Source organism: Silene latifolia, chromosome 7 (genome assembly GCF_048544455.1).
Source record: "Silene latifolia isolate original U9 population chromosome 7, ASM4854445v1, whole genome shotgun sequence".
In the NCBI taxonomy this organism is placed as follows: Eukaryota; Viridiplantae; Streptophyta; class Magnoliopsida; order Caryophyllales; family Caryophyllaceae; genus Silene; species Silene latifolia.
In genome coordinates, this window is record NC_133532.1 from 105,595,630 (window position 1) to 105,667,718 (window position 72,089).

Sequence of the window (72,089 nt, forward strand, 5' to 3'; positions counted from 1 at the left end):
TAATAATAATAATAATAATAGTAGACTAATAAAGAATAAGACTTACCATAATCCCGTCGGCTCAAGAATCATCCGATGATCCAAAGTGTACCGATCGATCGGCACCCGATCTTGGCTCGTCGGTAGCGTCGGTCTCTCACCGTCACCGTCACCATCTGTCCATGCATCGGATCCTCACGCACAAACTCCTCCTCCTCCGCACGCGTACTCTGTCCCGAACTAGAACCGAGAAGCCTCCACGCTTCCTACCTCGACTGCTCCCGACCATCGCGATAATACAAATAAAAATTAACACAAATAATGATAAATGAAAATTATACGGACTTCTAAATTTTAATTATTTACTCTTGAGGAATACAAAATTATACCAATTTAATCATACTCATCATCGTCGTCGTCCTCCTCTTCATCCTCATCCTTATCATCGTCATCATCATCATCATAATCATCTTCATCTCTAAACCCCTCGTCCTTCCTCCTCCTTTTCTCCTCCTCCCTTCTCCTCCTCACCTCCTCTTCCCCCTCTTCTCCTCCTCTTCTTCCCTTCTCTCCCCCTCCTCCGCCTCATCCTCCCCCGGCAGTCTCTCTTCCACATCATAATATTCTTCCTCTTCCATGTCTTCACCATCTTTATTCTCATGCTCATAGTTGATTTCATCGGGTGGAGACAAAAGTGTTTCATTTGAAACGTTTTCTTCTTGGAAAAAAGTTGTATCAACTTGTGACCGTGCCTTTGTCTTAAAGATTGCACACCACGCATTTTGATTTCTATCATTGGTTGTGCTTGGATAAGTAGCAAAATACACTTGATGAGCCTGATGTGCAAGTATAAATGGATCATACTTAGAGTATATTAAAGAGTAATAAAATACCATAAATCATCAAAAATGACCTAAAATCATTTTAGGACCAGAATGTTATTCATTCAAATTTTCGTGGTATTTATCCTCATAAATCACAAATTTCTAGTTTTATATGTTAACATTTTAACTCGAAAAAACAATGACCGATTATGCATGCAACAACCATTGCTCTGATACCAATTATAAGATTCATTAATCTCTTATTGGACTCTTCTAATAACTTTATAAGTTTAGTTTTAGTCATAAAATAATTAGATCTTATGCATGCATAACAAAAATGCAAAGGTAAGAAGAAAACCGATCTACTTACACTGAGGGCCGAAATGGATATACTAATTTGAACTCCTTCCAAATTAGTCTTCTTAAGAAAAATCCAGATGCTTAATAGTAGAATCTACTCCTCAAGGATTTGTACCAAGATAATCACCCTTAATACTTGTACTAATTTTGTTACTAGAAATTAGTATAAGTGCCTTAAAATTAACAACTAATATTATTAGTTTACTACTTCTAGTAATGGTGGAATAATATTAGTAATTTGTCAGATTTTTCTTCTTATTTTGTTCTTGACAAAATATTAGAGAGAATATGTAAAAATTATCAATAATAATTTTTCAAGTAAGAATGAATGAATAATAAGGAGAGGAAAAACTCTCTTTATGCAGAACATGGCTAGGTAGCATGGGGAGTATTGCCCAATACTTTTTCAAGTTTGTTCTTCTCAAGATTTCAGCATGCAAGCCTATGATTAGTAGGGCATAATTGTGTTCCCTTCAATTAAATGAACACAACACAACCAACTCCTACCATTCTCATTTACACGGCTCAAGAGGACTTAATATAGTCCATTTTAAGTTTGTCAATTTTCAATTTGTATAGTGTGATATATTGGACATGTTACTAGACATGTTGTTAAATAATGCATTTTTAACTTATTAAAAATCATTATATGAACAAAATAAATCACATACAAAAATTAAATAGTAAATCATGATTACATGTACTTAAAATGGGTCATAGAATTATAAATCACAACAACTTGTATTTATAATAAACCATTCATTCTTATTTTAATTGTTTCATAAACAATAAATAAACCTGTGTAATAAAACAATTTAATTACTCAGTACGAATCGTATTTAATCAAATTACAATAAGATACGTATTCTCACTCAAAAAATCATTTGTTTAATTTTAAGAAATTAATTAACTTGTATCAACATACAATTAATTAATTAATCAATTAAGAGTGTTACTCTAGAGGTATGACCTTAAGGGATCAATTGATCACCACCATCATACAACAGTAATGTCAAACTCTAGCCAGCCAATCATTACCGATTAATGTGGATCAGTTGACAATAAAATATTACTATCCCTAAATATTCTTATCATGAGGTTTAAACATGTGATCGCATTATTGTCGAGGACACATACTCCAACAGTTCATTAATATTTTCGGCCTCATTACCGATTTCTCCTTCCCTTTCATTTTCTAATTCCTTCAGAATTTCACCAACTTCATCAATCTTTTCTATTTCTTTCTCAATTTCAAATTCATCACTTTTCTCCTTATTCGATTTTTCTTCCTTTTCTCACAAATCTTCCCCTTTCTTTTTTTATTCTCCCTCATTTTATTTTGATTCTCCCTCATGAAGTTCCCCTCTCTTTCCTCTTTATTTTCACTCGAATGACCCTTTTTCTCTTCTTCTTTCTCTTTCGACTTTTCAATTTCATCCTCATTTTCAATTGTTCCAACTTTCTCAGATTGCATGGTAGCGGGTTCCTCCTCATCAGTATCAAAGTTAACCTCTGGGTCTAACTGTAGCGAGATCGGAGGTCTCCTACCACGACCTCCTCTGCCCCGACCACCACCTCTTTTTCATGCAACGATGGCCTTGGCAGTAACAGGGATGGTTACATCAGTTTTTGCAGCGGATTTTGGAGGCATTTTTCTTTTTGCAATGTATTTTGGGTTGAAGGTATTCCTAAGTTTGAGAATTTCTTTGGAGTATTTTGGGTTTTAAGACATTTCAAGTATTTAAAAGGGAAAAGGAGCTTTTTACGGTTATGGGAATTCAAAGGGAGTTGATGGGTGGTTTTGTTTAGTGGATAATAGGGAGTTAGTGTGGGTATATGGGAAGTAATTGTGTGGTTGGTGTGGTTAACTAGGAGAGGGTAATCAAAGTGGACGGTTGAGTGTTGAGGAGTGAAGGCTAGGTTTAGGCTTTTAATTGATGTGACATAAAGGTATTAAATGGCTCAATGTAACAATTATCTCAAATGCAACATAAGGTTATTAATTTATTTTGTTCGGTCCATTTGCATGCAACAAATAATGTACTCCCTCCATACTACACCAATGGTAACATTGACTTTTTCACACTTGTCGAGACACGTTTTGCAACGTAAATATCTTTTGTTACGCATTATTAAAAATTATATAAATTTGATATTCTTATAGCATTCATGAAGATAAATCAAACAAGATCTCACATGACTATATTTTGTGTTATAGATTAAAAATAATATCAAAAGTTCCCTACGACCATGAATAGTGGCAAAACGGTCAATGTTACCATTGGTCTGGTATGGAGGGAGTAATTAGGTAATTGTTATTTACATATTAATACATCCTCTAATCAATAATTGAGAAAATTAATCCAATCGTGTCACATGTCACTTAATAAACTAATTTCCAACCAAAGTTTTACAAATTGTTCTCTTTCTAACAGGTTTGTAAAAATGTCCGCAATTTGATTTTCCGTTTTACAAAAGCTTAGACATATATTACCTTTTTCAGCTTGATCACGTAAGAAATGATGTCTTATCTCTATGTGTTTAGTGCGTGACTGTTGTATCGGATTCTTTGATATATTAATTGCATTAGTATTATCACAAAATATGGGAGTGGTTTCAAACGTAATACCATAATCATGCAATTGTTGACGTACCCAAAGAATTTGTACACAACAAAGAGCGGCACTTACATACTCACTTTCGACCGTGGATAATGCAATGTTATTTTGCTTCTTAGATGCCCATGAGATGAGACATGGTCCTAAAAATGTAGCAATACCAGAAGTGCTCATCCTATCCAACGGTCACCGTCATAATCCCCATCCAAAAATCCTACAAGATTAAGTTCGTAGTGAGTTGGGTACCAAAGATATAGCCCTTGTGTTCCAATCAAATACCTAAAAATTCGTTTAACGGCTTTGAAATCCGATTCCTTAGGATTTGATTGAAAAAGGGCACACACACATACACTAAATTGTATGTCGGGTCGACTAGCGGTTAAATAGAGTAATGAACCGATTATACCTCGATATACCTTTTCACTAATGCTCTTACCATTTTCGTCCTTATCAAGCTTGATTTTAGGCACCATTGGTATAGGCATAGGATTAGAATTAGTCAACCCGAACTTACTTAGCATTTACTTTAAGTACTTTTATTGATGGATCATTGTTCCGTTTTCACTTTGTTTAATTTGAAGATCAAGGAAGAACCCAAGTTCTCCCATCATACTCATTTCAAATTCGGAAGTCATTAAATCGGAAAAGTACTTATAAAGGACAATGTTAGTTGATCCAAAAATAATGTCATCGACATATATACTTGCACAAGCAACAGTTCGTCTCCTTGTGACTTAATAATCAATGTTTTATCAACGGAACCACGTAAGAAACCATTTTCCAATAGAAATTTTGAAAGCCTATCATACCAGGCCCTAGGAGACTGTTTTAACCCATAAAGTACTTTATCAAGTTTAAAGACGTGGTTCGGAAATTCGTTGTCTACAAAGCTCGGAGGTTGTTTGACAAAAACTTCTTCATCAAGGTACCCATTTAAAAATGCAGTTTTGACATCCATTTGAAAAATTTTTATGCCTTGATAAGACGCAAAAGCTACAAGCATTTGTATGGCTTCAAGCCTAGCTACTGGTGCAAAGGTTTCGTCATAATAGATTCCCTCTTGTTAGTTAAAATATTGCACCACTAGTCTAGCTGTGTTCCTTACGATTTCTCCAACATCATCCAGCTTGTTGCGAAAGACCCACCGTGTACCAATTACAGTACGTCGGAAGGGCCTAGGGACAATATGTCATACCTTGTTTCGTTTGAATTGCTCTAATTCCTTTTGCATGCTTGTCACCCACTATTCATCAGTCAAGGCTACTGTGACATGGTCAGGTTCAATTTGAGAGAGGAATGCATCGTATGTACAAAAATTTTGGAGCGATGATCTGGGTTTTATGCCAGATATTAGGTCACTGTTAGGTTTGATAAAAGATGTGAGCTTTAGTGTTTCCATTTTTTAAGAGCAAGTGAGTTTGAGGAATCGGTTTGTTCTTGTGTAACAGTGGAGGTAACTGTTGCATGAGGATTATTTGAAGGGGGTGATTGTGGTTCGTTTATTATTTGGTTGGGCTGTTCTTCACCATCCACATTTCCCCTGGATGAGCTAGCATCTTCTTGCGTTGGAGGACGATTAGTTCCCCTTGAATTTTGGACATCATCCTCAGGCAACAGTGGCTCCAACTGTTGCTCAACGTCTTCCACCACTTGATCCATATCATGTCGTGTCATTCCAATCTCAAAATCATCATCATATTCATCATCTTCATCATCAACCTGTGTATTTGAAACAAAGAGACTAGATTTGTCAAATATTACATGAACACTCTCTTCCATTTTCATAATCCTCTTGTTATATATTTTTTAAGCTTTACTATGATCCGAATAACCAATAAAAACTTCTTTGTCACTACGAGCATCAAATTTTCCTAGATTATCTTCTCCATTATTGTGCACAAAGTATATATTACCAAAGCATTTTAAGTGTGAGATGTTAGGTTTTCTTCCTCGTAGTAGCTCATATGGAGTTTTCTCAATGATTTTTCTAATCATGACACGGCTGTAAATGTAACAAGATGTGTTTACGGCTTCGGCCCAAAAATTCTTTGGAACTTTAGAGCTAATGAGCATGGTCCTAGCCATATTTTCAAGAGTTCGATTCATTCGTTCCATAACCCCATTTTGTTGTGGGTTTCTTGCGGCCGAAAAGTTGTGGCTAATACCATTCTCATTACAATAGGCCTCAAATGACAAGTTTTCAAATTCGGTTCCATGGTCGGCTCTCAATGAGATGAATTTATAACCAAATTTGGTTTGAACCTTTTTTATCCAAATTAAAAACTCATTAAATGTTTGGTCTTTAGAGCTTAAGAAAAGAAGCCAAATAAATCTTGTAAAGTCATCTACAATGACACAAATGTAGGGACTTCCACCTCTACTTACAACGCGCATGGGTCCGCATAAGTCTATGTGGATGAGTTCAAGAGGTAAGGAAGTGCTAACTACCTTTTTGGATTTAAAGGAGCACTTGGCTTGTTTGCCTTTGACACAATCATCATAAAGTGAGTTAAACTCAAATTTGATGTTAGGAATGCCATCAACTAGATCAAGTCCTTTGAGGGTGTTAAGTCTCTTAGCATTTACATGACCAAGTCGTTTATGCCAAAGCCAGGGTCATTCTTTTGAACACTCATGCATGATAATGTTTGGCCCCACAATGAGTATAGGTTAGTCATGTAGACATCTTTGACATGTTTACCTTCAAGTATGAGCTCTCTAGTTTTTCCATCGATTATTCTACATTCACTAGCAAGAAATTCAACAATATTACCTCGATCACATAGTTGTGAAATGCTCAAGAGATTGTGTTTCAAACCTTTGACAAGCAAAACTTTGTCGATGCATAGTGATTTTGACTTACCAACCCTTCCAATACCAATGATTTCCCGGCGATCAATATATATATAACTAAAGGAGGTTTTTTTTTCTGATTATACTATTAGCATTAGAATTAGAAGATAACTAATTATAATTAGGAACATAATCTTTCTATTAGAAATGAGAATTAATTAATTATTTTACAATTTTCCTACTAGAAATAGGAAACAAATTAACAATTTATTAAGGCTTTTTTTTCCTAATTATACTATTAGAATTAGGAGATAATAATTATTTAAAAATTTTCTATTATAATTAGGAATATGATTTTCCTATTAGAAATGAGAATTAATTAATTATTTTACAATTTTATTATTAGAAACAGGAAATAAATTAATTGTCTATAATTTATTAATATTAAAAAATTATTCATTAGTAAGAGTATTTGTTAACTTTTTATTAAATTAGAAGAAAAAAAATCTTTGATATATTTATAAAATCCAATTTTATAACAACTTCCAATTAAAAAAATGAGGTATTATGACGTTAAAAGGCCCTAGGCCGAACTGGGTTGTGACAAATGTACATTCATAATACGTACTACATGGATTTACTCATATAAAGAGTAAAATGAACACTGAAATATTCCCCTATGTCTTTTGTTATTGCTAATGTCATATTTAATTATACATAATACGAAGTTTATTTTTCACATGTAATATTTATTTCTCCTACTAATTTTAAAGTTATTTCCTTCACAAGACACTTCAACTTCTATTCATAATTTATCATTATATTATTTACATTCATTTATCATTATATAAAAGTATATTAATCAAAATTTAAATAAGATATTCATAAATTATTGATAAGTACAAAGTTAGATATCTATTTTTCAAGGAGTATTAAAAGATAAAGTAAGTTGCTGCTAATTTGCGAATCGAAATATCATATTATGACAAATGATAAAATGTTTTGAAAAACATTATTGTGCGATTGTTTTATAATTTAAAGTAAAAAATGGTACCACGAGTAATAAAATAGATTTGAATGAGGCTTGAAGGTAAATTAAATACACTTATTATAGAAATATGTATAACGTTAAGATTCAATTCAAGCAACGATCAACATTAAAAAAAAAAAGTCATGAAAAACACATAAAAGAGTAAGAGTAGTCTTCCCTAACATAGTGAAACCGTCTCTCTCAAGTTTTTCTTCTGACAAATTTGCATGCATAAAAAACAGTACTATTCAATTACATGGAGCAAACTAATTATTGTTGATGCTATATATATGTGTGTGTGTGTGTGTGTGTGTGTGTGTGTGTGTGTGTGTGTGTGTGTGTGTGTGTGTGTGTGTGTGTGTGTGTGTGTGTGTGTGTGTGTGTGTGTGTGTGTGTGTGTGTGTGTAAATTTAGCACACCATCACTATAATTTAGGGAGAGATACGAGTTGGGAAAGGGTGAGACATATCCGTCATGCATAATACGATGCATTAACCACCTTTACGCAAAAATATAAAAATAAATGAAAAAAATTTAAACCTAAAGAGGGGTCACGTACTTGCCAACTCTTCTATGGTTCTCATCGCATTAATATTCTCATGAAGTTTATGACATTTATTTCATATTAATAAAAAATGTTTACACTGCTTCGTACAATTTGTGATTTATAACTTTTAGCTAACTTATTTAAACTTGCTTAAATTTATATATTTTAAGTGAAGAATATTAATTATAAATATGATAAAGATAAAGTTTGATCTTTGATTTCCTCAGAGATAAAAAAAAACTTAATTTTTATTTTCTTATAATATACTAATTAAAGGTTATAATGTAAAACAAGAAATTACACCACAATCTACTATTTCAATATGTCGATGATCAGCACTCAAAATAGGACATTTGTTATTTAAATAGTGTAAAAACTCTCAAAATGCTAAAAACAATGTTCAATATGTCGTTATCAAACAAACCTAAGTTTCGGCATTTTTTTTGTCATGTTCAACTTAATCTTTACGGAATGTAAAAATGATGAAGTTCAAAAAGTAGCCGTTAGTTTTCTATTAGATAGATGGAATTTTTAATAGAGAGATGAAAGTTTTGCTTTTTAGACCGTTTTATGTGTGATCCGAAGGGATTAAGTAGTGGGCTAAAGGTTTTTTCGAGTCGGAATGAGGTTGATTGCGACGAGTTGGTTGACTAAAGTTTTTCCTTACTAGATCTAGAAATGGGATAATAATTATGAGATAATAAAATTTGAAGAAAAAAGGACAATATTATTGAGATGGAGGTAGTAAGATTTATTTATGCAAAATGAAATAAATAGCAAAGTTCGTGTATATATATAATATTCAAACTTATTCAGTTTACAAACATAGTACCCAAACACTTTGTTTGAGTATTTGGAATGGATGTAGGGCAGGGGACGAGAAAAAGACGAGGACGGGAAATGGAGAGAGATAAGAGAGAAGATTGCTTCTTAAACTTTTCTTTGTTGAAGGAGAAATAAATTGTCTTCGATAAGGGAGATGAGGATTCATATCATCTGAAGTAAAGATTGGTGTTTCATGGACGTGAATGTGATTTATGAGTTCTTAGATGTAAAATGTGACAGAAAGGTAGTGATAATGGTAGTGGATTGGAGGTTGTTTCAAGTAGTAAGAACTAATCACACTGCCTGATGTTTTATTTTGCGGGTAAATTAGTGGGGTGGAGGGAGGGTGCATTTGTAGAGGGTGTTGAGTTTAACGAGGATAATGATAATAAATAAGGTTATTTATCAGCAAAATATCGCTTGCATTAAAACATATAGGTAACATGAATTATAACAAGAAACTTCAAAAGATCATACTGATAAATTTAATCTTGACCCCCATCAATCCAAATTAAAGTAAAATCTTAATTCGAACAACATTGTCGAGAGTAAAGGTTAGTTTCCATTGGATTGTGGATTTTTCTAGAAGTAGGGGTTTAGTTTTTGACCTGATTGGATAAATTTGAGATAAGTTTCAAAGACAAGGATCGATCTTTCAATGGATGAGATTGTTTTAGATCATGTGTGTGAATATGGAAGAAAAATAGGAGTCTGCGTGAAGGATTTTGTTTCAAATGAGAAGATGGGGAGGGGGGGGGGGGAAGGGTAAGACTATTGTTAGGGGGGTGTCATAAGAAGCCCCGGCCATGTAGTATTGCGTTGGAATTTAGTTCATATTCAAAGGTACGTCATAAGAAACCCCGACCATGTTTTTACGTAACTACCATTTGACCCAATAATGATTAAATTATGGTTGTTATTTTAAAGAAAGAGATTTGTTGCATCATTGAGTTGATTATGCAAAGTAGATATTATTATTTTCCTTGACCAATTGAAAAACAAACAGGTATTAATGAACAAAATCTAAAAACTCTCAGTCCCAAGTATCATATATATAAACTTCATATTGGTTTTATTTTCTTAAAAAAAGAACAATGTCGAGAGCAAGGGTTAGTTTCCATTGGATGGTGGATATTTCTAGAAGTAAGGGTTTAGTTTCTCACTTGGTTGGATAAATTTGAGATAAGTTTTGGAGACAAGGATCGATCTTTCAAGGGATGAGATTGTTTTAGATCATGTATGTGAATAGAGAAGAAAAATAGGGGTCTGCGGGGTGAAAGATTTTGTTTCAAATGAGAAGATGGGGGCCAAGACTATTGCTATAGAGAAGGGGGGGGGGATGTAGTATTGCGTCGGAACCATTGTTCACATTCAAACGTACTTCTATAGTTTGACCGGGATATATAATATTCTAACTACTTTAAATGTTTTTACATAATTACAATTTGATCCAGCAATGATTAAATTATGGTTGTTTTTCGAAAGGAGGAGATTTATTGTATCATTGAGTTGATTATGTAGAGTAGATATTATTGTTTTCCTTGACCAATTGAAAAACAAACAGGTATTAATGAACAAATTCTAAAAACTATCAGTCCAGATATTAATGAACATATTCTATTTTATTGTGAAATTTATCATACATTATTTTAATATTCGTGCAACGCACGGGCTAGAAAACTAGTATAGGGTTAAATGGAGGTGGTAAGTTGTAATAAACGAAAGGATCAATTAATTTTTACAGCCTTATAAATACTAGTTTTCAAAAATTACTACCTTATAAAAAAAACTCCTAAAATTACTACCTTACTAACCATTAGTACATACAAATTGCTACCAATTTCTTTTTTCGGTCACTTGAAAGAGAATATTCCGTCAATATTTGATATTTACCTCCAAAACTTAAAAATTTTGACCAAATTACCCCTCTCGTTATTTCTATTTCTTTTACCCATCTCTCTCCTTTCTTATTCTTACTTTACCCATCTTCTTCGTCTCCTTGTTTATTTTCTTCCACCATACTCTCAATTTTTAATTGCACAAAAAAAGGATTAAATAGGAAGAAATTAAGGATACATACTTCGTCGGTAAATTATAGAAGAAATCCAGCCCTCAATTTGATTATTTGGTGGAGATGGAGAAATTAGAAAGAGGAGTGCGTGGGTTAAAAGAGGAGAGATAAAGTTTAAGTGAAGAGGAGTATGTTTATTGAGCATGAGAAGGAAACAATCTACTTAATTGAAGGGGTATTTTCGTCAGCTAACATAAAAACACACTGGAAAAGGAAATTGGTAGCAATTTGTATGCACTAATGCGTAGTAAGAGAGTAATTTTAGAAGTTTTTTTTATAAGGTAGTAATTTTTGAAAACTGGTATTTATAAGGCTGTAAACATTAATTGACCCTAAACGAAATAAAATACAGGGTGGTAAGTTGTAGTAATTTTTTACTGAATACAACTCAAAAAAGAGAGTAAATAATGGATACGTCATACATACATATGGTAAACATCGGGGATTGAGCAAGAACATGTGAGTATGTGACATCTCCATTGCTCACTTTCACTATCGTTTTCTTACCAAACTGTAAAAGTACACGGTAATATTTGATTACTCTAAAACCCTAACAAGGAAACAGAGGAGAATTGGAAGGGGGTTTGAATTTCTTACTTTTCCACTTAAATTCAACTCATAATCCTTTAAGATTACAAGGTATCTCTTACATTTCGCCTTTTATTGTTCTAATCATTATTAATTGCATTAATGTTGTTATTTATGGCAAGTAATATCACAGTTGCAGGTTAATGTTACCAAAAAACGAAAGCTTTATTTATTTATTTTGTTGCTTTACGCAAGATAGTCAATTATTTCAATAATTGGGCAGGATCTAAGCATGGAGGAGGATAGACCCATCAAAAGGCTCAAGTTGGGTAGTGAAGATATTTTTGACACTTTGAATATTGAAGATTTACCGAATGGAATTCGGTGTTATTTCATCAAAACGGATCATTCGCCTGGCACCGGTTCTATTTCACTTGTTGTGAAAGCCGGGAATGTATTTTTTTTTTTGCCTATATTTTGAATTTTGTTTTTGTTGATTTCTATTTTATAATAAAGTATTACTCGTATATAGTTTATAATACTTGTTCAGTACCAAAAATTTAATTACAAATATACAAGTCGTGTGTAGTCACTGAAATACCATCTCTGCATTTGAGAATGTGATTTACTTGAATGAACAAGTAGTCAAATCTTTGGGGACAAATTTGGAAATTAATTGAAGGAAGTTGAAAAGAGGAAATTTTAGCATAAAAAAGGCATCTTCTAGTATCCCCTAACCCTTTCGGTCGTGGATTGGATCTGCGTCACATGGAGAGAACATAACTGATGCGGATATATTATATATATGAAGTTTCACTGGACAAATTTCGAATTTCCAAAGTTAAGGATAAGATAAGGGTCTCAACTTTCACCCTTTTTTTTTAAGTTTCCAGGTGAGGACCTTTAAACTAACTCTGTTGATCAATTCCATTAAACATGCTTAGTCCAGCCAAGCACTAACACATTAAGGTTTCACAGAGGAAAGAAAGAACTTGAGGAAAAAAAATAAAGAGAGCGATGACAATCAAAACATTTGGCGTCACAAATCCTCCCCTTGTTCACCATAGGGAGTTCTCCTAAGCCATATACTCGTCGCCGTCTTCATCATCGTCGTTACTCAAACCCATTAAAATAGGCAGCGTCGATATTAATTTTAAATCATTGGCATCCAATGATGGAGTCCACTGTTGTTTTGAAACTTATGACTTCTTTGTGGGTTAATAGTCTAGATATGAATAATTACGATAGTCCGCTACTAACCTAGTGAACCAGAGGAGAACTTGTTAAGCCGGAGCCGGAGGAGGATCATCACTAAGTTGCTTTAAAAACCATTGGACTTTCGTAACCACTGCTAATCCAGACCTCAGGGTCCTGGCGTCCTAAGGGCCTTGGAACTGGCTCTTAGGACAGAATGGACAAGCTTTAGGAGCCCCTAGATTATGCGCGCCATAATTCATCGAGCTCGATCCAATCAAGTGGCATCAAGTCATCAACATGCCTCACCCATTTGGTCAATCCAAGCCAATAAGTCGGCTCCTCCGTAATTATACCATTCGTCGTCAGCCAAGTAAAACTAGGATCACAGATTAAACGAGCATCCAAAATCAACCCGTTTTTAAAATAACAATCTCAAAGTAATACATCAATACATGGGGTGATGGGAAAGAAGAGCGTCTCGATTCTTCAATAATCGTTAGATCGGAAATCTCATCTATGAGATAAGTTAATTGACTTCATATTTTTGATTTAAAGTTGGTTTTGTCGTGGAATGGGGTTATAGATGAACAAGGGAAGGCTTTCAATTAAGTCCCACATAAATTGTGTAGAAATCATGCATCTATCACTACAACAAATAACAAAGCATCACCAAAACACAACATATATACACATCATCATCCTATAAAACACTTGCTGAAGTAAAAGAATGGCGTAAGTGAAACGATCGAGTAGAGGAGAAGCCAACTAGCTATAAAACTGGAGATACAAACACACAACGATAGTATAATGAAATGGGAATACCGAAACAACGTAGGACAGAAAACTGAAGCAACGAAAGTCAGAAGATACAATCTTCGACCTAATTCCGCATGCGATCAAACAGCCCTAATTAAAGTTTGCATCTGCAATCAATTTTCGAATTTTGTATGATGATTTATTCAATTAAAGCAATAATATGAACTCTAAATCACAAATTAAGTAGAAAGTACATACCCATAAAGATTTATAATTGAGAAAGATGAACAATATGACGATTTGAATAGCACTTCAAAGAGATGAATAGTGGTTTTGATTAAATTAATTAGAACTTTTTATGGGACGCGAAATGTATTAGGTTTTGGGGAACTGAACAAATGAATTAGGTTTTGGGCACGAATCAAACCACTATAACAATTGAGGAGATTAAGGTGTGGTGGTTTGAATTTTTTGGGAATTGAAGAGCGCGAGGAATGAATTTTTTTTTAGAGCGGAGCGATTTTTTTAATTAAAAATGATTATTATATTATTAAAATGTATATAGGGTGAAAATATGGGTCGACGCCTTTAAAAGCGTCGACCATAAAGCGTCGAGAAAGTAAGGGAGTTGTAGTAGTATCTCATTAGGTAACGGAAATAACAATAGGAGATTTTTCACGGAATAATTTGATAGAATAGTCCCTTAATCGAAAAAAAAATGTAAAGTTAGGATCTTTATCTTACCTTAGCTCCGAATTCCTATGATTGTTTCTATTTTGATTTTTAGTCTAATAAATTTTATTTTGTGGTAGGATGCTCTATGAACAACCATCTGAAGCAGGCGTCGCTCATTTCTTAGAGCACTTGGTGGTTAGAGCCGCCATGGAAGCTTCAAACTCTTCTTTTTTGCGTCGTTTTCTTCCCATGAACATCATGAAACAGCTTTAACACATACAGTGTTCCCTTTTCAAATCAATCAACCCCGGGAGATTTTGGAAGCCATTAATCTGTATGGTTTAATTGCTGACCGGAAGGTAATTTACTGTTTTAATTTTGAAATGACTTTTTTTTTATAGTTTTGATTTCGTTTATATTTGATTTTTGTATGTGTTGTATGATAGTTGGTGATAAAAGAAAGTCAAGTTAAAGCTGAGAGAAAAGTCATAGCAATGGAGTATAAGGAAAACATACAAGACAAAATAACTTGTGCCGAAGATAAACTCCATTGTTCTTTAGTTGAGGTATTATATGTTGAACTCTTTCTTTATTTTACTCTTGTAAGTTAGAACTTGATGATGCAATGATGAAATATGGTCTACCTATGTTTGTCCTAATGACCATAAGTGTTTAAACGAACTGATTCAACCTATATTGAATCACAATCCAAAGTACTGAGTAACTTTATTTTTTCGAATAACGGCACACTTCAATCATTGCTTTGTGTATTCGCCTTTGTAGAGACATCTCCTAATATCATCCTGAAAGTGTACTTTAAAAATTAGACTACTATGCCTGGTGTTAACTTGTGATAACATTGGTCTCTTTTTATTTTTCTTTCTAAAGTTGCTCCAAACCATGAATCTCTGTTTCCTTGTAAATGTGAAATAAACCTTGAAAATTTATCTCAAATGGAAGTCACCGAGCCATTGAGCCATAAATTATGATATTTTATCTTGTTTGTCCATATGCATGCATTCTCAAATGTTTGGTTCCAAATCTCCAACACTTAGAGAATAAAATGGTGGAGGATGTTAAAGGGTTTGGCAGACCTAACTTATAGAGAGTATATCAAAAGATATGCTAATTACTTGCTCTTAAAAATTATGTTAAATCCAGGCATGTCTGAACCCTTAATTATATTTTTGTCAAGTGTTCAACCTTGTTCCCATATTTTTTTATTATTAAGATCTGCCACTGGCATATAAACAGAATTGATTAGTTTCGTAAGACAAACTTTTTCCTTCATTGGAAAAACTCTCCTACCATCAAGATACACATGGAATGCTTATATGTGGGAGAAAGTCTCTCATTCAAAAAGTTAGCTTTCTATAATTTATATCTAATCATATGCAGGGAGTTTTTTTTTTTGTGAGACATGCCTGAATAACTTGATGCACATTGATTCTACTATGGTGAATGATTTTTACCAGAAATGGTACATCTCAAGTCAAATGGCACTTTTGATAATTGGAAACTTTGATGCTAAGGTAAATTTCTATTATTTTCTATTTAAGGCATGTGTAATGGTACACCGAGAACATAATTTAGTAGCATTATTGATCGGTTTTTTTCCTCTTTTCATTTCATTCGAGTATAGGAGTTATTTACTATAGCAAGGCAGAGTTTCAGCGGTGAAAAACCTGACGTGGGCATTCCGATTCATCGTAAAAGACCAAAGTTGGACCTCGGAATTAATAATAGTGAAGGATGCAGTAAGCAACCTCTTTATCATTTCTAATGTTGCCGTTTTTTTTTTGGCTTTTCTTGTCCTTTGTTTTACTCGACTTCTCAATTGAAATCTGTTTATCATTGAGAGAATTATAATCTGATGGTTTTTGGCTGATGATTTTGATAAAAATGACTGTGAATTGAAAATCGAAAACGTACATAGCTGGAATAGCTGAAATACTTGGAATAATTCTACCACTTCTGAGAAGAAAATTGGCATAGAAGTAAATTGGATGTAAAATGGTTTGGGGGTAGGGAATGCTTTCATTCATTTTTTTTTCAGTACTATTCTGGTTATGGTGATTTGTTTCTTCCCTGTTCTCTCGACCAATTTTTCTGGGTTGGGTGACCTGATCTGTTGTGTTTCCTTAATGTGAAAAATTTTCAGGCTAGTGATGCTCATAATTGAGTTGTGAGTTTTGTCAATTTATTTCAATATTAATGCACTGCTATCTAAGAAAACGGAACTTGTCAATATCAACTTTGATAGAGATATGCTGATATGGGGTACACAGTTGCTAAAAACTACTTAGGCTGAAGTTGCTCTAATGTAATGACTTATTTTCTCTTTTGCTTAGGCAAATGCTTTGGCTTTTAAGCTCGGAAGATCATCAAATTTGAGAGAGACATGGGTTTGGACGATGATCGTGAACGCAATTGATAAAAGATTAAAAGAATCTTGTCAAGGATTTGCGTACATTGTAGAAAAAGAATTGAGTATTAACCATACAATCCTCCCAAATAAGGCAAAGATTATGAAATCAACATAATTAGCAAGACAATCAATCTCCTCCTCAAATCAAACAATATCAATCCTTTTATGATTCTACATATAATGTAATTATAGTAAATATATACCGATAGGCTTAGCATTCATCCTATATAAATACATAGGTCATCACCTTGTATATTCATCTAGTTTACATCAATAATACATACTGTTTATATGGTATCAGAGCGCCAACAACGATCCAACCACAACCTTCTATCACCTCGAGCAACCACCACCTTCAAACGCTCCTCTGTTTTGCCTGATTTTTTCAGCACCACCACCATCATGACTAACCCCGATAGCACCATCCCAAACCCTCACGACACCACCAACCCTCTGATTTCGATCAATCTCAATCACTGCGTAAAATTAACGCCACTGAACTACGTTTCCTGGCGATTTCAGTTGATGAATATCCTATTCGGGTACAGCCTCTTTAGCTTCCTGGATGGATCAACCACGACACCACCACCAACCGTCACTGGCGATGACAAACAGGAAAAACCCAATCCTGCTTACCTCTCTTGGCTCAAGCAGGACGGCTTGATTCTAGGTGCACTTATGAGCACCTTGAGCGCCACCGTCCAAGCACTGATTGTGCGTGCTACCTCTTCAAAAGAGGCATGGGACATTCTCTCGAGCACCTATAACAACCCCTCTCGAGCCCATGTCCTGCAACTCAAAGATCGATTAGATTCTATAGTCAAAACCGCTGATCAATCAATCAGTGACTATATAAACACCTTCAAAACCTGCATCGATCAATTAGCTCTACTGGGTAAAACCGTCGACCCAGAAGACATTGTATCCAAAGTCCTTCGTGGGCTTGATTACAACCAGTATAAGTCCGTTATTGACACCGTAAGAAATCGTGACAACCCGATCTCATTTGAGTTGCTTCACGAAAAACTACTACACCAAGAGTTACTGATAAAGCAACAACCTTCATCGGATATTTTCCAACCAACTGCCAATTTATCATATCGTCACAATAATAATTTTCGTGGAAACCGCCACACCACTGCCTCACCACAATACACCTCTGCTTCCGCATCCAACCATGCCACACCTCGTCCCTTTAAAGGGCGCTGTCAATGGTGTCGCCAAGTTGGCCATGTCATTGCCATCTGCCCGTACTTCCGCAAACTTTACCCCAACATTGCATTCCCTGCCCCACCCTCTCGCCAATTCCAGAATCCGCCACAAGCACACACTGCTACCTCGGCACCAACCCAAAACCCAAACCCCAATCCAAACTATCTTCTGGATAGTGGGGCTTCGCACCATGTGACTCACGATCTCGACACCCTTGCTCTTCATTCACCTTACTTTGGCCCGGATGATCTCATAATTGGTGATGGATCGACCTTGGAAATTGCTAACATAGGTTCATTTCAATTACCTTACTCTCCTCTTAAGTTTAATAATGTTTTACATGTACCTAAAATATCCCGTAATCTTTTATCTATTTCGCAAATATGCCGTGACAACAATGCCTATGTAATTTTCTCATCATCGTCTTTTTGTGTTAAGACAATTTCAACGGGCAAGACACTCCTCCAGGGCAAGGCTAGAGACGGAGTTTATGAGTTGAGCACAACGCAACCAATGGCTTATCTAACCAAGATAAAGGCTCAACTCACCTTTCATGGCATCATCGACTAGGTCACCCTACCCTTGATGTAATGAAACATATTAATAAAGAAGCGCCATTTTTTATTTCCGACTTTTCTTATTGCAATTCTTGTCAAATTAGCAAGAGTAAAAAACTTCCATTCTCGCAATCAACATTTAAAACCAATGCACCACTCGACCTCATATATTCGGACCTATGGACAAGCCTCATTTTATCTCGCGAAAATTATAAATATTACGTCATTTTCGTCGACCATTTTAGCAAGTACATTTGGTTATTTCCGCTCAAACAAAACTCCGAAACCACTCAAGTATTTTTACGCTTTAAAGCCCTTGTTGAGAAATACTTCAACAAACCCGTCCGACAATTTTTCTCCGATAATGGTGGAGAATTTCAAAAATTAAACCCCGAACTTCTAAACAATGGCATAAGCCACTTCACCTCTCCACCCCACACTCCCGAACATAATGGGTATGCCGAAAGACGTCACCATCACATCGTTGAAACGGGCCTCGCCCTACTATCTCACGCTGGCTTACCTACCAAGCTATTGCCATTTGCCTTTAGTACGGCCACATATCTTATTAATCGACTCCCTACTAAAGCGCTAAATGGTGATACACCTTACTTTAAGCTACATAATTCAAAACCCGACTATCAAAAATTGCATAATTTCGGATGTCTTTGTTACCCATGGCTAAGGCCATATACAAAGCACAAACTTGAATACCGCTCTACCCCGTGCATCTTTGTTGGATATTCATCCACTCAAAGTGCCTTTTATTGTCTTGACCCAAAAACTAACAGAATTTACACATCCCGTCATGTTAAATTTATCGAGGATGAATTTGCATATAACAACCTACTTAAAAAGGACCCACTCCCATCGACCCACACTAATCTGGATGAGTGGTGTCAACTCGTCAATTCTATTCTTCCTACTTCTGCTACCTCACCTACACCATATCCTCTCCAAGCTAGACAATCCAAACACCCTATTCATACCACCTACACTCGCAAACCACCTACTTCGACCTCCACTGCCTCAACTACTCACCAACAACCCGCTAACCCCACCACTGACACTCCATTGTCACCCATTGCAAACTCACAACCGTCTTCCTCCCCTCTCACACTCGACACTGTCTCTACCGCCACTAACCTTCCTCCACTTTGCATTGTCACCACCCGCCTAGATAACAACATAAGAAAACCCAACCCGAAATATGCTAAACTTTCTCACATCACTCCCACTCCAAATTTACTCCCTAAAACCGTAAAACAAGCACTAGTTCTTCCACAATGGCGCAATGCCATGGACGCTGAATTTCTAGCATTTACCAACAACGAAACTTGGACATTAGTTCCTCAAAAACCATCCCAAAATATCATTGGTTGTAAGTGGGTCTATCGGGTCAAATACAATTCCGATGGGTCCCTAAAACAATACAAAGCCCGCCTCGTTGCCAAAGGCTTTTATCAAAGACCGGGTATCGACTTCAATAAAACCTTTAGCCCCATTGTAAAACCCACCACCATTCGCCTTATGCTCTCACTTGCGGTCACCCAAGCTTGGTCATTACGACAACTTGATATAAACAATGCCTTCCTTCAAGGCACACTAACTGATGATGTCTACATAGCCCAACCTCCCGGCTTTGTTGTCACGACTCACCCCGACTTCGTCTGTAAGCTCAACAAGGCAATATATGGCTTAAAACAAGCTCCTAGAGCTTGGTACACCGAGCTCAAAACATACCTTGTTTCCTCCGGTTTCAAACAATCTATTTCCGACTATTCTCTATTTCTTTTAAAAACCAAAACAACTTGTCTCTACATGCTTGTCTATGTAGATGATATAATTATTACTGGCCCTAATCAACACCATCTCCAACAATTTATAACACAACTAGCTCAACGATTTTCTTTAAAAGACCTAGGACCGCTTTCATATTTTCTAGGAATATAAGTGATTCCAAACAACCATGGTATTCATCTCAATCAATCAAAATAAATACATGATTTACTAACTAAATACAATATGTCAGAAGCAAAACCAAATATCACACCTATTGCTACTGAACAAACTCTTACTCGGGAAGATTCTGTACCTATTCACAATCACTCCGAATATCGCACAATTGTTGGGAGCCTCCAATATCTCTCTCTCACAAGACCTGATATCGCATTTACAGTTAACCGTCTAGCTCAATTCTTGCATCACCCTACTATGACGCACTGGACAGCCTTGAAACGGCTACTTCGGTATCTCCAAGGCACCTCCACACTCGGTATCCAACTTCATCGTAGCTCACCTCTCTGTCTTCACGCATTCTGTGATGCAGATTTTGCCGGAGACAAGGACTCTCTCATTTCTACCACCGACTATGTCATCTATCTTGGTCGCAATCCTATCTCATGGTCCTCCAAAAAGCAAAAGGGACTCACTCTATCAACAACTGAAGCCGAATTTCGAACTGTAGCTACCGTCACCACGGAAACCTTATGGCTTCGGAACTTATTGACTGAACTCGGCATCACTATCACGGAGGCACCCGCTATTTACTGTGATAACTTGTCTACCACAATGTATACCAAAAACCCGGTTTTTCACTCAAGGATGAAACACATGGCCTTATCCTTCCACTTTGTTCGTGAACAACTTCACTCGAGTCATATTCGAATTCACCACATTGCAGGAAATGATCAACTAGCTGATGCACTCACCAAGCCATTACACAAGACTCGGTTCCTTGACCTGCGTAACAAGAATGGACTTTTGACGCTACGTCCATCTCGAGGGGGAGTATTAACCATACAATCCTCCCAAATAAGGCAAAGATTATGAAATCAACATAATTAGCAAGACAATCAATCTTCTCCTCAAATCAAGCAATATCAATCCTTTTATGATTCTACATATAATGTAATTATAGTAAATATATACCTATAGGCTTAGCATTCATCTTATATAAATACATAGGTCATCACCTTGTATATTTATCCTGTTTACATCAATAACACATACTATTTATATTGAGTACATTTATTATGCTAGCAAGTTATGTAAATGTGGAAGAACTTGTGTATGAGGTACACATGCCTATAACTTAATCGATTGTTTTTATTTTTTTGAAATTAGTTAACACTTGCAACTCTGAATGTTTTCATTGTAGAATTTAAGGCTACTAGAATGGGGTTTGACCTCGTCAGAAGTTGAAAGAGAGTAGAATGAAATTAGAAAAAGTCTCAGGCGTAATGCAACTTTGTTTCAATTAGATAAAGATTATCAAATTCGTGTTTTGCAAACAAAACTTAGAGATGTGAGATGAACTTGATTTAAATTTTGGTTTACATTTCTCTGTATATTGTATTAGTTCTAACATTCACCTGTTGTTTTTCTGTAGCATTTCTTGTTTGATGAAAAACTCATGTCTCCAATTTTAGAAGTCGGAGAATCTCAAGAGCAGATTTCTCTCGATAGTATATTCTTCTGTACAACATTTACTTCTTGTTTATTTTGTTATCTTTCTTGACCGGTTATGCTATTAACTTTCTCTCTTAATCCAGTTCGGGATTACTTGAAGCCATTCGAAATAGCACGAGCCAGGATTTATCTTAAGGGACCCTCTTTCCGGTCAAGGGATAGCTTGATAGCAAAGGTCAAGAAACGATTCCTGGCTCCATGGGATGATACTAAAAAGCTCGTGAACTTTGATGAGCATTGGAAATATGATAACCAGTAAGCTAAGTTCAATTGTTCTTTTACATCCTTCCATGCAACGCGAGCTTTACTTCCATTATAAATCTTTGTCCATAGGCCTTTATCCTAAGATCAAACAAAAAGTATAGACCAATACGTGGATGTTAGAACCAAGCGTCGCACTTGTCGAAACTCTAGTTACGATTTCATCCCTTTAAATGATGCAAGACAAGAGAAATTTTCCATGATTCCTTTTCTCAAATTGAGTCATTAGGGAAAGCGATTAATTGCGAGTCTCCTCATGAACAATTTCAAAGTTATGAATGATTGGCAAAAATGTAGCTATAGTTGTGTTAGTATATCTAAATAAAGAAAATAATTCATCTATTGGAAATACTAACGCAAACAAGTGGGGTAGCGAGAATCGTTTTTCCCAAAAGGTAATAAATACAAGTTCTTTTTTGTGAAGTAAGATCATGTAATCTTTAACATATATCATTCTTTAGATAACTAGGTAGACAAGGGTTAATTATAGTGTTAATCAATTGTAAGCTGTGTACTTTGTGGAAAAAAAAAGTCATCACTTTGATCACCTATTCTACCTCTAATACCGTAGTACCTCAGAGCGTCTCCTCGAATATAAAATATAGTAGTTGTGTAATTGTTATTGCCACATCAAAAAGTGTAGATCTGCTTTCATGTTGCTAATATATCACCATTGATTACATATTTCAGGGTTCCCCCATCAATTAAGCAATTGAAAGAGATTGGGATGCAAGAGTTCAATTTATCAAATGGAATGCGAGTCTTATTATGCCAATCACGTGTTCCATATGACGTATAATCATTCAGCTATACTTTGTGTATTTCAATTATACATTCTCTTTTTTTTTTCAGCATAGGTCTACAATTACCTTAATTATTTGTGGCAGTGCGCTATGTATGGTTTTGCTTACGGTGGCTTGTTTGAGCGAGATGAAAAAAATTATCTTTCATCTTACTTTGCATTGGACATTACTCAGCAACTCCCAACATTTGCATTCAACTATAATCTATTTGGAGGAGGGAAGATCAAGATGAACTTAGACATCCAAGATTATATAAGAAGCTTTGAGGCCCTCTTTGAGACAGATGAGCTAAATGTTGCCTTACAGGTCAGTATTTGTTTCATGAAATCATATTGGTTTTTTTTATCTTAGCTCGATTAGACTTAATACAATTATCAGATAAAGAGGTTTAAAATAAAACAAATTTTAAATGTTATTCTCCATATAGAGTGAATGGACGTGCCTCATATATCAGATATATATATTTGATTTAGGGATTATTAGCTTCCAATGGATTTCGTTGCGGGTGCTCTTTTTTTTAGTAGTGAAGAAGTTGTAAGAACAATGATGGGTAGGGGCTAATCGGCTAAGTCGTCCCCCCCCCGACTTTTAATCCAAATGCATAACATAGTACGTTAGGCCTTGGTAAGTGGTAAATGTTTATGAAGTACTCAATACAATACAAGATTTTGGGTTAGTGAAGTGGTCCACTTTTGAAAGAGGCTATCTGTTTGTGGTCAATTTCCCTCTTCATCAATACGCTGTAATTACTTATGGTCAGTTATACAATCAGTTTTTGTTCTCTGTTGTATTTTTCACTTTTCATTATTTTTATCAGTTTGTTTTGTGTAAAATTATCGGTACAACTTAATTATTAATCCTATCATGAAAAGAGGTGTATCTATACAATATAATTAAAAGGCTAATGTGACATGGCAAATTAAATGTGACATGGCAAATGTGACAATGCAAAATTAAATATGACATGGCAAATTAAATGTGACATGACAATATCATAATAGACATATTATCAATCTATACAATATATTTTAAAAGACAACATAAAACATTAAATTTTATTCCATGAGCCATTTTTACAATTAATTTGTATTTTGTATTTGATTATATAATATTTGCTTAGTGACAAATTACAATACAATATTGACGTCTTGACGGATAATTATTACTAAAAAAAACACACATTGAATGATAATTGAGTTAGCGCCCCGCCAAAAAAAAAGTAAAAGCCTATTTGGGGAGGTTTATATCAATTATAAATAATTTTCTATAATAAAAAAAATACCACATGAACACCGAAACTTTGACTATTTCTAATATAACAATGTTTATTTTGAATGAGACCATTAGAAGTAACTAAATTACCCTACAAAGTAATATTTACAAATTTTTGGGATCAGCTTAAAAATAGTTGAAGTATTTGTGACTTAAAAATTGAGAAAATATTGCGGTCATACAAAAGAACGGTCTCACAAAAAAATTATCTTTATGTAGAATTTAGAACATAATCAACACAAATATTTATTATAATATTTATGTCATAATAATGAAAAAAATGATGCTCAAAAGTCATGAACTTTGCTCCATATTTATGCTTATATTAAATTTGATAATAATGAAAAAGGATGTTCAAAAGTCATAAAAAATATCCTTAATTTTTTATATATTTTTGATGAATGACAAAATTTGTGAGACAAACAAAAATCTAAAACATTAAATACAAATAGCATAACAAACATTAAAATTTGGCATTTTTAATTTCTAGATAAATTTAACAACAATTAAAAATCAAATAAAATTCATACTAAATTTTAAATTTCTACTTTATTGTTAGAATATTCTAAGCAACACATAAATATCACATAATTCTAATTTTACGCCGTTTATAAAATAATAAAGAATTTGTAAAGATTAAGGGCAAATAATAAAATACTTAACATTAAACATTGACCTTTTAATTTTTCAAACTATAATAGGTTAAACGACAAATAAAAATTTATATCACTCTAATTTTAAACTGTTTATATGTGCAATTCTCTCTTAAATCTTATTGCAATAAAGTTGCTCAATTTCATTAATTGGATACATATATAAATCTATAAATATAATTTATAAATAAAAAACAAGGCAAAATATCTACCATTTTTAAGTTTCGTAAGATAACTCCCTAAACAATTCTCATGCAATGTGGATTTTTTTTTTAAATAAAAATAAAAAGTTAAAGCAAACCTTTTATATTTTATTTCGCCTTACTCTATATTTATGTCTATATTAATATTTACTAATAATGAAAAATAATGCTCAAAAGTCATAAACCTTTGCTACATATTTATGTATATAGTAAATTTGATAATAATAAAAAGAGACGCCAAAAGTCATAAACACATCCTCATTTGGCTATAAATGTTTGATGGAAGACAATATTTGTGAGCCAAAATAAGCCAATATCATTTTGCCCCCATCATCAAAAGAATTGTAAATATGTGTCAATAATTGTTCTTATCATTTTATCAGCATCAAGTTAAGTGTATTAAGGTTTTAAATTAATAATTTATTTATTTTTAAGTTCCATTGGTTATGAAGTACTCTTCACATTTTTAACCTTCTCATATATGTTGTTTTATTCCATTTAGGGCATATCAAAATTTGTGGAGTTGTGTTATTCAAAGGTAAATACACTTACATCTTTATGATTCAATGCCCTCTTTTTTCATTATTTACGGGAAAACTTAAATTATTAACGATAAGATTAATATTACATAAATCAAATTCCAATATTTTGTTTGTTGTTAATCACTCAATGGTTTTTTTTTTGTTTTTGTAGGGATATTTTATTGGAAAAAGAAGACTATATGAAGAAGAAAATACTAGAATTGCATAAATAAATACTCCCTCCATTCCACTGAATACTATATTATAAACTAACTACAAGATTGACAACACGAATTAAATATGAATGACTAATTGATTTTAGGTTCATAAATTTTTTTAGGATTTCAGAAACTTTCAAAAGTATGTTTTATTTGGGTATGTGTTGCTTTTTTATTCATCATTTTTTCTTTGAATAATAGCTCTCATATAATGAAATTGGAGTTGCGAGAATCTCAATCTTATTAACAAGTTAGACAAAGAAATCTAATTAACATAGATAAGGGCTAAATGTAAATTATTGTCTAATATTTATGCATACATGTCATTATCTATCTAAGTATATATACAAAACATATAATGAGATAAAGAGAAAATAATTCAACATTATGCATTGATTTGTCCTTTCATCTTCACTTATTAACTTTATTTATCCTAATGACAAAAGGACGTTAAAACTTTCACATAGAAATTTTAATTAAAACGCAACCTTAACCATTTTTTTTACATGGATGCCATTAATTACTAAACTCATTGATGATTTGAAGGTACTTTTTTGTTTTTTTAAAACCACATGTTATTAGTATATTAATCAAAATAATAACTAAAGTACAATATATAGTCTATAAATAATATAAAAAGGCAAGCTTATAGTATAATAACACATCATTCACTTTTTTGGAGAGTTCTAAGCAAACCATGTCATCACCTATTATTTAGAAAAAGAAAAAAAAAAAGATAAATTTCATAATTAAATTTTAAACTGAGTTAAACACCAATAGTATAATTGTTAAATTTTTCAATATCTATATCAAAGAAACCGCGTATAAACTATTTTGTAATAACACAATCATCAAATTTGGCTTTTCATTCTAAAAGTAAAACTAAATACTCATTAAACATCAAAATAAATACTAATTAAATTTTGGAATTTTATTATTATAAAAATTTGGCTGACAAAATCATCATTTAGTTTTTTCAGCGTTTATAGTTCTCACGTATTCTTTCAAAACAATGTTAACCATTCAATCTATTATGAATTATAGTTCGTGAATAAAAATATAGAAGTTTCTATTTTGAAAGTTTTCTTTTATGTTGAATTATTACATAAATCAACTGTTTTAAATGAAATAATAATAAAAGGTAGAAAAATGACTGACACGGATGAAGTATAATAACAAAAATAGAAAACAATAATAATAATAATCATTGCAAAAATACTAAAAAATATAGCAATATCCGTGCAAAATACTGATAATCGTGGGCAAAAGTTTAGTAAATTGTGGTTATATACATAACAATAAATATATGCGTATTGATTAATATTTTTTCCTTACGAGTCTATTTCTCCTTAAGGTCTAGTGCGACCGCAAATTCCGGTTTGCATGACACTATCGACAACATAGCTAGTCCCGTGAATTTCACGGGTAATAAAACTAGTTACATATAATAGGTCCTAATTAAGTAAACATGTCAGGTCCTAGTCCTAGTTTAGTGATTGGGGTCATAATAAGACGTCTTTCATTTCATTTCATGCAGCTAGTGTACTTATTATTTTGCAAGAAACCTGAACTTGCGAAAGTCAGTGTAAACCCGATGAGGTCAAAATACGAGATGGTTAATGAGTATGCTAGTGAGCCGTCTTTTTACCACAAGGTAAAATTTAATTCCTATTTTTGTTTTATTTAGTGGTAGTACGAGTTAATTGGTTAACAAAATCTTCGTCTCATTAGGTTTCTACAAATGAAGATGGCAGTCAAGTGAATGTACCTGATGCAGTAAAGTTCTTTTCAGAATGTTTTCTAGATCCATCACAATTTACTGTAGTAATTGTCGGACCTTTGGATATGAAGATAGCTGCAACATCGGTCCAAAAATATTTGGTGAGTCGCATGTACTTGTGTTAGTAGTTTTTCTTCTTTCCATCAATATTAGTTTTGCTTCCATAAATCTAAAACATATGTCTCTTTTTTGTGCAAATGGATCAATCCCTCGCGTAGTTTGGAACACTTTTCCCCTTGCTAAAAGTGGCTTAAAGAAACTTCGGATCAATTTTCCAGAAAAAATAGTGCGGTATGTTGTGTTTTGTGTTATTTCTGTACTATGTCTTATTAGAATGTAGGGTTTCCTCGACTTATCAAAATATTATTGTTTCAGGCATAATATTCATCATGACCTATCTTTTAAAGAAGTCTACATATGTGTTCCAGTGAAGATGGACAAAGAAAAACAAGTTTGGAAAGAAGCTTTAAAACACTTGATATTGTATTTGTTGGTAGTTTTGTACTCTCTCCTATTCTATGGATCATACCACTTATATTTGGCACAATTATTACCACAAATGGGTTATTATGTGTATAGTTTACAAAATTAGCCTTTCTTCTATCAACAAGTTACCAAATATATGACTCACTTCCCACTACCTAACACATACCCCATCAGCCGCCGAACCTACAACACCACATAGTCGGACCCACATCACCAGTAAGTCGGGATTGAGCGATGAGGGAGTTGGGATTGCACGGTTGTTGTTGGAAAGGGATTGAATAATGTTTTAGAGGTTGTTGGCAACTTGGGTGGGTGGTGTGTGGGTCAATATCCGTATACTACCCCTTTAATTGTAGGACTATAACGTAAAATTTACATGTGAATATTGTCATAAAACATAAAAACGATAAGGAACAAGAAATCAACCTCGGGTCCTTGATGAACGGCGTAAAGAACAGAAATCAAACCAGATTCCCTCCTAATTGTTGCACCCAAGACCTTGTCCGAGATATGCCCTTGTGCTAGAACAGTGTTCTCCGATTGCCTTGCAATATTGGGAGAACTGATGTGAGTTTTTCACTGGATGAGAGATCCGAATTTCGAGAGGCACTGTTCCCGAAACCCTAATTTCTTTTTGTGAAAGAATGATTAGGTTACAAAGAGGAGAGACTCCCTCTTTGTATGGCTCGGCCGTGAGCTCTCAATGGGGAGAGTGGGCTTTCCACTTTCTCTCATTTCTGACTCATGGTACGACCCGAAAACCTAAATGCATATGACACGGTCTGATCATAAACTGTTATCGGTTATCGAAAATTAAGGCATCAGCTAATAATACGGGTTAGCTGAATTATTAATACGTGTCCGACAAAACAGTATTGTATAATTACATTCAATATACATTTAATTAAATATAAATCGCTTATATTTAATTTTACGAATTAACTGGTTAATTCGCCTTAGCCCATTTAATCCGTATTAAATATAATATCTCAACATCACATATTTGACTAATTACTAGTCAAATAACTTGGACTAACTGGTTAGTCAATTTTGGCATCTACATGACAGTATTTCCATACTGTCACGTCTCTCGAACGTATCCTATAGGTGTGACTTTTAGGGACCAGTTGATCACCGCCATCTGTATGACAATAACGTCAAACTTATCTAGCAAGCCAACCGTTATTGATAAACGTGGATCAACTGATGATAATACCAAAGTATGCCCTTTGATCCTTTTAGAGGTTTATAAGTCCTTGCACTAACTGTTAAGGACACCAACCCCAACAAGCTCCCACTTGTCCGTACAAGTGCATGTGCAATGACGTTATCCGCACTAACTGGAGGACACAAGCTCCAACAAACTCCCACTTGTCCGTACAAGTGTATGTGCGATAACCGATTCTCATATTCATTTAAAATTTCTCCCACTCAATGTAAAACAATTTGCAGATCCGGATCCGCAAAGGTCGTATTTTACAATCGATCTGTATCTAGAGTGGTTTCCCGACTAGAGAGTAACTTAACCGATAAAACGAATCCGTATCCGAGCATGGCCATGCATTTCGATTCTGACTCCTCGAGTGGCCCCGAGAAATATCGAGTACCTGATAAAGGCTGAATATTTCCTTCAACTCGAACTCCTTCCGATCTAAGCACAGCATGAAATGACCCAGAAAAAATCTACTTGGCCCCCTGTTACGGATGACCGTGAGAAAGAAACCAAAGTCACCCAAAATCTGCCTTAGTCTCAAGAGACAGTCGATAGTCAAAAGAATCGACTCTTAGGATCACCATGGAGGTCCTATCCACGACCGGGCAACGAATGTTATAAAACATTTAGGACTCCACGTCGATGTCACAAGTGTGTCCTACGAAATATCCGTATAAATCGCCTCTGTGATTGGTCAGTCAACCAGTTGACTTATGGCTCGTTGAACCCACCATCAACCAACGTCACAAAATAATTGCCAGAGTTATCAGCTCATGTGGGCAATTAAGGACTGAAAAGATATAATGTTCGTTCAGTTCACTTTGTGGTGTTCAAAATTTGTCGTACAAATCCACATGAAAAACAAAATATATATATAAAATATCAAAACGATGATGTCGTATAGAGTACAAGAGAGGATGAATCTGATCCATAAAAGAGTACTACAACTTAGGAACACGTTTAATTCCCATGGAATTAACATGCCCTTCATGCTTATCTTGTCGTAATGCTTTAGTGAGAGGATCTCCTATGTTATCATCTGTAGCAATCTTTTCTATCACTACTGTCTTTTGCTCCACGTAATCCCGGATTAGATGAGCTTTCCGTTGTACATGTCTAGACTTGTTGCTAGACTTTGGCTCCTTAGCTTGGAAGATGGCACCACTATTGTCGCAATAGATGGTGATCGGGTCATTCGAACTAGGCACTATAGAGAGCCCATGTAAGAATTGACGCATCCATATCGCTTCCTTTGTAGCTTCAGACGCGGCATAGTACTCGGACTCGGTCGTAGAATCTCTTTGTAACAGTTTGTTTGAACTCTTCCAGTGATCGCAGCGCCATTAAGAGTAAAAACGAATCCAGATCGAGATTTCGAGTCATCTCGATCCGTTTGGAAGCTAGCATCTGCGAACCGGTTGCGCATAGCTTTTGTTCGCCTCCATAAGTCAATGCCCAATCTTTAGTCCTCCGGAGGTACTTAAGAATGTTCTCTTGACCAACCAATGTGGTTCACTGGGTCTTTGTTGGAATCGACTTGTCATACTCAATGCATATGCCACGTCCGGACGTGTGCATATCATGGCATACATGATTGATCCTATAGCCGAAGCATAAGGAATCCGTGTCATGCGCTCTTTCTCTTCCGGTGTCTCTGGTGCCTGAGACTTGCTCAAATGCACCCCTGGAGCCATAGGAAGGAACCCCTTCTTGGAGTTAGTCATGCTGAATCTCTCCAGGACTTTGTCTATGTAAGACTCCTGACTGAGAGATAGCATCCGTCGTGATCTATCTCGATAGATACGGATGCCTAGAATTCTTTGTGCCTCTCCCAGATCTTTCATCTGGAAATGGTTTTTCAACCATACTTTCACCGAAGTTAAGAGAGGTATGTCATTCCCAATCAGGAGTATGTCGTCAACATACAATATTAGGAAGACAATCTTGCTCCCACTCGACTTGATATATAGACATGGTTCCTCGACCGATCGAGTAAATCCATTTTCTTTAATCACTTGGTCGAAGCGATGATTCCAACTCCTTGATGCTTGCTTAAGTCCATAAATGGAACGCTTAAGCTTGCACACTTTCTTAGGATGTACTGGATCGATGAAACCTTCGGGTTGTACCATGTACAACTCTTCCTCCAAAAAGCCATTTAAGAAGGCGGTTTTCACATCCATTTGCCAAATTTCATAGTCATGAAAAGCGGCAATCGCTAAGATAATCCGAATGGAACGCAGCATGACTACGGGTGCAAAAATCTCATCGTAGTGCAAACCTGGCACTTGGGTGAAACCTTTAGCAACTAGTCGTGCTTTGTAGATATCTTGTTGACCTTCCACGGAATGCTTTATCTTGTAAAGCCATTTGCATTGAAGGGGACGAACCTTAGCAGGTAAGTCAACAAGATCCCATACGTTGTTCTCATACATAGAGTCCATCTCGGATTTCATGGCCTCAAGCCATAGTTTCGAGTCAGAACTGGTCACGGCACCTTTATAGGTTGCGGGTTCACTACTCGTTAAGAGTAGAACGTCATCTATGTCATGTTCCTCGACCATACCAATGTATCTGTCCGGAGGAATAGAGACTCTTCCCGACCTCCTAGGTTCCTCAGGAATATTCACCGCAGCCGGGATTGAAGGAACAGGTTCCTCCAATGGTTGCTCGGTGTTTGGTTCTGGAATCTCCGACAGGTCGAAGGTTCTATCACTCTTTGCATTCTCGAGAAATTCCTTCTCTAAGAATGTCGCACTCGCCGCAACAAAAACACGTTGTTCGGTTGGCGAATAGAAGTAATGACCACGTGATCCTTTAGGATAACCTATAAAGTATGTCTTGACCGATCGCGGGCCGAGCTTATCTTCAGGTCTCCACTTGACATAAGCCTCGCAGCCCCAAACCCGTATAAAGGACAAGTTAGGGACCGTTCCCTTCCATAGTTCATATGGAGTCTTGTCAATGACTTTAGACGGACTTCGGTTAAGTATTAGAGCGGCGACAAAAGAGCATAACCCCATAACGAATCGGGTAAAACCGTGTGACTCATCATGGATCGAACCATATCAAGTAGTGTTCGATTTCTCCGTTCGGACACACCATTCAACCGAGGTGTTCCGGTGGAGTTAAGCGTAGGGCAATCCCACAGTCCTTTAGGTGTTGATCAAACTCGTGAGAAAGATACTCGCCACCACGATCCGAACGCAGTGTTTTTATCTTTCTACCCAACAGGTTCTGTACCCTATTTTGGTATTCTTTGAATTTCTCAAAAGATTCACTTTTGTGCTTCATTAAGTAGACATAGCCATATCTACTCAAATCGTCCGTGAAAGTGATGAAATACCTATAGCCTTCTCGTGCGGTGATTGACATAGGACCACATACATCCGTGTGTATGAGCCCTAATAGGTCAGCAGCGCGCATTCCAACACCTTTGAAGGAAATCCGAGTCATCTTACCGATGAGACATGATTCACACGTGCCAAATGATTGAAAATCAAAGGCCGAGATAGCTCCATGTTTGATGAGCTGTTTTACGCGTTTCTCATTAATGTGTCCCATACGGCAGTGCCATAGATACGTTTGATCTTTGTCACCAACCTTTAACTTTTTATTCATTACGTGTAATATTTCCGAGGTCTGATCTAAAACATAAATTCCGTTCATGGAGACTGCCTTGCCGTAAATCATATCGTGTAATGAGAAAATGCAAGAATTATTTTCTATTACAAATGAAAAACCAAGTTTATCAAGCGCAGAAACTGAAATAATGTTTTTCGAAAGACTAGGAACATAATAGCAGTCAAATAAAGACAACTCAAATCCGCTAGGAAGCTGGATCACATATGTCCCCTTGGAGATGGCAGCTACTCTTGCTCCATTTCCAACACGCAGGTCCACCTCACCCTTTACGAGGGGTTCGATGTTTCGGAGCCCCTGCACATGATTACACAGATGAGAACCACAACCAGTATCAAGTACCCAAGTTCCGTAACTTGCGTGGTTAATCTCAATCATATGAATAAAAGTAGAAGAAAGAGAAGACATACCAACAGGTTTAACACGACCTGCCTTTAAGTCCTCATGATAAACAGGACATGTGCGTCTCCAATGCCCAGTCTTGTGGCAATGATGGCATTCCATGTTTTCACTCTTGCTCTTTGTCATGCCTGATGAGTTGCTCGCCTCACCAGGACCACTCTTACCTGAACCCGACTTCTTGAACTTCGCCTTACCTACTGTTAGGTTTGCCGGAGCTTTGCCCTTACCTTTCCCTTTGTTTGACACAACGAGAACATCCTGTTTCGAGCTCCCACTGAACTTCATGTCCTTCTCGGTCTGTACGAGGAGGGAGTGCAATTCATGGGGAGTTTTCTTCAAATCATTCATATAGTAATTCGCTCTGAATTGCGAATAACCATCGTGGAGTGAATGAAGAATACGGTCGATAACAATATTCTCGCTGATGTTACAGTTAAAGGTCTCCAGTTTCTCGACATTCTCAATCATGCTGAGAATGTGTGGGCTAACAGGTTGGCCCTTCTGGAGTCTCGCATCAAAGAAGCGAGTGGTATGCTCATAGGTCACGATTCTCGGTGCTTTCGAGAATTCCTTGGTGAGCGTGGTGAAAATCTTGTTTGCACCATGGGCTATGAAGCGTTTCTGCAAATTGGGTTCCATTGCAAAAATGAGTACGTTTTTAATCGCACCCGCTTCCATACAGAAATCATTAAACTTGGTGACTTCTGCAGCTCTAGCCGTGGGACCTGGGTTTGCCGGGATAGGCTCCAAGAGATATTTGAGCTTCCCGTCAGCAGCGGCAGCATTCCGTAATGCCGCCTCCCAGTCCGCGAAGTTGGATCCATCATTCTTCAGTCGAGTAGACTGATTCATCTGATTCATGAAGATCCTAAGCCAGGACTCACGGTCCAATGTGGCACTTGGCATTGGGTTATCACTTGAACCAGCCATTTGATGTTTAGCAGTTTAAAATCGTGATCTACACTGAAAAAGAAAGAAAAACAAAACGAAATAAGCAACTCATCGAGGTGATTTAAGTCTATTTTAAAATTCATTTTAAACATGTAGACTCTCGCACTTGCATAATTGATCTCCCTCAAGAAAGATACAAGTGATCCCAAGACTCAATTTCTGTAAATTGATAAGCCAACTGTTTAGCTAATTCTTCCGGAAGAACTCTTGGTCGATAGATTTCCGTAAATCCTATCTATAGTCCACCATGATCACAGGATCGTACGAGTGACCATAGTGTTGAGATAAAATAGGTCAATCGGTTCCAACTTACCCGACGTAGAAGGGGTCATAGTATGCCTACCGACGAAGAAGGGACTCATTGGAGTTTGACCTATAAAGACCGTTCTCAATTTTAGTTTATACGAGGAAGATCCCATCAACAAAATTATAATTCATTTTAAGTGAACGAATAACTAGCGTCTGTCGTGAATGAATTTATTTGGATGATGGCTTAAAACGTGTGACATGAGAATGTCAATGAAAACTAACTCGTGACCTCTATATGTGTCAGTTTTCATGCAATAAATTATAGGTGGTTTGGTTTTTAGGCGGAATATGATGCAAATAATCGTTGCGAAAAATAAATAAAGGAATGCAATACGTAAATAAAAATTTCCTAGTGTGGCCTATCCTAGTATAAGAACAAAATACAACTTTGGAATCCACCGTTGGACCCGAAAAGCTTGTCTTGATGTTCCATCTTGATCCAAGTAGCGGGAGTGAGCATCTGGTCTCCATCTTTGGTCTTCTCAAAAAATTACAATTTAAAATTACAAATATAAACCTATTTACATTCTAATTAAAACTGTAATTACAAGTGAAAAAACCAAAACGGAGATGCGAGATCTCAAAATACAACCAAGACCGTGTTCCATCATTACGGTAACACGTTCTACTAAGGCCACACTAAGTTACAATCAATTGTAAAAATTAAATACGTAATAAAAAGGCATTCACGGCATTCATAAAATTAACGATAAATAAAAATGCATCAACTAAAAACAAATTCATTCGTGACATAATTCCGTAATTATGTTAAATTTATCCAAACCACCTTTTGACGATTAAAATTCATGTGATAAAACCGCTTCTATCATTTAATTTTAATCCATTACAATCCGTCATTTTAAAGACGCTTTAAAATAACTTAATGGTACGTGTGTGAACCGTTTCACAATCATAGCGAGTGTACAATATCCGTATAAAGTACATATAGAAGCCAAAAGAAAATTTAAATCAAAAGAAACAAATTTTCAAAGCTGTTAAAACGGAAACCCTTCGATCCAGGGACATAAGTGCTCGATCGAGGGACAAAAGGGCTCGATCGACTGAACTGCAAGTCGATCGAGAGGTATGCTAACCAGGAGGTGCTCGATCGACAACACCGGTGGTCGATCGAGTACCTATATCAGCAAATCTGCTCGATCGAGTACGAGGATAACTCGATCGAGCAGAGGGGTTTTACAAAAGGGTCGATCGAGTACAACAGGGGACTCGATCGAGCAAAAGGTTTTGAAAGGGGTCGATCGAGTACAACAGGGACTCGATCGAGCAAAAACAAGGCAGAAACAGCACTCGATCGAGTAGAAATACGCTCGATCGAATGCTTATAAGGCTGAAACTTCAAAACCCTCGTAAAAAACAGTTTGTCAAGACAAAATCAATTGCAATTTTGATCAAAAACGCATCAAAACAAATTTAACAATTGACAAAAACTTGACATGTTGCTATAATCTCCGTATAAAATAACAACATGTAAAAACAACATGAAAATTGAAACAAAACAGCCGTGTAAAACATGAGACGGCATGGATTTCGAGACAAAACAACAACACGAGCAACCGTGTAAACAGGACACAGTTCCCAATGCAACCAAAAACGCAGCAATTAAAAAAAATTTCTGCCGAGGGGAAAAAAATTGAGCCGTGACATTTTTTTTAACCAAAATTTATCGTTTCAACAATCGTTTGATGAAAACACATATAAAATTTTACGTGGCCTCTCTCTGATACCACTTGAGGGTCAATATCCGTATACTACCCCTTTAATTGTAGGACTATAACGTAAAATTTACATGTGAATATTGTCATAAAACATAAAAACGATAAGGAACAAGAAATCAACCTCGGGTCCTTGATGAACGGCGTAAAGAACAGAAATCAAACCAGATTCCCTCCTAATTGTTGCACCCAAGACCTTGTCCGAGATATGCCCTTGTGCTAGAACAGTGTTCTCCGATTGCCTTGCAATATTGGGAGAACTGATGTGAGTTTTTCACTGGATGAGAGATCCGAATTTCGAGAGGCACTGTTCCCGAAACCCTAATTTCTTTTTGTGAAAGAATGATTAGGTTACAAAGAGGAGAGACTCCCTCTTTGTATGGCTCGGCCGTGAGCTCTCAATGGGGAGAGTGGGCTTTCCACTTTCTCTCATTTCTGACTCATGGTACGACCCGAAAACCTAAATGCATATGACACGGTCTGATCATAAACTGTTATCGGTTATCGAAAATTAAGGCATCAGCTAATAATACGGGTTAGCTGAATTATTAATACGTGTCCGACAAAACAGTATTGTATAATTACATTCAATATACATTTAATTAAATATAAATCGCTTATATTTAATTTTACGAATTAACTGGTTAATTCGCCTTAGCCCATTTAATCCGTATTAAATATAATATCTCAACATCACATATTTGACTAATTACTAGTCAAATAACTTGGACTAACTGGTTAGTCAATTTTGGCATCTACATGACAGTATTTCCATACTGTCGCGTCTCTCGAACGTATCCTATAGGTGTGACTTTTAGGGACCAGTTGATCACCGCCATCTGTATGACAATAACGTCAAACTTATCTAGCAAGCCAACCGTTATTGATAAACGTGGATCAACTGATGATAATACCAAAGTATGCCCTTTGATCCTTTTAGAGGTTTATAAGTCCTTGCACTAACTGTTAAGGACACCAACCCCAACATGGTGTTGGGGAGGGGCTAGGGTTTTTGGTGGTGGGGTTGGTTCTCCAATGATTAGGATTAGGTGGTAACAGATTAGGTGATGGAGTGGGCAGTGGCGCTGATTGGTAAGAGTGGGGTGGTGGGGTTGATGGTTGAGTTCAAGATGGTGTGGCTAAGGGTGAGTGTTAGGTGCGTAGTAAAGTTGGAGATATATGGGTCATTTGGCAAGTTTATTTTTCCCATGTGATGAAATGATATGAATCCGGTGAATTAGGCGTAAATGGTAAGTGGTATGAATCCACAAAATGGGAGGGAGTACTTGTTTTAGTTATGTTCAAAAGCTTTTAAGGCATGACATTTACGTAATTACATGTACTTGTTCTAAGAAGTCGAGCAAAAGTTAAACTTGTTACCCTATATGTATAAAAATTTTTGTGAACTTAATATATTGCTGTATATTTTTTTGTTTTAGGATGAAGATGAAGTTCTCATAGAATATTTGAAAGCAATTGTGGAACAAAAGATCAAAATTCTTTTACGTTGTGAGATGGGAGAGGTAAATAAGCTATCCTATTTGTCGATATTTTATCGGGTGCATACAAATTTAAGTTATATTTTTTTCACACTTCGATAAATACAATTGTTGCAACGGTATAAAGTGTATCAGCAGAAGCAGTTTTTGATGGCAAAGTTTATTCTTCCCCCGGGAACGAGGAGGCTTTTCTTCGTTTGAGGTTTTGTCATGACTCTGATACGTTGTTGGTAAGTTTGGTCAATACTCGATACATTTTTCGTTTCTTTCACTGCCTTGTTTGTGGCGTCTCTCTGTTGAATTAATCAACACGAGTTTCTTGGCTAGATTGATAGAGCATTACAGTTGATTGAAGATCTCCCAAATGCTCTTTCGAATGAATCTAGCTTGTTTGCCGTCATATCTAGAACAAGCCAAGGTACACATTTAATTGCTTGGAATTTATGTAATATGATCTTATAATCTCTTCTTGATTGTGTCACTTATTTGGAATTGCAAACAGTTTTCCAGCGCATCTATACTCGCGGAGGTTGTACAGGCATATCATGCAAAACAGTACAACGGACACTTGGAGGAAATCATATTAGTAATTACTTTTTTTAACCTCCTTTCCTTTTCCATTTTCTGAACTTCTACATAAACAATTAGCAAGATTGACAAACTAGAGATAACGGTTAATTAGATGGAACAACCTAAACACGCACCATCAATGTTTTGGGTCGTGGATAAGTAGAGAGACTATTTCACCTTATTCAAGTAGTGTGAAAATGTGTCGAGGCCTCGAGGGCATATTAAGACTTGGCTTGGCAAAGGCAATGTTGTGCATGACTTGAACTGTTGGCCTTAGTTAATCTGCATGGAACTCTCTCTAGTCTTAACAGCAACAATTAATGAAACTCAGGGCATTCTTTCATTCTACTGTAAAGGCTGATTTAGGATTTTGATTGTTATGGAATTTGTATCAGCTCTTGTTGCATTTTCATCCTTTTAATTTATTAATATTAACATTTGTCATGTGATATTGTTGGTTTAGGAGAGGAGAAAGATGTTACAAGAACTTAGCCGGTTTAATCATGATCTCCAATTCTGGAAGAGTATATTTAAGAGAATGATACCATATCAGTGCACCAGAAGGCATGTTTGTGTGGTTTTTCATGAAGCGGGTATATAAAAACCAACAATCTGTGGCACAGTGATTTCATGATGCATGTGGTTTTTGTCCTCAGCTGTGTTTTTGTGATTTAGGTAAAGAATATGTGTTTTTGTGATCTAGGTAAAGAATCTGAACTAGAGGACGTGGCTGAGTATGTTGATGATGGTGTCAGTTTTGAAGAATATTTGGACGATGAGCAATCAGATGACGATTCTAATACAATTCATATAATTCCATATGATTCTGAAGAGGAAGACGAAGAAGAATCAGTTGGTGATTCTGATGAAGAAGGTTCAAATACAATTCCAGATGATTCCGAAGAAGAAGACGAAGAAAAATCAGATGGCGATTCTGATGAAGAGGGTTCAGATACAATTCCAGATGATTCTGAAGAGGAACATGAAAATAAATTAGACTGAGTGAGCCACACTAGCAATACGACTGTAGATGGCATTTTGTCCCAAGCTTAATTCATGTTCACTCCTAGTAAGTACGAGTAAATCGCATATCTAGGGTAACTCCTTTCACTGTGCGTAATGGTTTAGCCTCTTAAGTTGAGCATCAGTTTACATGTAGAGTTGATTTTGCTGGGATGACTGCATGTTTGTGACCTGCTGATAATCATTGTGAGATATCCTGTCTTTTAGCCAGTTGCCAGACACTTGTGTACTCACTACTAAAAGGTAAAAATGTAGAGGTCCTCTATTGTGATTTCGTGAAGGTGCCATGTAAGCTGGAGTCTCTTTTTATCAAGGACTTGAATACGGAGTGGAAAATACCATGCTTTATTGATGGTCGAGAAGGAAAATGAACATTCGAAGGACGGGTAGGTAAACTTGATGATCAACTTAGTAATGTGTATATGGTCTTAATTATAAGTAGTGTTTAACTAGAAGTTACCTAAATTACTCACTCTCTATACCGTTGATTTTAATTAAATTTGCCAGTAGCAATTTAGAGAGTGACTTTAGAGTGCAACTTATTACTTGTATCCTAACAAGAGCCACCTAGAATGACTGGTGATAGGTCCATTTTATATACATTTTAACCCCCTATTTTACCTCTATTTTACATGTCATTTGCACTAATGTTAGTGTTTGTGAGCTAATTCCGTGTTCTAGTTGTGTTTGCTTGTTTTCCATTGTGTTTAGTAGGGAATTAAGCTTTTAGTAGCTTTTTCCCGCCAAAGTAGCAAGTACAAGAGTTCACGAGGCTAATGAGAGCAAGTCTTGATCATGCAAAGGAGTTTCGAGAAGCATAGGGGCATTTTGGGAAGAAATTGGAAAACTCGAGCAAGAGGAAACCAATCTTAGTTGGTGGATATGTAAAGAAATGAAATCCAAATGAAAGCCCATGATAAGAGTTTGCATTGGATGTCAAAGGATGCTTAAGATACCTTAGACGGACGCATTAAGACATAAGTATCGGATTCCGCATCAACATTAAGCGCAAAGTTAAGACGGAATTAAGAGAAATTTGAGAAAACCCATGACCCCGTGTTGGAATATGTGTCCTCCGATAATAATGCGATCACAATTGTTGATCATAATGATCACATGTTTAAATCTCATTTTAAGAATACATGTGGGATGTAATATTTTACAGTCAACTGGTTCACACATATCGGTAATGATTGGCTGACTAGAGTTTGACATTACTGTCGTGCGACGGTGGTGATCAGTTGATCCCCTTAGGTCATACCTATAAGGAAATACTCTTAATTGATTATTTAATTAATCGTATGCCGATACGAGTTAATTAAATTGCTTAAAATTGACGAATGATTTTGTGAGTAAAGTTAACGTGTCTTATTGTAATTTGATTAAATGAGATACGGTCTAAGTAATCGAATTGTTTTATTACTTAGATAAAATTATTGTTTACGAAACAATTGAAATTGAATGAATAATCTATTATAAATACAAGACGTTGTAATTTATAATTGATAAACCGTTTTGGTACAAGTAATTACGAATTACTAGTCGATTTTGTATATGACATATTTTATGAGTATGTTGATTTTTAATATGTTAAAAATACATTACAATTTCACATGTCAAGTTATATGTCACATATGTCACAATTGACAAATGACAAAATAAAATGGACCATCCATTTTATAATGAAAGTGCCGAAATATGGAGGGAATTAAGGTGTATATTGTGTTTTCATTTTTGAGTGGAAAACACAATGATAAGACCTTGCTTGTAGCCTTGCATGCCTATGATTTCTTGGGTAGAAAAACTAGCCCATGCATTGGACACTCTTACCCTCCTCCAACCGGTTTTTCAAGGAGAAAAGAGAGAGCTTTTCATCCATCATTTTTCCATTCAATACTTGACCATAATATTTTCTAGTGTAAGAAAATTACTCTCTCTACATCTTATGAAAATTCTAGAGAAATAAAACTCACATAATCACTCCTCTTGAACCGATTTTTCAAGAGAAAAACTATAATTTTAGTGTCAATTTTATAGTAAGACTTATATTATTTCTAGTACAAAATAATATTAGTTATTAAGAGGTTTCCTTGGGTATATGCTTTTGGGAGAGATTCTAAACTTGAATCTTATTCATCCATTGTTGGAAAGCTCAAGAACTAACAAGAAGGAGATCTTGTTGGTGCCCATAAAACCGAAATCACATAGTAAGGAAAACGATTTCTTCTTTACTTCTATTTATGTTTGCATGCATAAGATCTAGAACTTATTTTATGACTAAATAAATTGATTCATATATGAATATGCAAATTAATGAGATTAATAATTACTAACAAGCGGTATCAAGAGCCTTATGTTGTTTGCATGCAAATCGGTTATAGTTTTTCCGAGTTATACGATTAACAAATAAAACTTATAAATTTGTGTTTATTATGATATATCACGAAATCAATTATTCATGTTAAAGTTTCTGGTCCTAAAATTTATTTAGGATATTTTGGTTAATTTATGGATTTTATTGTTCATTTTATATAATAATGGCATTAAAAATGTGATTTTATGATAAAAATGTCATTTTTGGACTAAAATTAGCTAAACTTCGTTTTTTCCAGTGGTTTTTTGATATGTTTTCACATATATTATATTTTGATGACCTGTAAAGTTTCATAATTTTATGAGTTCTTATGCTCGAAATATGTATTTTTCATGATAAAATCGAATTTAAATGGAAAAATAGGTTAATATGAGTAATATTTCGAATCTGGTCATAGAAATTTAGAATGTTGTCACATACAATTTTATAAGATGTGTGTAAAATAATTGGCTATAATGAAGTCATTATGCATGATTTATGAATTTTTAATGAAAAATAACATAAATAGTGACTTTAATTAGTGAAAATTGCTAAAACATACTTCATGACTAAGGAAAAACGTCACATGTTGCATTTTATCACCTATTTCAGATCTAAAATTGAAAAGTTGATAAATATAATTTTTCTCATATTTTTATGATTATAATTGACAAATCCGATAAACCGCAACATTGTTTTTTCCGATAAATTTCGAAATTTTTAACCTACGTTTTTGAATATTATGAGTGTCATGGTATTTTTCCAGAATGTTCATGAGTTTAAATTTTGAATTTATTTGAAATTTTTGTGATTTATTTGAAGTTTATGGCATTATATTGTAATTTTAAGTCCTTTTATGAACAATATTAAGAAATATAAGTTAATTATAGTCAATATGTTAGTGGAGACTAATTTTGAGTCCTAAGATGGTTAGGGTAATTAACTAATACATAAATGTGATTTTATGTAATTTATTGTGATTTTAAAAGGTTGAATCACGCAAATCCGTAAAAACCGTTTAATATACGATATTGGCTCCTTAAAGGCGATTTAGCATAAAATTGGGCATGTTCATACATATTATAATGCTTCATTTTATTTATGATTGTCATAATTTTATTTTATGTAATTTTTGAATTATGTAATTTTACTTAGTATGGCCTTAGTTTTTAATTAATATTACCCGAAATGTATGGGAATATCGATTCGGTTGTAATTTATTGTGATCTCGTATCAGCGTTTTGTAATTTAATAGATTTATTTTTATTTTTAATTACAAATGTATAATAGGAAATTATGTAATTTGTTATGTAATTTATTTATTCCGGAGATCCTTGAAGACGGTGCCACTCAAGAAGGCGATCCATTAAAGACGGTGTTACCTCGAGATGCGTGCCAAAACCGAAGCTCAAGGGACCAATGGAGTTGGTTTCCGAATTTTTAATAGTTTATTAGATTTACTATTTTTAGGAAGGCCATACTAGGATTTTTTTTATGCTTTGCATTTTATTTATATGTTGCATGCATCGCTAAATCGCTATAACTAAACATGCATTTTTAATCGAGTTTATCGACCGTGTCAATTAAAATTATCGTAGTTCACCGCTTTAGTTCACTTAAAACGTGATAGATAATAAATTGACATGACCTCTCGCTAAAATAAACAATTGAGACTTACCCTTAGCAAAAAGTAGAAACCATGAAAACCTATTTCGTGAGGGAGTGCACTCGGCTTTACCGGGGTATAAACCTTGTTACGTAGGGGAAATGGGTGATAAATGTCTACCAACCGAATTTATAAAGATGAGGGTTGTTTTCGGCTTTACCGATGCCCAAGTTGATGTAAATTTGGATCATGGACACATTTATTCGAAATTTGGGTTGAACTCAACGAAAGTATTCTCGACGGTTGCCGGATGTGTTTCGGCTAAAGATAAATATTAATGTAATTTTATCGACCAAGAGTTCTAAAAGTAGAATCGATTAAAGAGTTAATCCACCGAGTTATATTGATGAGGGTTGTATTCGGCTTTACCGATGCCCAAGTTAATATGAATTTGGATCTTGGAATCATTTATCATAGTTGGGTAGATGTCACTATGTAAATGCTTCACTTGTTATTTACAAGTATTAATAAAACGATAAATGTTAAGTTTTCCACTATTCCGTTATCATATTGTTCTATTTCTTTACCACAATTCATATACAATATCATTTCGATTTTGATTCAAATCTCCATTAAAACATCGTAACTGACAAATATGAATTTTTCTTCTAAAAACCTCGTGTTATCCATTGGAAGGATCTCTTGTGAAAAGTATAGATTAAAGTTATTCATTATCAAACAGGCTTTTTGATTCTTGACTAAACACATCTACTTACAATGGATTGTTTCTCACATGCTTAATTGAGTTAAGTACCTTGAAACGATAAATTATTTTGGTGATTAGATTTGTTAGAAATCGTAATTGACCAAAATATCGCAACCACTTCAATGAAAGTTTTAAGACTAAACAAACGAATGAAGAGTAGTTTTCATGAATTTCAATTTTGCTTCTCTTAGCAAAGACTCATTGAAATGAGTGAGAGCATTCTCTTAAACCGTTAAGAAAAGGACGAAGTTCAAAGAAGTAAAATTAGAATGGAATTGATACAAGGTAATGTTAAAAGTAAAGTTATTGAGAATAACGATACTAAACCTATCAATCCCGGCCGATAAAGTTTCCATTGTCTTAATTGTTGGACGCTAGAAAGCAAACTACTCCAAATTATTGAAGAATCAACAAGTTACTTGTGGGACATCTAATGGAACCTTCGTCTTTAAATGTTTATTTGATTGACATAAATTTTGCTAGTATTACTTCGTCAATATTAGAAACCGGTGGTGGTTTTCATCATTGTACTTGATACATAGGATAATTAGAATATGACGACTAGCAACAATGATGTTGAGAGATAGAGTCATTGTGTAATCAATCTAGTTTTGGGTTTATAGTTGTACTTAATTATGACTATTAAGTGCATAAACTCTAAATAAGAATATAAACTTGTTAAGATACAAAAGAGGTTTCACTTTTGTGACCCTATACACCACGATTTGATGTATGGCTAGCCCATTATCAAGGTGATTATATTCTAAACCAAACTAGAATGATATATCATGTAGATGATGCAAGACTCAAATTGGTAACCCAAGATTAAACCTTAAATTCTCGAATGATGAACGCAAAGAGTTATCGAGTACTCTTGAAACCATTAGATCATATGGTATATGCGTATCTTGTATTCAAGGCAAGATGTCTCGTGCCTTTTGGTTGAAAAGGAGATCGAGGTTGTAAATCATTGATCCAAAATAGGTTGATCATTTTCTTTTACCAACGATTTAAGTTGACGCTAATGTGTTCACTTAATAAGGTAAATAGAGAAATCTTTGAAGAAATTCAAAGAGTTCATGGAATCACGATTTAGTCGTGATGGGATTATCAAAGTAAAGACTTTGATATAAGCCAAATGAAATGTGATATAGTATCACAAGTTAATCTCTCTTAGCACGCATTATGCAATAATATGTGGTTGGATAAGAAATCAAACGCTATTCGATATGGTTTGGACTTCAATCAAGTTACCTTGAGTTACTTGAACCTTTTGGGGAATTTTATCATTTTGTCTAAATTATTTTTCCACTAAATTTAAAACGATTCATATGAGATATGAAATGGTAGGGTACCATGTTTGTAAGTTTTCAAAAGAAACAAGTGCTCATTTTTCCTTACTATAATCACGAGTACAACAGGTTTGTGGCTCGTGAAGCTGTCTTTCTAAAATACAAGTTTATTTCTAGAAGACAGAGTGGGAGAAATTATTCAAGAGCCACAAAGAATGTTATGAAGAAACAACGTCTTACACAAAACGTTTCATGTGAAAGACCCAAGAAAGACCAGTTTCTTGCGACATAACATTCTTTGTGGCTCTTGAGAAATTATTCAAGAGCCACAAAGAATGTTATGATTCAAGACCTCGCTCTCTCTCATAAAACACACCCTCACCAGTCACTGTCATTATATCACTCCCTCAAACTCACTCTCTCACTTCCGTCTCAACTTTTATCTCTCGTAAATCTCATGAATTCATAGTCCCTATAATTTCTCTCGATAATGTTTACCCAATTGTCAATTTCTCTCACTATCAACTATATATGTTTGTTTCATTTTTTGTTCATGTTTCTGTGAGTTTTTTTTCTATTCAATTTCTCATAGATCCGACTTTTGTTTTTATAAAAGTTGATTTTTTATTTTTTATAAAAATTATTAGTGAATATCATAGATCTAATGAGTATTGCTTTTTTAAATAAAATTACTCAATATAAGTAAGTACTCATCCCTCCTATCCGGAATAACCGTCTCATTTGTCATTTCCGTCTATTTATATAACTGTCCCATTTATCATATTTGGACATGTTTAATGACTTCCCTACCCTTGGCTCTTTTCTTTATTTACGACCCCAACCACCCCTAACTCATCCTATTAGTAAACTTTTCATTATTTAACTCTGTTATATTCTTACCCATATACAATACTTTTCATTATTTAACTTCATTCCTTAATTTTCGTGTCATTGTTCAAATGTGACAGTTATTCCGAATAGGAGGGAGTATGTGTTTTTAAATAATATTCTTTTTACTTTATTTCGTTACCTATATTACGTTTAAATTATTTTTTTCATTTATTCAAAACTTATTTTCTTTAATTTAAAAAAAATCCCATATTTTGAATGTAATCTTCCGCTTTTTTGAAGTTTTTTTTTTAATTTTTTTTTTGACAAAACAATAGAATATTTCTAAGAAATCAAATCTATTAAATTTAAATGACTTGGATATTTTCTGAAGAATATTTATCAATTAAATTCCTAAATCTTATTTTTATATAAGTTTTTTATGGTTTAATGGCATGTTTTTCATGTATTGAGTTAGAGGATTTTTAAAGAGAATTTTTTTGAAATAAATTGTTAAATTTAGCTTTCGGATTTTTTTGAAGATTTTAAAACAATTGTTTCAAAAAAAAAAAGTAATTTTTAGATGTTAAATATTTGTAATCACTTTCTTGAGATCATTTAAAAGAATTAGATTATATTAATTCAAATTAGATTAGCTTAGATTATACGGAGTATTAATACATTGATTTTATTATAAAAAAAAACGTGCAAAATAAACTCAAAATCGTTTTCTTCGGAGTAATTTTTCAGATTTGAATTGGGTGGAGGAGAGGAGATTAGAGGAGAGAGGGTAATTAAATGGTGTATAGAATGTGGTGGGTCACTGCGTCCTATATGCTGCCAAATTTCTGAAAATTTTCAACCAATGGGAAGCCTTGAAAAAACCTAGCTTTTATACTAGGTAGATTGTATGAGCAATATAAGTACAAAAGTATAATGGTGTAGCCATGCATAATGTCTTTAATTTCCAGCAGCTTTCATATTGTTTATTTTCTTTTTTCTTACCCCTCTTTCCGTATTAATTTACGTATTATTTTTGTTGTTTTGTTCCTATCCTTGCTTCTCACCCATATTACTTTGCTTATTAAGTTGTTCTGAAGATTGTTCTCATCGTGCTTGATACTTCACATTTGGTATATAACTTATAAATAGTGTTTTTAGAGGTATCATATCTTTAAGCTTATTATGTACTAAAAAAAAATTAAAAGCTCGCTCTAAAAGGCACCTTAGCCTAAACCATAAAAATAGTACTCCCTCTGCACAATTGTTTTCACCCCATTTTTCTAATATATGTGAGGAGTATTTTATTGAAATGGAGTGAAAATAGGTGTGTGGAGGGGGAATAACTAAAAAGTCACTTTAACGATATTACCCGGGAAATCTAGTATATAATTAAAACATGAACTTTTCAAGCTCTCACATTAAAAGTTGAGATTCAAGTAATATTAAAGAGTTCGACTCTTAAAAACTACTTATAAAAAAATAGTTGTTAATTATATACGTAAAAATAACTTGAAACTTTAGATAACTTTTAAGATTTAAGATTTGTTTATTAGCAATAAGATCACATAAAATTAGTTATAACAATTGAGTTTTTACTATTTTCTTAGTCCAAAATATTTTAGCTATAACGATCTTCTTGGTTGCCTCTGGCCTGATAAGTGATTCACACCATGTTTCGATTATAAATTTGCCTAGGTGCGTAACAATGAGGAGTGTGCCATTACAGAATCCTTTCGACGGATTTATGTTCTTGAGGAACATAACTGGCAGCCCTAATGACACAAATACAACAGTTAATTTAGAGTTCGGAGTGTTATATAACATGTACAAATTTGCAGAATTAAATTCGAAATTCTATCCAACCAGTTTAGTAAATTGCACAAACAAATACTTAATAATAATTATAAGAGTGGTAAACATTAAATAAAACAGGGGAAGGTAATGTAGATGGTAGGAAATTAAGCGGTCGATCTAGAAAGGTAAATAAGAGTGATTGTAAGAACCCGTTAAAAGTTAGGGTTGTTCAGTGGGTTGGGCTGGGGTGCGGGTCGGGCTCGCAATAGACCAGCCACGGCACGAACATGAGACCGGGTCGGGCTGGCCAGTTTCTTCGTTCCATCCCAAGATCAACCCACTGAGTAGCGGGTTAGGCTGGACCTTCTTTGTTTAGTGTGACCAAAAAGGTCACTGGTTCAAATACCACCACCCCTCATTTTTTATTATGTCTGTCATTAAATTAGTGAGAGACGGTCTCTCATGAGATCTACTGTCTAGCACAAAAACTCTAAAGAAACGGTCTCTCAATAACATTATTGAGAGACCTCTCACATGATGGGGTGAAGACCCACTGAATTTCTTTTTTCTTATTATGTCTGCTATTAAATTAGTGAGAGACGGTCTCTCATGAGACCTACTGTCTAGTTAGAGGGAAATGTTGGAACCATTTCTAGGGAGGCATGTCGTTGCATTTACAATTCAAACCCAAAAGACATTCATGTAAGAGGCGTATTAGAGTATTAAATTATTCTTGGAATTCCAACTATTGGCTTAATCTTCTGGTTGAGATAGTTTCTTTACACATGTAAATGCCAACGCATTATACGAACTCAAAACCTAAGGAAAATACTATGTATAGTATAAGAACTTTATAGTCATATAAATCATTTCATAATTACGAGTTAAAACCTTGACGTACCTGCTTATTACTTTTGAAATTATGTTACATGTGCCATGGGCGACTAAAAAAGTATAGATTAGGATTTAGAAAAAAAATTACAAATTGTCACATGCGAAGCACGGGCATTTCAACTAGTATCTATAATTGTAAATGAATTTTTCTTGTATACTAGGAATCTCAAACCATGATCTGACATTTTGGGTCATTCTTGTATTGCAATCTTCATGCGACTTTAGAGGGGATGTATTTTATGATTCATTGTAAAAGGAAAAATACCTCTTACTAGCTCTGAAGATCGTTGACAAATAACTTTTATCCAATGAAGTAATGTGCGAAGAACTATCAGCAAAATACTCTTCTCTATATTAAGACTAAAACTAAACCCAGGATTAACTAAAAAATCCCATAAATAAAAAACTGAAAAACGATTCTCCAAAAAAGTGAGACTTTTATTGACTAGATGATAGATATGCATATTGTTCACTGAAAGATCAAACAATGTTCATGCTTACCATCGATTGATTTTCAATAGGACCCTCATTTGATGAATGAAGGTTAGAGTTTTTCTTAAGACAAATGAGGGAGCGGGAGTTTTATTTTTGACTAGAACAATTCTCAAGTGAAATTTCTAATGAAGAAAATTGGTGGTCTCCCATTTATTATGTTAAGAGTAGTTGAGCTTATTATCTACAAAAAGATATTGGGCTTATTTCAATATTTTGTAGATAAAAGGAAAGCGGGAACTCAGAAGCTGAGAGTCACATGAGCTCAGAAGGAGGATAAGAAATTGTTGACGATTGTTTAACCGTTTCCCTCTAAGGAAGTAGTTGGAAAGAATCGGCTAAGGGTGTCTACATAAAGAAGCATTCTCAAAAGCAAATGACATACACACAACTCAAACAATTACAACTTAGACTATCTTTATATAATACCTGACATTTGTGGAACCCGTACTTAGACCTTGGCACACGTGAGAGGAAGGAAAAGACAGCCTTACACTTTACCTAGCCTATACCGTGCGGTGTTGCAGCGGATCGAGTGGGTTTACTCGGTCGAGTGAAAGGTACACTCGACCGAGTGCGTCCACTCGACCGAGTGGAATTGGCATTCGGTCGAGTGTCACTGTTTTCAGAATACGGGATTTACCCCCTTTCTTCCCTAACCCTAAAATCATTTCCCACCTTCCTCCTTATCTCTCCAAACTCTCTCCCCTCTTTCTAAAATGCTTCATTGCCCTTTCTTTGGCCTTCAAGCTTGGATTAATGGTGGAACATGCCTCCTATACCCTGATCTACCTTTGTAAGTAGAAATCTCACCTTTCCCCTTTTGTCTTTTGAGTAAATTCGAGTTAGGGTTTATTAAGAGAGATTGATTAGTATTTAATTATGTAAAATAAATAGTTACTGACTAATAAAAAAAGGTTTTTATGTTGTATTATAGTATAGAGTGAATTGTGATAGTTATTACATGATTTATGTAGGATGAGACGGTTTTATGAGATGAATACTTGGTGATTTCGATTAGCTTGAGGTATGCTTAAAGGTAGGTTATCCTACTCGGTTTCAATGTTGTATAAGCATGTTTGTATGTCTTCCCTCGTCATATGCATTCATAAATTGGTTAGTATGTCATGTGGGTGTTGGAAGGGTTGTTGCTCATAACATGGGAGATAGAGTTCATGAATTGGTCATATGCTTAATGTGGTTCTTCCACTTTATATGTATAATTGTGAATGAATTGTGTTGGAGGATTTGTGGATGTTGTTGGTTCTCGTTTTGGAGACGTAAGATGGTTGGGAGACCGTCTTACGCTTAAGTCGCCTCTTGGAGCTTCCCACTCCAAGAGGAATGTACACATTAATGGCTTGAGTCACAGAGGGACGCGTGTGGTTGAAACACAACGTCTGGCAGGGGATCCGGTTGGCTTCCGGACCTGGTACGTCTGATGATAAAATATTTTGGATCATTAATAAAGGTCATAAAATATTTTGAATCATTAGCATTCATGTCCGGACAACAAACATCCGTATATATGATTTCTAATAGGCTATAACTTCTCTTTGCACCTTTCTTAGACATGTTAGTTTGCTTACCCTTAATGCAACTAACACAAGTATCAAAATCAGTAAAGTTTAAAGTATTAAGTACTCCATCCTTTACTAACCTTTTTACCATCTCAATGGAGATATGTCCAATCTCTGGTGCCACAAAATAGAGGAATTATCATTCATAATACAACGTTTTAAAACAACATTGACATGCATAGAATTATGAGTATTATTATTTTGCAATTCAAGACGATATAAATTATCAGACAAAATAACATAACCAATAATTTCAAAATTTCTGAGAATACTGTAGATACCTCATTTCTGCACCTCCTGCAAACCACCCGGTGATGATTGGGCCGCATGTTTGCTACGCGGAACGATTTGTGACAGTTCGTAAGTTTATCGTCAAGTGATTGCTCAAACACTAATGTCTACCTCTTAGTTGTCATATACGCGCCGATACGGTCGTTTTGACAGTAATTAGAGTACATTTGGAGTCCGGGCCTAAAACCGTCTCCATTTTCCGATAACCGTAAAATCCCTAGTCAGAATGTTCTATCCGGATATTTCTATTCCATATTTTATAAATATTTCACAATCTTTATTCTTTGGTAAACAATTTTCCGTAATATTCATACAAAATATTAAGGAAAACCAAATTATTCCGTCCTTCCATAACTTAAACACGGAAATCTTTCTTCCGCAGAAGGAAACCACCTGGGAATAGACGCAGCAGGTGCTGCGCCTCTTCCAAGAATCGCAGACTGCTGCGCCTCTTCCCAGGTCCTTTTCTGCGTATTTTTCGTATCTTTTTCATATCTTTCCGAGATTCACTTCCAAAGTCTCTCCGAAAACCCTATTCCTTCACGTGATTAGTATAAATAGGAGCCTTCGCCTCTCATATTTCTCACGCGAGTGTCCGCCCTTCTCTTCTCCCTTTGCATTCTAGACCTTTGTTCTTACTTTTTGGCGTCTACGTGCTTGAACATTCGACAACGTAAGCTCGGATCCTTCTGAGTACCAGCCTCGTTTGCATGACCGACCAATTTGACCAACTCCACATCAATCAACTTAATTAATCTAATCGTTTTTCCTCTTACGAGGGCACTTTCGTCTACATTCGAGTCGAGCATCACTAATCGATAACTTAGTTCATCTCGTTTCGTCAAACATTTAAGTCTGAGGGTGTAAATCTCTCTTTTATTTATTGTTCTTTACTTTTTGTATCATCATTAATGTAAAGTTTATGTCGAAAACATCTCTTAAAACCGATTTCTAAAACCGTGCTTCAAAACCTCTTTTTACGGATTTCCAGAAGACAAACCGTCGAGAAAGGACGCAGCAACTACTGCGCCTCTTCGAAGAAACGCAGTTCCTGCTGCGCCTCTTCGTGAGGCTGCCGCAGTTCCTGCTACCTTTCTTCTTCCTTCGTCTTCTGTAATTCGTCAATCTGTGTTTGTTTTCGTTTGTTTTCTTTAATTCTTCGATACAATAGTCTAATAATTTCATGTATATTATTTATCATTCATTCACACGTATAATTCATCATTAAATCCGACTTAAATCCCTTATAATCTCATATTTGCGGGTTTTCGTCATTAAATTCAACCCGGATTGTAGGAATTCGATTTGTTCATATCGGGTTTCTGGAATTCGATCTTTGATATATTTTCATCTGTCTTTTGTCGTATTCGTCATTAATTTGTCGTTAATTCATCTTATTTAACCTATTTTGTTCACCAATGTCACTAATCAATCGTTCATTCATGTAATTAATCCGTTTGCATCCGTCTCATCCATGTTTTATTGCTTTTATGACCATTAATCACATGTAAATAACCTATTAATCATTTTCATACGAGTAAATATATTAATTATCCATTAAAATCACCAATTTACATTAACGATTTGCGATTCGGCTTTGACAGAACTCACCCTTGGAAAGACGCAGACATCGATGCGCCTCTTCAGAGGCGATCTCTTGCGCACTGTTCCAAGATGATTTCTGTCTCTGAACTCCGTTGTTGCTTGACCTAGTTTAATTAGCTTACATATAATTGACTATTACTCGTATTATCGCCCACTGATTCGTTCGTTAATTCTTTCTCTTATTCTTTTTCTCAAATTATCCGTTTCAAAGGTATTTTCGACATAAATCAATGAAACCCGATGTAATTATTGTAATTTTTATTGTAATTTTATATCATTGTAATATTTATCGCATTTGTATGATTTATTTACGTGTTTTCACATGTAATTGAGCATTAAATCCTACTGCGACCCAATTGTATGCTAAATTAATTGTTCACCGTTAATCTTCACATGCTAGGATTAAAACTTGGATGTTGCATTGCATGCATATAATCGACGATGTATCGAGTATAGATGATGTCCCTAATCATTAGTAGAGGCCGCTATCGAGGCGGGCGAGATTAGGTGTTCGATCAAAAGAGCTTCCTAATACGTACCCTCACCCCTTACTCCAGATCTCTCTGTGAACATCCGTGTTCATTGGCATCCACGAGAGTCATTCTAGACATAGAATGCTAAGGGTAACGATTGCTTAGTGTTCATGTCTCTACTTTGTGTCTTGACATGGCACGAGGTATTCGAACGGTTCCAATTTCCCATAAAAATTGGTGGCGACTCCACAAAATGCAAACGCTTGTTCTCTCTCCCAAGCTCCCCCGTGGGCCCCCGTTGTCCACAGTTTGGCGACTCCGCTGGGGATAATACACTTACGTGTACCCAAAAAGGTGAAACTTGAACAAGGTTAGGGAATAGTTTGTACAAGACAATTGTCGGTTTTCATAACTCGGTCTTCCTAGACCGTTTTATTCGGCCTTCCTAGGCCCAACCCAACCCATTCGACCAATCGTCCCGTCTAAACGGTCCTAATTCTTATTTGGGCCTAAGGATGGATAGCGATTGACGTCATCCATACCATGATGCTTACTCTTGTTTGTATCAAGGACCTTCACTACTTGAGGAAATGGACTAGGAATCGGCCTTACTCTTGTTTGGTACGAGCCTCTCCACAGACTTCGGGTTTGATTGTTCGGTATGGCAACCCACCCTTTAAACCAATACCCTTTTAAATGCACTCAGCATCCCGTTATAATGCTTGTATGAATGTTTGTACCTTACGTAATCACCATTTCTAAACGAAACCATGACGATTTTTGTAAAAATCAAAACCCTTTTTTAAACAGAAATTTCGAAAAAAGGCCTTTGATTAGCGCAAAACTCAGTCAAAAATCTGTCCGTTTGTCGAGTCAAAATTTGGGCCCAAGCCCATTTCAAAACCTCACTTCGAGTCCACTCCTACAACTACACTATAGTTAACTAGGATACACATTTTCAAAACTTCGTCTTTTCTTCAAAGCTCACTCAACACAAGTGGCACACACCCACTTCAAGAGTCAAAACATTTCGTCTCTTTGCAAGTGTGTTAGAATGGTTGATCGTGCTTTGATTCGTCGTCGATCTCTTATCCAGTTTTCAAGATGCCTGAAAGCGACGTGAACTTCAACCAACTTCAAGATGGTAATGATCGAATCCTAGCCGCACTAGCTCAAATCCAAGTTACTCAAGACCAAGTGTATGATCGCCTTGACACCATCGAGGGCCGGATCTACGCCGTAGAGGGGAGGTTGCCTCCTCACGAAAGTGAAGTAGTGGGTGACTTGGCGAGTGAATCCAAGGACGAAAATCCTCTCATGGGAATGACTGTAGCTGAGAAAAGACTCCAATACTTAGAGGAGCAATTGATGTACCTTAAAGGAGATGACATTTATAGAGAGAACAACCGCAAGTATGAGGCCGTCAATTCCAAATTGCCAACCAACTTCAATATGACGGATATCCCTAAGTTCAAGGGGCACGAGAACCCTTTGAACCACATCCGTGCCTTCAAGGATTATATGTCTATCAAAGGCATCAAATCCGAGATGTTCTTAAGGATCTTTCCTTCATCTCTTGACACCATCCAAAAGCAATGGTTCTACTCTTTAGAACATAAGAAGATCGCTACTTGGGAAGATGCCGCGATCGAGTTTGCTAAGCAATATGCGGATAATGCCGAGATCCAAGTTAACATGCGCACTCTAGAGGTTCTTACCCAAAATGACAAAGAAGGGTTCACCGACTTCCTAAGTAGGTGGAGGAAGACTAGTACCCAACTAGTTGAATGCCCGGATGAGGCTACTCTTGTGGAAATGTTCGTGGACAATCTCAAACCCATCTATGCCAATCATTTGAGATACCAAAACATCAAAACTGGACTTAACCATACTAGGAACAAGGATTGAAGATGACATCCGTAAAGGGCTCTTGTCCAAAACGGTAGGTCGAGGATATCAAGGCTCAACAAGTCGTTCTTACGGCTCCACTAGCAAGACCGATGAAGTTAACCTTCTCGAGCCATCCAAGAAAAGTACCCCACCAAGGAAATTCACAAACCTTGGGGATACTTACTCCAACGCTCTAAAAAGGTTAATGAAGCAAGGCAAACTCCAACCCATAGGACCTACTCCCGAACCCGAAAAGAAATCCAAGTTCTGGGACGAGAACTCGTACTATGAATACCATAGGGGCAAGGGGCATGACACAGAAAAATGCTACAAATTGAAAAATGTGCTTCAAGACATGACTGAAGATGGCCGACTACCAATACCGCCGGGAGGTAAACCCAACAACACTCAGAACCTTCTTGGGATTCTAGTGATCACAAGTGAAGAATCTACCTTAGATTGTTCACACCTCATTTCTCCAATTAAAGATGAGATCCACGCGATTGAGAATGAAGGGTTCTACTCTACTATCTCCCCTACCATTTCTGACTTCATCACATAGGCAAGGAGTGTGGATAGGCAAGTTTGGGAATTGGAAAATGTGGTGACAACCTTACATGACCCCAACGCAACACCTAAGGAGCATGTGCCACTAATCTTCTCTCAAAACGCTACTATGCAAGAAATAGTCGCCGTGGTTGATAAACTAGTCGACCAAATCACGCAATTGGAGGATGAAATCATGAGAATGAGGGGATTAGCTACAATCAATGGAGTATGGGCCGATGACGATGAGGACGAGTATCTCATTGAAAACTCCCTAGTCAAAGAAATAGTCCAAAATGGTGAAGACCAAGATGTGGACCACCTAACCCGTTCGGGCCGTCCATATCAAAGCACTACTCAAAATGGTCTAACCAACGTTGTCACACCAAATGATAACGAAGATGACTCCACGGATCATTTGCTCAAGCAATTACAGAAGACAAAGGCTGATCTTTCAGTCTGGCAATTAGTAGCAAGCTCATTCCCACATCGCCAAGCTTTACTGCAAGCTTTGGCCAAACTAAATGTAGCACATAACTCCACACCCGAAGATGTAGTCAACTTGGTCTTCCAAGAATCACCGAAGCTAAGTAATCCTATTACTTTCTCAGACGAAGATTTTCCACATTTTGGTGCTAGTCACAACTTGGCTCTTTACATCACTGTCATTTGTCTAAAGAAGAACGTGCCAATGACCTTGGTAGATGATGGCTCCGCGGTCAACGTCATACCCCTCAAAACGGCATACAAATTAGGCATGAAAGAGTCGGATTGGACCCCTACCAATCAAGGTGTTCGCGTATATGATGGTACACGACGGAAGGTCATAGGACTCGTTAACCTAACCATAGCCACAGGGCCAATTGAGCGAAAGGTTAACTTCCAAATAGTGGACATTGAAGATTCCTTCAACATACTTCTAGGAAGACCTTGGATTCACGCTTCCAAAGCGATCACATCCACCCTTCATCAAAAGATCAAAATCTCACTAAATGGCAAAGTGGTGACGATCACTTCATCACCCATCAAGGCAATAATCGAAAAGAAGTCGAACAATCAAGTCCTTGTGGATCCAGTATATGAGCTTGGGGGCTTCCAAAGCATAAGCGTCATAGAAAGTGAATTAGAACCCTTATACTACAACCCCTACTCCAACTTGGTGGTCAACCACATACTCAAAGCCCAGGGATACTTCCCTGGAATGCCTTTAAACCCTATCCGAAGAAACACCTTCGCACCATACAAGGAAGGCAACTCAAAAAGGATACCACTTGGACTAAGGTACAAACCCACCAAAGAGGAAGTTCTCGAGATGCTTGCTCAAGTTCAAAACCGTAAGTACGTGGGAGTCCAAATGCGACCCTATCTCCCTACCCTAAACGGATACTTCGTTAAGGAAGGAAGCCTAGAACTCTTTCACGGATTTCCCGAACCTTGGCACTATCTCGCGAGGAAGCTAGCCGGAATCGAGATCTTTCACGATTGCTACTTCATCCCTCCAGAAACGGTCCCTACCGTCAAAGCCCGTCAAGCACCTTGTTTAGACGAACAAGCTGTTAGTCTATTGTTTGGAGAGGATCGATTTGTTAGAGCCCCGCAGGATGAGATCATTACCATGATACTTCAAGACGATCACTTCAACCCTACCGCGTTGATCACAGAAACAAACGCGAATCAGCAGAAAGGTTGGAGAAAATCAATCAAGTGGACCAACAATCAAGGAAGACTCTTCAAGCTCACCACTGGAGAAGGAGAGATGTTCAAAGGAGAACCAGAAGATGATGAATTCGAGTCGGAGTCGGAGTCGAAGTCAGAGTCAGAGTCAGAGTCCAGAGAAGTCACTAGGGAGTCTCCTCCTGTCGTCATCCCCATTCCCTTTGTTTCTCCTAGCTTAGCCTCAAGTAGTAACAGTAGTCCGGGAAATGTCCCAACAACTGTCCCTTTACCGCCACATGTGACCACGATCGGATGGCTTCTTTGTTTCAACTTTTCTCAAACTTTAATATGAATAAATCGGGTTACGCTTACTCTTTGTGTTATCTTGAGTGCAATTCTATTTACGATGATGCGAGGATGACCAAGACCCGGACTCAATTGAAATACCTCCCTACGTAGCCAAAGAAATACTATAGGAAGGGGAAGGGGAAGGGGACCGATAATAGAGGACACCGAACCCATCAATGTAGGAACCGAACTAGAACCCCAAGAACTTAGGATAGGGACTACCTTGAGCTCTACCGAAAGGGCCGATTTTATAGACCTCCTACATGAGTTCAAAGACGTCTTCGCTTGGTCCTACAAAGACATGCCAGGGATCGACAGGGATATCGCCGAGCATAGAATTCCGATTAAGCCAGGTTTCAAGCATGTGAAACAGAAGCTTCGCCGAATGAGAACGGAATGGGCTCTCAAGATTAAGGAAGAAGTCGATAAGCAATTCAAAGCCGGGTTCATCAAAGTTTCGAGTATTCGATTTGGGTAGCCAACATAGTACCTGTACCCAAAAAGGATGGGAGAATCCGTGTTTGTGTTGATTTTAGAGACTTAAACAAAGAAAGTCCTAAGGATGACTTCCCTCTACCGCACATCGACATATTAGTGGACAATACTGCAGACCACGCATTACTATCCTTCATGGATGGTTATGCGGGTTATAACCAAATCAAGATGGCCATAGAAGACATGAGTAAGACCGCTTTTGTCACTCAATGGGGAACCTGTTGCTATACGGTAATGCCGTTTGGGTTAATCAACGCCGGAGCTACATATCAACGCACCGCAACTACACTTTTACATGACATGATGCACAAAGAAGTTGAGGTATACGTAGACGACATGATTGTCAAGTCCAAGGATAGAGAAGGGCATATTGCGAACCTTCGCAAATTTTTCGCAAGGCTACGAAAGTACAACATGAGGCTCAATCCTCAGAAGTGCACATTCGGAATAACATCTGGCAAACTCCTGGGATACGTCGTTAGCCAACGAGGTATAGAAATAGACCCTTCCAAGATCAAGGCTCTGATTGAAATGCCACAACCTCAAACTGAAAAAGAAGTCAGAGGATTCCTGGGAAAAGTGCAATATATAAGTCGATTCATATCGAAACTCACCATGATTTATGAGCCTATCTTCAAGAAGCTCAAGAAAATAGATCACACCATGTGGGATGATGATTGTCAAAAGGCATTTGATCGAATCAAGGGGATATTGGCTAAACCACCAGTGCTCATGCCACCTCAACGAGATCAACCTCTTGGTTTATATCTCACAGTAACTGAAACAGTCATGGGTGCCATGCTAGCTCAAATCGTAGGAAGCGAAGAAAGGGCTATCTACTACCTTAGTAAGAAGTTCTTGGAGTACGAGTGCAAATACTCACAACTCGAAAAGACATGCCTCACTCTTGTGTGGGCAACGAAGAAGCTACGTCATTACATGCTTAGCTACTCCGTCAAAATATACTCCAAAATGGATCCAGTCAAATACCTCTTCGAAAAACCCGTTCTCAACGGACGTCTAGCAAGATGGACTTTGATGCTCTTAGAATTCGATCTCAAGTACGTGCCTCTAAAAGTAATAAAAGGACGCGACGTCGCCGAATTCTTCGCAGAGAATCCCATCAATGATGCACAAACAATAGACACTTGGTCATTTCCAGACGAGGATATACTCCAAACCGACGTAGACTCCTGGGACCTTTACTTTGATGGAGCATCAAACTTAAGAGGATTTGGAATATGAGTGTTTCTCATTTCTCCTGAAGGTGAGCATACACCAATCTCTGTCAAACTCGACTTCGAGGTGACAAACAATGCTGCAGAATATGAAGCTTGTCTCATTGGACTATAGGCGGCAGTGAGCTTAGGCATTAAAAACCTCCGAGTACATGGGGATTCATCCCTGATCATCAACCAAGTTACGGGATCTTGGAAAATCCGAAGCGAAAGCTTAGCACCTTACCAAGCCAGAATAGACCAAGTTGCTCAATTCTTTGATCACGTGACCTATCTACTGTAACACCCCCATACTCCAAGTGCCTTACCAGGACCACCCAGGTATAAAGATGTTACCATCTCGGTTACCCGAGGCAATGATAATCAAATAAACAATAATGAAACAACGTTTAAATAGAAATACTTAGTGAAAGGTTACAATCTCAAAACCAAAACCAAAAGTACAAATACATATTCTCAAACTGACTGTTTACTGATCTAACTGAAATGTTTATAAAAACTACTAAGCTACAGCGGAAGACTTCTATCATCAGATCGTGGCACATCCCAGCTATCCCAGTACTCAACTCATACCTGCTCAATATCTGCTCACCATCCCCGAATGGATCACCGCAGGTTTTAAAACAATAATCGGGGTCAGTACTATTTACATAAATTATATAACCAATAGAACAGTAAACAATACAGCTCATACAATCATACACAATCATCCACTCCACTCCATCTCCGTCACCGATCGTCCACCTTTGGACCAGCCACCCGATGGGGGACGCAGCCGTACCCACCAAATCCCCGCTCATCATACCGAGCGATAACCCTGTCCCATTAATGTGCACATCTCCTTCCGTGGCGGGTTCCACGAAGGGCGAAACTAGGGCGTGAAGCCACTCCCGCAAGTGACTCCACTCAGTCGAGAACGCATGTCGAGAACCACAGACAAACAATCACAATCACAATATCAACAACCGTCTGAATCTATCAACAATGTATAATCACAACCGTCTGAATCAATCAACCACACTAACTACAGCACAATCACCACACATTATGTAAGTAATAATGAGTAGGGAAACCCTACCTGGAAAGCACAACAATCAGACGATGTCACAGCTAATATCAAAAAGCTTCCTCTACGAATCCTCCTCCTAATATACAAACACATAATCACTACCAAGCATACAAACAACAAAACCCCCAAATCTCCCAAACTAGGGTTTAACCAACTTTAAAGAAACATCATAAAAATGGTATATAGGTCTTACCCTCGACGCAAGGATCACAACGGTATAAAGGAAAGTGAAATCCGACCTTCGAAGCTCCGGGATTTGCCAACAATGCGATTAAAGCTAATAACGTAGTTTGCTTTCTCTTCTCACAGTGATTAGGTTTTGAAAAGTGATTTAGGAACAATGACGGAAATATTATATACTCTAATCGCATTATTAACAAAACCCAGAAAACGGCCCAGTAGAAACCGGCTACTCGATCGAGTAGCTAAGGTACTCGATCGAGTGCCCCCTTACTCGATCAAGTACCCATGTTACTCGATCGAGTACCCAACAGGTCAGAAACTATTTTAATCCGCAACACGCCCTTACTCGACAGATTAAGGCCTACTCGATAGAGTACCCCAAGACTCATAAATACGTAGTATTACAGTATTCCCTCCTTAAAAAGAACTTCGTCCCCGAAGTTCAAACCACAACAAAACAAAGACACACACTACGCATTCCCGACTCAACAACCAAAACAAAACTCAACATTAAAAACATGATACTAACCCAAAATCAACCCGACTCAACGACAACAACCATGTCGACACAACATAACAAGGGTATAAAACTCATATAAACTCGTTGCGATCATCTCCTACCCCCCTAAAAGAAACAAGGTTACGTTCTCGTAACCATACATACCTGATCGAAAAGGAAAGGATAGCGCTCTCTCATGATATCCTCTGCCTCCCATGTAGCTTCCTCAGTCTCGTGGTTAGACCAAAGGATATTAAGCAAAACTGTCTCACCACTCCTAGTCTTCCTAACCTTCCGATCAAGAATCTGCTTAGGGACCTCAAGATATGATAAAGACTCATCTAGCTCTAAGCTCTCTGCCTCTAACACATGTGACGGGTCACTCACATACTTCCGCAGCTGCGATACATGAAACACATTATGCACTCTCTCTAACGCATCAGGTAAAGCCAGACGATAAGCAACTTCCCCAACTCTCTCTAAGATCTCATAAGGACCGATGAACTTCTGGCTCAACTTGCCTTTCTTACCAAATCTCATAACCCCACGCATAGGAGACACTTTCAGAAGAACCTTGTCCCCAACCTGAAACTCTATATCCCGGCGATGTAGATCCGCATAAATCTTTTGCCTATCCTGAGCTGCTCTCATCCGTACCCTGATCATCTTTATCTGTTAAACCATCTCATGTACCATCTCTGGTCCTAGAACCACTGCCTCAGCACTGTCGTCCCAACAAATCGGACTCCTGCATCTCCTCCCATATAAAGCCTCAAACGGTGCCATGCCAATACTAGTGTGATAGCTGTTGTTGTAAGAAAACTCTATCAAATCCAACCTCTGTTCCCAGCTACCACCAAAGTCCATCACACAAGCTCGTAACATATCCTCAAGAGTTTTGATTGTTCTTTCCGTCTGACCGTCTGTCGCAGGATGAAAAGCTGTACTCATCTTCAAAGTTGTTCCCAAAGATTCCTGCAACTCTTTCCAAAACCTTGAGATAAATCTCGCATCTCTGTCAGACACTATGTCCTTAGGGACTCCGTGTAACTTAAGCACATTCTTCCTGTAGGCCATAGCTAATTGTGCTTTAGTCCATGTATCTTTCATTGGCACAAAATGAGCTAACTTGGTCAGTCGATCCACTATTACCCATATCATGTTGTTACCCTGTTGACTCTTTGGCAAACCCACGATAAAATCCATAGAAATGGATTCCCACTTCCACTCAGGTACCTCTAAAGACTGAATCTTACCTTGTGGTCGTCGCTGTTCCCCTTTAACTCTCTGGCATGTCAAACAACGGGCCACAAACTCTGCTGTTTCTTTCTTCATCCCAGGCCACCAAAACGTATTCTTCAAATCCTTGTATAGCTTGTCACCGCCTGGATGTACTGAATACGGTGTACAATGTGCCTCTATCATGATTGTCTTTTTCAGCTCCTTATCATTAGGGACACACCACCTACCATCGAACCTCAAACTACCATCTGTATGAATGGAGAATCGAGACACTGTCCCTTTCTCTACTCCAGCTCTCCACTCAACCATCTTAGGATCCAAAGCCTGTTTACCACGAATATCCTCATAAAGATCAGGTTGTACTGTCAAATCTCCCACAACATCTCCTCTCTGCATCATATGTATACCAAACTTCCCCACCTCATCTCTCAACCTCATCAAAGATAGAGCTGTACACAAAGAATGCACACTCTTCCTACTCAAAGCATCTACAACCACATTGGCTTTCCCTTCATGGTAGATAATATCCATGTCATAATCGCCAATCAACACCATCCACCTCCTCTGTCTCATGTTCAACTCCTTTTGAGTGAAGATGTACTTGAGACTCTTGTGATCTGAAAATACCTTAAAGGTCGCCCCATAAAGGTAATGTCTCCATATCTTGAGAGCAAACACCACTGCACCCAACTCTAGATCATGTGTAGGATAATTCTCCTCATACGGCTTCAATTGCCTAGAAGCATAGGCAATCACCTTACCGTTCTGCATCAACACACATCCCAACACATTCTTTGAGGCATCTGTATAAACCTCAAAGTTCTCGATCCCTTCAGGCAATGCCAAGATAGGAGCTGTGGTCAAACGCTCCTTTAATGTTTGGAACGCCTTCTCACAACTCTCATCCCAACGAAACCTGTTCTCTTTCCTCATCAAAGTTGTCATAGGTCTAGCTATCTTGGAGAAATCTTTCACGAACCGTCTGTAGTATCCAGCTAAACCCAAGAAACTCCTGATCTCAGCAACATTCTTTGGTGCTTCCCACTTTGTCACTGCCTCAATCTTCGTCGGATCCACAGCTACTCCCTCCTTAGAGATCACATGCCCCAGAAAAGCAACTTTCTCTAACCAGAACTCACACTTGTACAGCTTAGCATACAACTCATGCTCCCTCAGAGTCTGCAACACAATCCTCAGATGCTCCTCATGCTCCCCCTTAGTCTTAGAGTAGACTAAGATGTCATCGATAAACACCACCACAAACTTGTCCAAAAACTGTCTGAAGATTCTGTTCATCAAATCCATAAACACAACCGGTGCATTAGATAACCCAAACGGCATCACCACGTACTCATAATGACCATACCTCGACGTGAAAGCGGTCTTTGGTATGTCTATCTCTCTAATCTTCACCTGATGGTATCCCGACCTCAAATCAATCTTGGAAAAGACTGATGCACCACTCAACTGATCAAACAGGTCATCTATCCTTGGCAAAGGATACTTATTCTTCACTGTCACTCGGTTCAGCTCTCTGTAATCTATGCACAACCTCAAACTCCTATCTTTCTTCTTCACGAAAAGAACTGGTGCTCCCCACGGCGATACACTAGGTCTAATGTATCCCTTCTCTATCAGATCATCTAACTGTTTCCTGAGCTCCTCCATCTCTTTAGGACCCATCCAGTACGGTGCCTTAGAGATTGGCCCCGTCCCCGGTTTCAACTCAACGGTGAAATCTATCTCCCTCTTTGGTGGTAACCCCGTAATCTCCTCTGGAAAAACATCTGCAAACTCTCCCCCATGGTATCGATCAATCTGTCGAACTCTCTATCCGGTCATCTCTCACATGGCACAAGATCAACGGACATCCCTTCCTCAGATAAGACTTCAAGGTGACAGCTGCAATCAACTTAACTTTGGGTTTGACTAGAAACCCACGATAAGACATACTAACACCCTTAGGCCCTCTCAAAGACACTTTATTTTGATGACAGTCTATCTTATCTTTATACTTTCCTAACCAATCCATCCCGACTATCATCTCAAAACCGTCAAAAGGAAATTCTAGCAAGTCTACAGGCAGATCAACTTGCCCAACTATCATAGATACATCTCTAAACAACCTCCCACATGATACAGACTCACCCGAAGGTATAAAAACTTTCTCACTTACAGACTCATATACCCTCAAACCCAACCGTTTAACATGACTCGAAGATACAAACGACTAAGACGCCCCCGAATCAAACAAAACAAAGGTAGGATAACCGTTAACAAGAAAAGTACCAGTGATAACATGTGCATCTTCCTCAGTTGCTTTCTTGTCCATCATGAACAGCTTTCCACTGGTCTTCTGTCCACCTCCCGGGACAGTACTGGCTGATGTGGTCGGCTTCGCACCCGACCCCTGATTGTTGTTGTTGTTTGTAGCTGGTTTCTGATAAGAATTACCGCCATTGCGGTTACCTCCACCCTAATAGCTCTGACTTCCCCGGTTAGACCATGACCCACCTGGTCTGTTGCTCGCATAACTCTGTGCAGGTCCCTGAGAATAGCTCCCCCAAGCCGACCCCTGAAAATCTCCCGGTGCACTCGTGCACTCATGTCTCTTGTGGCCTACACCGCCACAGCCGTAGCAGGTCATTCCTCAACTACCACTACCACTCACACGGCCACGCCCATAGGAAGCCCCAGCACTGAATCCTGACCCAGAAGAAAACCCCTTGGCTTGATTGTGGTTGCCTTTATTGTGACTAGATTGGCCTCCACCCTCACTCTCAGCCTTTCTTTTCTCACTCACTCTCTCCTGAGCCATCTCAACCAGCCTCTCAGCTCTCCCAGCCCTCTCATAAGCTTCCTTAACATCGGTAAGGACTCCCACGGGTAACTTATCCATAATCTTGGGTGTCAACCCTCTCTCAAACCTCAGCGCCAGGTTCTCCTCACTCAGACCCATATCCTCAGCATACCTAGACTTCTCATTAAACTGCTTGTAATACTCAGCAACTGACATATCAGATGTCATCTTAAATCCATCAAACTCCTCTCTCAGCTTACTCCTCACATGTTCCGGTACAAACTCCTTCCTCATAGCTCTCCGAAACTCTTCCCAAGGTATAGCAGGTAAGCCCTAATTCACATACATCTCCCTAGCACCCACCTTCACCGTATCCCACCACTTGCCAGCTGTGTCCCTCAGGTAGAACGCAGCTTGTTCTACTCTCATCTCATCAGGATAATGGACCAGGTCCAGAATGTTCTCCATCTCACGATGCCAGTTGTCAAGAAGGTTTGGTTCCCCGGTTCCCGTGTACTCTTTTGGGTTAAACCTCGCTATATAGAGACTAATCTTAGAGTGATCAACCTCCTTATCCTTATTCACTTTCTTTAAGGCCTCGGTGAGAGCATCTTGGTGCTCCAGCATCTTAACAACAGCATCTATGTTCATGGTCTCAACTCTCGCATAGTACGCGTTTCTCTTGGGCGGCATCTTGAAACTATATAAGAAAGGGTAGACATAAACATACGCACTAGAACCTCAAAACACGAAAACAGGCTGCCCAGAACACACTCGATCGAGTGCCCAAACCTACTCGATCGAGTAAGAGGCTACTCGATCGAGTGCCCAACATACTCGATCGAGTGCCTCAACTCCAGAACCCAAACAGACCCTCTGACCTCTAACAAACTCGACCGAGTAGCCCGGCTACTCGATCGAGTGACCCCCTACTCGATCGAGTGCCCGAGGTACTCGATCGAGTGCCCAAAAACACGATTCTGGATTCAAAATCGTCAAATACCAACTCGATCGAGTTAAAACCTCTCGACCGAGTATCTCACCTACTCGATCGAGTACCCCCCCTACTCAATCGAGTCATGCTGACTCGCATAACTACCCGCATGTTATCTCGCATCTCCCAACATACTAAGCAACATTATAAACGCAACATGTGATATAGCTAAGCATGCAATTCTACCAATCTTTTCATAAAATCAACGAAACAGTTATATCATATGATCAAACGCCACATAGAAATCATCCAACATGCTTTTCTATTCCAACACAGTTCTATATATCTCATCAATCTTCCATTCATATTCTCAACCTTCTACTCCAAGCATACAACAATTACGTCATACTTCATCACATCTACACACAAGCTGACAAACAACACATACGACTTGACATACACCCCCCATGTGACCGGTTCAAAATTGTAGGGCGATTTCGCGACTTTAGGACGTCTCCCAAGCCTTTGCATTAGCTCCTACAACCTTTACCCCGGGTTCATTTTAATTGACTCCCTATATTCGTTAGGTTCATTGGTTACAGGTTTCAGGATCGTCGCTCTGATACCATTTTGTAACACCCCCATACTCCAAGTGCCTTACCAGGACCACCCAGGTATAAGGATGTTACCATCTCGGTTACCCGAGGCAATGATAATCAAATAAACAATAATGAAACAACGTTTAAATAGAAATACTTAGTGAAAGGTTACAATCTCAAAACCAAAACCAAAAGTACAAATACATATTCTCAAACTGACTGTTTACTGATCTAACTGAAATGTTTATAAAAACTACTAAGCTACAGCGGAAGACTTCTATCATCAGATCGTGGCACATCCCAGCTATCCCAGTACTCAACTCATACCTGCTCAATATCTGCTCACCATCCCCGAATGGATCACCGCAGGTTTTAAAACAATAATCGGGGTCAGTACTATTTACATAAATTATATAACCAATAGAACAGTAAACAATACAGCTCATACAATCATACACAATCATCCACTCCACTCCATCTCCGTCACCGACTGTCCACTGGACCAGCCCTGCCAGTGGGGGACCGCAGCCGTACCCACCAAATCCCCGCTCATCATACCGAGCGATAACCCTGTCCCATTAATGTGCACATCCCCTTCCGTGGCGGGTTCCACAAAGGGCGAAACTAGGGCGTGAAGCCACTCCCGCAAATGACTCCACTCAGCCGAGAACGCATCTCGAGAACCATAGACAAACAATCACAATCACAATATCAACAACCGTCTGAATCTATCAACAATGTATAATCACAACCGTCTGAATTAATCAACCACACTAACTACAGCACAATCACCACACATTATGTAAGTAATACTAAGTAGGGAAACCCTACCTTGAAAGCACAACAATCAGACGATCTCAGAGCTGATATCAAAAAGCTTCCTCTACGAATCCTCCTCCTAATATACAAACACATAATCACTACCAAGCATACAAACAACAAAACCCCCAAATCCCCCAAACTAGGGTTTAACCAACTTTAAAGAAACATCATAAAAATGGTATATAGGTCTTACCCTCGACGCAAGGATCACAACGGTATAAAGGAAAGTGAAATCCGACCTTCGAAGCTCCGGGATTTGCCAACAATACGATTAAAGCTAATAACGTAATTTGCTTTCTTTTCTCACAGTGATTAGGTTTTGAAAAGTGATTTAGGAAAAATGACGGAAGTATTATATACTCTAATCGCATTATTAACAAAACCCGAGAAAACAGCCCCCGTAAACCGCCTACTCGATCGAGTAGCTAAGGTACTCGATCGAGTGCCCCCTTACTCGATCGAGTACCCATGTTACTCGATCGAGTACCCAACAGGTCAGAAACTATTTTAATCCGCAACACGCCCTTACTCGACAGAGAAAGGCCTACTCGATAGAGTGCCCCAAGACTCATAAATACGTAGTATTACATCTACACCTACCTCGGGAGGAAAATCAATTTGCAGATGCTCTTGCAAAACTTGCATCTTTGATTAATATGCCAGACGACATGGTGGAAATGCCTTTATGCATCGAACGACGGTCAGAGCCGGCTTATGTCCATCAAATCACCGATGAAGAGCAAATCGCACAGGAACCCTGGTTCCAAGCAATCCTAAATTTCAAGCTCAACGGTACCTATCCACCGGATATGGACAAGAGAGGACAACGCGCTATACGCCTGCTAGCTTCCCAATACGTTCTCATGTAAGGAGAGTTATACAAAAGAACACCTCTCGGTGTAATCCTACGTTGCCTTGATCATTCACAGGCGCGGAAAGTGATGGAAGAAGTCCACGATGGAGAATGCGGTCCTCACATGAGTGGGCCCATGATGGCAAAGAAAATCACACGTTTGGGGTATTATTGGACCACAATGGAATCCGATTGCATCAAATATGTAAGACATTGCCACAATTGCCAAATCTTCGGGAATGTACAACATGTCCCTCCTTCATTGCTCTATACGATGACATCTCCTTGGCCATTTTCTGCCTGGGGAATTGATATAATCGGGAAGATAACTCCAGCCGGAACAGGAGGTCACTGTTTCATCCTAGTGGCAATCGACTACTTCACCAAATGGCGGCTTCCTACACTAGCCTCACGGCTAAAAACGTGGCAAAGTTCATACAAAACAACATCATATGTCGATACGGTTGCCCACATGAGATCATTAGTGATAACGGATCACATTTCCAAGCTGAGACAGAGCAATTGCTAGCCAAGTACAAAATTAGGCATCACCACTCTTCGCCATATAGACCACAGACTAATGGCGCGGTAGAGGCAGCAAACAAGAACGTCACAATTCTCAAGAAAATGATTGACAACTATCGAGATTGGCCAAGCAAGATACCCTTTGCTTTGTGGGGATATCGCACATCTGTTAGGACGCCCACTGGGGCCACCTCTTTCTATTTGACTTACGGCATGGAAGCTGTACAACCAGTCGAGTTAGAGATACCATCCTTGCGTATCTTACTCGAAAGTCAAATCTCAGAAGCCGACTGGAAGAGAGATAGATATGAAGAACTCATCCTCCTGGATGAACGTAGGCTACGCGCCTTGCACAATGTCCAAACATATCAAGCACGTATCAAACGCGCTATCAACAAAAGGGTTAGGCCCAGGAACATCAAAGAAGGAGACTTAGTACTCAAATCGGTTAGAGCTCTTTTACCTGTCGATCCACGGGGAAAATTCAAACCTAATTGGGTCGGGCCATTCCTAGTCAAATCCATACTTCCAGGGGGTGCGGTTAGGATCACAAACCTAGATGGGAATGATTTTTCCAACCCGACAAACCTCGACCAACTAAAACGGTACTATGCCTAGAATAGGAACAAAAAACACGCCTCGCATAAACCTCACGTGTCGCTCTTGTGGTACTAAATAAACGGCCCCTGGCCAAGCTGAAATAAGCTAATGTCACTCTGCTCTTGCATTTTGACAAATTTGTCATCCTCATATCATCAAATAAACTAAACTGCACCTTCAGAGTAAGCAAAAGCTCATTCTTATTTTCTAAGTTCATTACAAGCTCTTGCTTAGAACAATTATTCTTTTACATTTACTCGAACTACGCGCAAGGGTTTGATTTCATTTTTTAATGAATACGTAGGCAATCCTTCACGGGATACAACTCATTATTTCAAAATGTAAATAAAAGGACATTAGCATTGCATTTGGAATTCGACAAGAATAATAAATAGAATATCACAACGGTTTCATAACCAATTAACCTTTTTTATTTCATTCACTTTCTAGTAATAATAATACGTTACATAATAAAAATAAAAATAAAAATAGGCTAGGATTCTAAAAACCCCACCTTTTTATTACAACAACAATAATAATAATAATAAATAAATAATGACTAGGGTTATTCCTCCATCTTCCCTTTGCCCTTGTCATTCTTGTCATACTTCTTGTCACGACCTCGAGCCGGACGCTCTTGCGCCACTTCGGACCTAATCACCAATGGTCTTTCTCGGTGCCTAGCCTTACCATTCTTGCCAATCACAATCTCTACGGCAGGAGAAGTCTTTGGTTTCTTCGAAGGATGAACAACTCAAAACCCGGCTTCTTCCTCTCCCTCGGTCAGATGCTTCTCTTTCTCCTTTTCCACCTCGCGCACCTTGTAGTCAACAGGCTCCCGCTTCCTCAATCTCTCGCGCTCTTCCGGAGTAGTAGCTTTCCTCCATCGCAGACAAAAATCCGACACCCATAAGGCATTAGCAGAAGAGTTCAAGAACCACATGTTTCTTTGGGCCCATTTAATGGCCCACTCCCTTCGACTTTCAGTAGTAAGCGCCACAGCGGTCTGCGAGACGGTATCAAGCTTTGGGATCATCTGTTTTAGTCCAACCTGTCTCATTAGCCTTTCCGGGAAGATGCACACCATGAATTCCAAGCCAAGAATGCGCACAGATCGAGTAGGATCCAAAGAAGACACTTCAGTGACAGATTTGAGGTGCCACCATGGTACAATCCACCTAATCAAGGGGCCATCATCACTCTTCAGTTTATTCTTCCAGTAATCGCAGACTCGAGTGAAGACCACCATGTACAACCTGGTTCTCATTGCAATCGAACGAGCATGATAAGAAGGAACATGAACGGGAGGCTCGATCAATCGAAGCCGTTCCATAAGCCAGACCTACCAAGAGCGGGTATTAGACATAAAAAAAACGAAAAAGAAAAAAAAAAAAGATGTTCTTTTACCTGCAAGATAACGGGACTTCCCAAATACGGTAGGTCACGATTGGCTTTCCTATTATCCTAACCCAACAAGATCTCTCCTAAGCATAAACAAGCTGGGCTCCTGCGCAGCTCCATTTGCTCAACTAGGCCCAGAAGACGGGGATCACCTCTCAAGTCTTCATCAACATGCCCTTGTAGGACATGCACATGCAACAAGCAAAATCCAAAAGCCCTTCGCCTAGCAACATAAGAAACGGTGGGGTCGACCCTGTTAATAAATCGGTCAATGAAGTCCAATATTCGCACTCCTTTCGAGGTCACTAGACGGTCCACCTCAAGTCTAGTCAATCCAAGCAAGTCTCTAAATTTGCTTTTATACCCTTGCGAAGTAGAAGGAATAGCAGGCAAGTGCTCTGGGTCCCACCCACCGATCGCAGCAATTTCTTCAGGAAATGGGCAAATGTCGCCTCCAGGGAACGCAAAAACATGATAATTCGGGTCCCAGTAATCAAGACAAGCATCCAAGAATGGTTTGACAACCTTGATAAGCTTCAAACTCAACAATGATCCAAGATTATAGGCGCCCATGTCATGTTTCTCCATGTTGAAAACTTGTTGGTCCACTCTTTTAGGCGAATCTCCAAAGTATTCATGATGAGTGCTTGTTTTGAGAATTTTATGTAATAAGACGAAGAAGAGACGGAAGAATTGTGTGAATAAAAGCTCTATCGATGTCTCTATTTATACTAATTTCTGTTTCCTAAAATCTGCCAGAGCAGACACACCTGAGAACAGGCGCAGCACCTGCTGCGCCTCTTCAAAGGGACGCAGCTCATGTTGCGCCTCTTCCTCACCAAGGTTACTGTGATTTTCCGCATTGGATCTTTCCTAAATTCCGTGACGAATAATTTCCTATTCCTACGGGTTATTGTTTTGGTAAATACGTGGAAATTACCATATTTCATGTTTCCTAATTCCGCGGGCACGCATCTCGAGGCGATATCAACATTTTCGTCA

The 72,089-nt window shown here is 37.3% G+C and overlaps 2 protein-coding genes and 1 long non-coding RNA gene across 3 annotated transcripts; all 3 read left to right on the forward strand.

The window, feature by feature from the left end:
• The first annotated feature begins 15,588 nt into the window (after window positions 1–15,588).
• LOC141591212 (uncharacterized) lies at window positions 15,589–16,688 on the forward strand. Its single transcript, XR_012520738.1, has 3 exons — window positions 15,589–15,735; window positions 15,846–15,960; window positions 16,555–16,688. It is a non-coding gene; the product is annotated as an uncharacterized LOC141591212 (long non-coding RNA).
• Window positions 16,689–21,419: 4,731 nt separating this feature from the next.
• On the forward strand, window positions 21,420–38,018 carry LOC141590473 (zinc protease PQQL-like). The gene is made up of 10 exons (XM_074411064.1): window positions 21,420–21,477; window positions 21,561–21,707; window positions 21,792–21,867; window positions 21,955–22,126; window positions 22,823–22,925; window positions 23,020–23,241; window positions 27,340–27,456; window positions 27,534–27,683; window positions 37,758–37,841; window positions 37,953–38,018. The coding sequence occupies exons 3-10, from the start codon at window positions 21,816–21,818 to the stop codon at window positions 38,016–38,018; spliced, it is 966 nt and encodes a 321-aa protein (XP_074267165.1). The 5' UTR covers window positions 21,420–21,477; window positions 21,561–21,707; window positions 21,792–21,815.
• Window positions 37,936–39,620, forward strand: LOC141591213 (uncharacterized). The gene is made up of 5 exons (XM_074411582.1): window positions 37,936–38,047; window positions 38,145–38,235; window positions 38,320–38,403; window positions 38,851–38,980; window positions 39,091–39,620. The coding sequence occupies exons 2-5, from the start codon at window positions 38,182–38,184 to the stop codon at window positions 39,387–39,389; spliced, it is 567 nt and encodes a 188-aa protein (XP_074267683.1). The 5' UTR covers window positions 37,936–38,047; window positions 38,145–38,181; the 3' UTR covers window positions 39,390–39,620.
• The last annotated feature ends 32,469 nt before the right edge of the window (window positions 39,621–72,089 follow it).

What these genes read in the sequence shown, in the direction of transcription:
- LOC141590473 (XM_074411064.1), top strand. Translation starts at nt 21,816, where the DNA reads ATGTCTCCAATTTTAGAAGTCGGAGAATCTCAAGAGCAGATTTCTCTC. An exon ending in AGCCGTCTTTTTACCACAAG is followed by an intron (nt 27,457 to 27,533) that starts GTAAAATTTAAT and finishes TCGTCTCATTAG; the next exon opens with GTTTCTACAAATGAAGATGG. An exon ending in CATCGGTCCAAAAATATTTG is followed by an intron (nt 27,684 to 37,757) that starts GTGAGTCGCATG and finishes TTTTTGTTTTAG; the next exon opens with GATGAAGATGAAGTTCTCAT.
- LOC141591213 (XM_074411582.1), top strand. Translation starts at nt 38,182, where the DNA reads ATGCTCTTTCGAATGAATCTAGCTTGTTTGCCGTCATATCTAGAACAA. An exon ending in CATATCTAGAACAAGCCAAG is followed by an intron (nt 38,236 to 38,319) that starts GTACACATTTAA and finishes AATTGCAAACAG; the next exon opens with TTTTCCAGCGCATCTATACT. An exon ending in TGTGGTTTTTCATGAAGCGG is followed by an intron (nt 38,981 to 39,090) that starts GTATATAAAAAC and finishes TTTGTGATCTAG; the next exon opens with GTAAAGAATCTGAACTAGAG.